This window comes from Populus trichocarpa, chromosome 7, assembly GCF_000002775.5.
Source record: "Populus trichocarpa isolate Nisqually-1 chromosome 7, P.trichocarpa_v4.1, whole genome shotgun sequence".
Taxonomy (NCBI): Eukaryota; Viridiplantae; Streptophyta; class Magnoliopsida; order Malpighiales; family Salicaceae; genus Populus; species Populus trichocarpa.
Window position 1 is genome coordinate 15,215,891 of NC_037291.2, and position 51,331 is coordinate 15,267,221.

At 35.2% G+C, this 51,331-nt stretch overlaps 1 protein-coding gene and 1 pseudogene across 1 annotated transcript; both read left to right on the top strand.

Annotated features, from left to right (window-relative positions):
* The first annotated feature begins 1,280 nt into the window (after positions 1–1,280).
* On the top strand, positions 1,281–50,671 carry LOC7469539 (disease resistance protein Roq1). The gene is made up of 14 exons (XM_002310353.4): positions 1,281–1,440; positions 40,622–40,722; positions 40,980–41,472; positions 41,618–42,713; positions 42,820–43,095; positions 43,205–44,032; positions 44,147–44,749; positions 44,875–45,479; positions 46,065–46,176; positions 47,485–47,556; positions 47,757–47,858; positions 48,174–48,284; positions 49,996–50,278; positions 50,520–50,671. The coding sequence occupies exons 2-14, from the start codon at positions 40,644–40,646 to the stop codon at positions 50,669–50,671; spliced, it is 4,812 nt and encodes a 1,603-aa protein (XP_002310389.4). The 5' UTR covers positions 1,281–1,440; positions 40,622–40,643.
* Positions 3,483–5,940, top strand: LOC18100825 (disease resistance protein RPV1-like; annotated as a pseudogene).
* Positions 50,672–51,331: the final 660 nt, after the last annotated feature.

Sequence of the window (51,331 nt, forward strand, 5' to 3'; positions counted from 1 at the left end):
ATACTGAACTAAACTGGGCTAAAGTGATTGTGCCATCTCTTTTAGTTATTTCCATAATCTTTGGTATAGACCTGGGAAAAAGGAGGTTCATGATTAGTAGATATGAGAAGCAAAGTGGTTGAGCTTCTTGAGCGAAGGTTCAATGATAAATATAGCCATCATCTCGAAGTCTTTAGCCCTTCGTCTGTTCCCATGTAAACTGCCCATCATGACTAGCGGTGGCGTTTAATATTAGCGGTTATTATATAAAATATTGTAAGATAATCATTATATTTCAATATATGATCAAGGAAGATATATATATATATATATATATATATATATATATATATATATATGCAAGTTGTGACTAGTTTGGACTTTGACTGTGGATTTTTTAGAATTTTTAAAAAAATTACTTAAAGATTAGATTTTTTTAAAGATTTGATAAATTTTTCAAAGTTATATTATTATAAATCATAAATTACTTAATTATTCGGTTTTTGTTTGGACTTTGACTGTGATTTTGCCAAAACACTTGCATGCTAGTCTTTGTATGTACCATCATCATCCACCGAAGTCTAAGTCTTCAATAACTCACCAAAGCATTTGCATTCTTTCTCCCAAACAATATTGATTTTCTTATTCTTTTTTCCAAGCATTTTAAGTATATATTATACGGTGTTAATTTATGTTAATTTAATTATTTTATAATTTTATAAAATGAATTTTTTTAAATGTTTTTAAATAATTACTGACGGAATTAACGACGGAAATTCCATCGGTAAATCTGTTGGTAATAAAAAAATATTATTACCGAGGAATATACCGACGAAATAAATATTTTTTTATTACCAACAGATTTACCGACGGAAAAAAAATTACCGACGAAAGATTCACCGACGGAGCATTTCCGTCGGTAAATTAATTACCGACAAAATATGTGTTTTACGCCGACGGAAAAATTCCGTCGGTAAAACTGTTAAATCTTGTAATGAAAATTAGATTTTTTTAAAGATTTGATAAATTTTTCAAAGTTATATTATTATAAATCACAAATTACTCGATTATTCGGTTTTTGTTTGGACTTTGACTGTGATGTTGATAAAACACTTGCATGCTAGTCTTTGTATGTACCATCATCATCCACCAAGTCTAAATCACAAAATTATTGCAACAACTATAATCAATCAGCAACAACCAGGAAATTACCTTTGATCACACGCTGCTAAAGAAATTTCCTATATATGTTACGCTTCATCTTTGATAATTATTGCATATATTGCTCTAATAATTTGCAAGAAAGCATTTGCATTCTTTCTCCGAAACATTAATATTGCCTCTACTATCCTTCAGTCCTGATCATTACTTTACTCTTCAGCTAATGTTTCTGAGCGCTGCAATTTGATCTTTAAAGTCGCCAGGATGGTGGAATCCGATCAACTCAAACACCATATTGAGGTAACCAGCTTTGCGAAGGTTGCTACTGATTGCATGCATGCATGTTATATAGAGGTACTGTGAACCCCAAATTTTTAGCTAAAATCTAAGTTGAAGTTAGTTCAAATTAATCTAACATAAGTTAATCTAGATATATATAAAAAAAAGTTGTAAGAGAATTGTTTCTCTCTTTTAATTTTTATGGCTGCTGTGACCCCCATCAAATTAAAAAATTTAGTTTTTAATCTTCAGTTTTTGAGTTCAAAAAAGGTGGAAGTAACAAGTAAATGATTATCTTTCATGTTACTTTCAATTATGGTTTGTTTATGGAAGGATTAAAAAAGAGATTAGGGTTTATAAGGATTTGAAATTTATATTGTTAAGATTGATTTATAATTATTAAGGGTTTAATATTAAGTGATTGATTTTGAGTATGTTGTTAGAAATAAAGATTTGTGAATTGATTTGTTTAAATGGATTTTTATTGGTTAAGAAGTTCATTTCAACCTTGCTGGAAAATCTGGACAGACTGGTCTTGAGGTTGAAGATGATAAAATTTTATTTTGATCTTTGATTTATAAAAATTATAGTTTAGTCCTTGAACTTTGGAAAATTATAATTTAACCCCTGATATGTCTTTTGGAATTCTGGGCAGTATTATTATGAGGTCAAGGATGATGAATCTCAGTTCGATAATTGATTTGAAATATTTTCAGTTTGGTCCCTCAATTTTGGGAATTTACATTTTAGTCCTTGAACTTTAAAAGAATTCCAATTTGGTCACTGGTTCGTTCTAGGCAGAATTGAGGGTTTATGGATGGAATTTCAGTATGGTTATGTATTTACAGTTTGGTCCTCCAATTTTGGTAAAATCACATTTTGGTCCCTATTTTGGAAAATTGTCGTTTTAGTCCCTAAAGTTAGGAGACTAAATCTGGTTTTATTTTATGCATTGGGATCTTTTATTTGTGTTGTTTTTTTAGTATATTTTAAATATTTGTTGTAGGTTCTGCTAACTATCCTTAATAAGATTTTTGGGTCTTTCATATGATTTTCCTTTTAATCTATATTTTTCCGAGTGAGTATGATAATCTTTAATATGCATATAATATAAATAAATATATATGTTGATTATATGATGAATACGACTAGTTAATTTTTTGAATATTTATATATGTTGCTTTATGTTCTGAGTATTCATTTATTCTTGAATTTGCATTCGTATTCCATCGAACTAAATTCTATTCGATATGATATATATTTATTTGATGATTCTGTGAATATCTATTATGCCTTGATATAGGACTTGCCAGTTACTACATGCTAACGAAGAGTAGTTAGCATGTGTGCATATAATATTATGTATACCTAGGTTGTGAGATAGGCATCAACATGTGGCGATTGATCCTCCCAAAGTGGTTATCTTTGGGTGTCATCTAATCTCTGGCATGTATTCCATCACTTTATGATAACATGCTTAGTATGTATATGTATATCAAGATAAATCAACTTGCAAATTATTAATATCTAAAATATATATTAAGTGTTATTCCTTCACTGAGTTAGTTGAACTCACCCCTCATTCATTATTTTAGATTCTTAATTTCTGTTAGCAGGTGGTCTTTGTTGAGTATTCCTACTTCTTCAGTTTTGGTCGGTATGACTTGCTTGTTTTACGAGACTTTCCTTTAGTTTTGATTCGATGTTTTAGACGCTTCACTATTATCCTATTTTAATTAAGTTTGGATTTGAACAATGTAGTAAGTATTATGAATTATTATTTTTGTTTTAATTACCGATAATAAGTTTTGAACTATTATTTGGTTTTATTAGTTTTGAATAATATAATATTTCTGAAGATTATAAAATACTTCATATTTTTAAATAATTTGTTCTTTTGATATATCCACATAGGCAGTGAGTCTTTTTAACACCACTCTTGCGTTACTAATTATGTACCCGAGATTCAGGCAATGACAAATATAGCTACCTCTTCTTTGCTTCTTTCTTGTTTTAAATTGATGTCTTTACTCGAAAGCTTTATATATATGTTCACATAGACATCATTGATGAGTTTATTGAGTTAATTCCTTGCATGTCTTCTAAAACAAGATCATTCTATTTTAGAATGCAGAAAGAAAAACGCAAACAATCCAAAGATGAAGAAAATGATTCATCCTCGCGAAAGAGAAGAAAAGCTGACCTCAGTAAGCTTTTTAAATGCTATTAATGTTTTACGCTCTCTGGTTGTTAAACTTAAACAATTAGGTGAAACTCAATGAATGAATGATTCATTAATTAAAGTTAAACAATTAGGTTAAACTTAAACTACAATGCTAATTAATTAATTAATCAATTAATTGTGCCTTAATTTCTACAGCTGCCATGATAGAGCCAGATTCTTCTCGATCTAGACCACAAGTGGCCTATGATGTCTTTTTGAGTTTCAGAGGAGAAGATACTCGCAAGACATTTACTGATCATCTACATACTGCCTTAGTCCAAGCAGGAATCCACACTTTTCAAGATGACGATGAACTTCCTAGAGGAGAAGAAATCTCCGATCATCTCCTCAAGGCAATTCGAGAATCAAAGATATCTACAGTGGTCTTCTCAAAAGGATATGCTTCTTCTAGATGGTGTCTCAATGAACTTGTGGAGATTCTCAAGTGCAGAAAGAGAAAAACTGGTCAGATTGCTCTTCCTATATTCTATGACATTGATCCTTCAGATGTGAGAAAACAGACTGGCAGTTTTGCTGAAGCATTTGTTAAACATGAAGAACGTTCTAAAGAGAAGGTGAAGGAGTGGAGAGAAACTCTTGAGGAGGCAGGAAATCTATCTGGATGGAATCTCAAAGATATGGCAAATGGGTATGCCTTTTCTCTATAAGATTCACTTCCACACATTTATATATGGAGTCATTATACACTACATATTTTACAATGTGAAACAATAAAATACTTTATGAACATACTTAATTGTCTCGCTATTAATGACTTGCTTTTGTCTATGAACAGGCATGAAGCAAAATTTATCCAAGAGATTATCAAGGATGTGTTGACTAAATTGGACCCCAAGTACTTACATGTTCCTAAGCACCTAGTAGGTATTGATCCGCTTGCTCACAATATTTTTCACTTCCTAAGTACTGCAACAGATGATGTACGCATTGTGGGCATACATGGGATGCCAGGAATAGGAAAGACGACTATAGCAAAAGTTGTATTTAATCAACTCTGCTATGACTGTGGATATGGATTCGAGGGAAGCTCATTTCTTTTGAATGTCAAAGAATCAGAATCTAAGGATATGGTTCTTCTACAGTAACAACTTCTTCATGATATTTTAAGACAAAATACTGAGAAGATCAATAATGTTGATAGAGGAAAGGTTCTGATTAAAGAACGACTCTGGCGCAAAAGAGTTCTTGTCGTTGTTGATGACGTGGATCATCTGGACCAATTAAATGCTTTGATTGGAGAGCGAAGCTGGTTTGGTCGCGGAAGCAGGGTAATAATTACAACTAGAGATGAACGCTTACTTCTTGAAGTTGATCAAAGATACCAGGTTCAAGAACTGAACCCAGATGAGTCCCTTCAGCTTTTCAGTCAGCATGCTTTTAGGGATACCAAGCCAGCAATAGATTATGTTAAGCTTTCGAATGATGTAGTTGAATACTGTGGAGGGCTTCCTTTAGCTCTTGAGGTTTTAGGTTCTTCTTTGTTTGGGAAAAACCAAGCTAGATGGGAATCTGTAATTGACAGATTGAGAAAATTTCCGAACTGTGAAATTCAGAAAAAACTTAGAATAAGTTTAGACACACTGGATGAACCTACACTAAAGAATACATTTCTTGACATTGCATGCTTCTTGATTGGTACGTAGAAAGAAAGAATACGTAGCAAAAGTGCTAGAAGGACGTTATGGTTACAATCCAGAAGATGATTTGGGAACTCTCATTGAAAGGTCTCTGATTAAAGTTAATCATTCTGGAATTCTCATTGAAAGGTCTCTGATTAAAGTTGATGATTCTGGAACGATAAGCATGCATGATCTATTACGAGAGATGGGAAGGGAGATCGTTAAGGAAGAGTCACCTGAAAATCCTGCACAAAGGAGCAGAATTTGGAGTCAAGAGGATGCGTGGAAAGTACTCAAGATGCAGATGGTAAGAACTCAACGCATACAGAAAAGCACATTCATGTGTATCTTTATTGTCAAACTTATTACAAACAATCATATGAAAGTTCGATTGGTTTTTATTTTATTTTTTGCTTTTTTAGGGAACAGAAGTTGTAAATGGCCTTACACTGGATGTGAGAAGATCAGAAGACAAATCACTAAGCACAGGATCATTTACAAAAATGAAAAACTTAAAATTACTGCAAATCAATGGAGCATACCTCACCGGATCTTTCGAATAGCTTTCTAAAGTGTTGACGTGGATTTGTTGGCTTGAACGTCCTTTGGGATTTTTGCCATCTGATTTTACACTGGACTACGTAGTTTTTATTGATATGAAGTACAGTAACAATATTAGAGAACTATGGAAGGAAAAAAAGGTGCGAAACACACCAAAATGCCCAAAAACTTGTCTAATATGTAATTTATCTTTACAAGTTACAACTTTTGATGATTACTTAATGATTTTCCTCACTGCTCTGACAGATTCTCAACAATCTAAAGATCATTGATCTCAGTTATTCAAAGAACCTTGTTAAAACACCAAACTTGCACAGTTCAAGTCTAGAGAAACTACTGCTTGAAGGTTGCTCAAGTTTAGTTGAGTTATATCAATCTATTGGACATTCAAAGTCTCTTGTATGTTTGAATATTTCGGGGTGTTCACAACTTACAGAGTTGCCGGAGTGCATGCGTGATATTGAGTCCTTCACTGAGCTTCTAGCAGATGGAATTAACAACGAGCAATTTCTCTCTTCAGTTGGACATTTAAAGTGTGTGAGGAAGTTGTCATTGCGCGGACACTGGAAGGGGGACAGGAAGTTACCATATCGGCCTTCACCAAATTCTTCTTGGATTTCAGCTTTTCTGCTAACTCCAACTTCCACTATTTGGAGAGTATTGGGAAAGCTAAAACTTCTTAATTGTGGTTTCTCTGAACATGCAACTAATTCTGTTGATTTTGGAGGTTTTTCCTCTCTTGAAGAGTTGGATCTATCAAGAAACGAGTTCTTCAGTCTGCCTTCTGGCATCGGCATCCTTTCTCAGCTGCGGCTTTTGACCGTTCAGGAATGCGGAAATCTTGTATCAATCCCAGAGCTTCCCTCAAATTTAGAACGTTTGGATGCATTTGGTTGCAAATCAATGCAATGGGTAAGACTACCAATCCAAGCAAAAAAATATCTACGTCTGTCTCTGTTTGGTTGTGCGGATTTAATAGAGATTCAAGGCATGGAAGGTCTGAGTAATCATGGCTGGATTATTACCTATGTTACCAAGAGCAAGTTATCAAATAATTATAAGAAAAGTCTTGTTGAGGTACTATTTCTGTCTCTCTTGCACACAAATAAGCACACAAATTGGCACATACTATATATACATTAATTAATGTCTAATATATACAGGCACTGTGCTACGGTGGTTACGGGTATCAAATTCTCTTCAATCGTTGTCATACGTTCAGCCACAGAGATAAGTTCACTATGATTCCAAATTGGTTCAGCTACCGTGGAAAAGGAACTTCATTATCATTTCATGTACCTCCAGTTTTCCAAGGCTTGGTCGTTGGGGTTGCCTGTCAATGCTTGATGGGTATTTTGGGTGCCGCCAAATTGTGTATACAAAATAAAAGCAACGGTATTCAATTGTTTGAAGCATACGTGTGCGATTCGGCCGCTAGCAATTTGATGACATACATAAGTACAAGGGAGATGGCAATGGAAGAATACTGTGAAGATGAGGAATTGGAACTGTGCGTGGAACTTTATATGGGAGAAGACGCTGAAGTGTTTGAATTTGGGATCCATGTGATAGTTGAAAAGACAGATTCATTTGAAGGGTCAGAGTGGGATCATGAGTCTGAAGTTGGAAGAGATGGAGGAATACCTGCACCACCACATCTGTCTCAATATCCGCTGTACAATTTCTTTGAGATTGACGGCAAGCAAGGGCTGAGTAATTTATCAAAAAATACCAAGGATTGGCTTCTTCAGGTACTGTTTCTGTCCCTCTCGCACACAAATAAACACACAATTGGCGCGCACACACATATATAGCATGTGTATATATACATATATTAATCAGTGTCTAAAATCTCAGCATTCCTTGAATTCACTATTTATGCAGAGAATCTTCAATTATCATTTTCGCGAGTATTTTATTCTATCATTCCAAAATGGTTCCGCTACGATTGGAGAAGGATGTTCATTATCATTTGTGTTGACAGTTGCCTCACAGCTACAAGACCTGATATCATGCATGCTGTAAGCTTGTTATCAAGGTTTATGCATTGTGCAAGTGAAGTTCACTTCAAGGCTGCGAAAAGAGTTGTTAGATATATCAAAAGTACACTAAGCTATGGCATTTAGTTTAGTTGTATTGAAAATTTTGATCTCTAAGGATATGCAGACAGTGATTGGGCTGGCAGTTGTGATGACATGAAGAGCACCTCTGGATATTGTTTCAGTTTTGGATCAGGAATTTTCTCCTGGTGTTCAAAAAAACAAGAGATAATTGCTCAATCAACAGCAGAGGCAGAGTATGTTGCAGCTACAGCAGCTGCAAATCAAGTTTTATGGCTGAGAAAAATCTTAGCAGACTTGGACATGGAGCAGAAGAAAGCTACTAGGGTCAATGTTGATAATCAGGCGGCAATTGCAATATCCAACAATCCAATCTTTCATGGCAAAACAAAGCATTTCAAGCTCAAGTATTATTTTCTGAGAGAGGTTCAGAAAAATGAAGAGATACAACTTATTTATTGCAGGACAGAAGACCAGCTTGCTGACATTTTAACCAAGCCATTGTCAAAAACAAGGTTTGAAATATTAAGAAACAAGATAGGTGTCTGCAGCAAAAGATGCAAGGAGGAGTGTTGACAGTTGCCTCATTTGCTGCTGAAGAAGAGGTCTTCGATGCTGAGAAGACTGAGAAGTTTTAGTCAAGATTAGCTTTCCATTATGTTAGCATGTTTGTTATAAATAAAGCTGTTATAGAACAGCTCTTTGTTTGTTAAGATTTCGTCATTATTTTTCTGTAGTTTGTTATCAAAACTCTTCTATAAAAGAGTGATTTCATTAATAAAATATGATGCTTGCAGTCACAATAACAACAATTATTATAGCTGTCCTGTTTTCTTTGTCTGTATACAATCTCACAACTTCAATTTGATTTACCTCCAGATTTCGAAGGCTTGGTCATTTGGGCTGTCTGTTCAGGTTGTGGTGGGTATCAAGAATTCATGGCTATTATAAAAAATAAAAGCAACGGTATTCAGTTGTTCGAAGCTACACATGCAAGACCCTATTTCCGTAGTAGGTGGCTAAGAGTCATAAGCAAACCTGAGATGGCAATGGAAAAACGCTGTGGGGATGCTGGTTTGGAACTACATGTGATATTGAGGTCCGAAAACAGCGAAGTGGTACGATGTGGGATCCATGTGATAGATCCATTTGGACGGAGCATATACGCTCAATCTCCAGCGTTGGATCATGACCTTTACAACTACGAGACTTCATTTGAAGGTTCAGAGGGGGATCATGACATTGACTACTACGAGACTTCATTTGAAGGGTCAGGATCGTCGGATCATGAGAATGACAACCAACAGTCCGAAGTTGAAAGCGATAGAACGATACCTTCGCCACCATATCATCTGCTTCATCATCCCCGTCATGGTTCAATGAGGTTTTCTACAAGGCAGCAGTGGATAGCTTTTTTGATTCGGGCGTTCACCCTATGGAATATCAGAGCCACGCAAAAATTCTCACCTCATGATCTCAATTAGTCGAAGGATTGGTTTAAGAAAACTCCCCACTTTATGCGCACTTAGGTAGCAAAATTATTGGACTAATGGGCTGTGGTTGTTTAAAAAAACTTATCCAACAAAATCTTCATGGGTGTTAAATGCCAATTGTCTCTAATATTTGTTTTCTTGACTATTTTAAGCAATCGAGTAATTATCTATATTTTAAGAGACTACAGGAAAAGATCGAGCTGCGAAAAAATGAAAATTTTTATCAGCTTGGTTTCCTCATAAAAGACCATATATGGAAGCAATAGCTAAAAGGCATGGATCTTTTTATAAATGTTATGTATAAAACATTAAAGTCTTATAATTAAGATTATACTGCAAAAGCACAAATGACGAAATTGAAATCAAATATAAATGCAGCACAGTAAAACACTAATCTCGGATCAAAAGGGTCCCCAGCCTCCTTCCTCACTGAATCAATAAATAGTTGTAAACTTCAGAGTATTATTTGTTACTCTTGTCCATAACAATATTTTTATGGAATAAATTTTTTTAAAATTTTGTCTCATAATAGATAATTTTTTATTTACTAAGAAGGATTTAAACAAGATTATGTTTTCTTCATCACTGCACAATTGATTAAAGAAAAACTTCATGAATACAAACACTTGTGAGCTCATGTATTAATGAGTGCACACAAGGGTATACATCGAGAAAGATGAGAATTGAAAATTTGAAATTATTGTAAAATTGATAGAAAAATAATGATTTTACCTAATTTTAATCTAGTTTTATCATTTTTTTAAAATTTAACTTAATTTTAGATGATAAATATATATTTATTTATAAAATCATATAATTTAAGACTCTTGATTTTTCCTGCACTTTCCAGAGCCCTTGCATTGCCTTGTCAAAATTCAAAAGGGTCAAAAATAATTTTTTAACAAAAAAAATATGAAAAAAAAGAAAGTCTCTTGATCACATATTTACCAAATAGAATGTACTAGATGCTATGCCCGCGTGATGCCGCGGGCTTGTAGCATGTTTGTGCGTTGTTGTAGATTTGTGGAAAAAATAAAAAAAAAATATGGAGAAAAACTGTTGCAATCCACAATGTTTTCAAGGAAAAACTATAAAGCAAAATTCTTAAATAGATTAATATTTTAAAAATAAACTGAACAAAGAAAATTTTGGAAAAAATCATAACAAAAAAAGTGAAAGGAAAAAAAACCATGCAGAGAAACACTATAGCAATCTATAGTGTTTCATGAGGAAATCTATAGTTTTAATTCTCAACTAACTCAATATTAAAAATAAAAGAATCGATAAAGATAATTTAAAAAGAATCATAAAAAAAAATCATGTGGGGGAACACTATAGCAATCCACAGTGTTTTAAAGAAAAAAACTACGAAGCTAAATTCTCAACCAGCTCAATATGAAACAATAAAATCGACAAAGACAATTCTGGAAAAAAAAATCATAAAAAAATAATTAAAAAAAATCATGTGGGGAAACACTTTAGTAATCCATAGTATTTTAAAGAAAAAAAACTATAAAGCTAAATTTTCAACAGCTCCATATTAAAAAAATAAAATCAACAAAAACAATTCTGAAAAAAAAACACAAAAAATTGAAAAAAAAAGAAGAAGAAGACAATTTTGGAAAAAAAATAAAAAAAAAGGAAAAAAAACATGTAGGAGAAAGTTAAAGTTGAACTCTCAACTAGCTCAATATTAAAAAAAAAATTGACAAAGATAATTTTGAAAAAAAACATGTGGAGAAATACCGTAGCAAAACAAAAACCTTTTGAGAAAACATTGTAGCAATTCACAGTGTTTAAAGAAAAAAACTACGAAGCAAAATCGACAAAGACCATTTTGCAAAAAAAGAAGAAAAAAATTCACAAATTTTAAAGAAAAAAACTATAGAATTAAATTTTTAAACAGTTTAATATTAAAAAAAATCGACAAAGATAATTTTAAAAAAAAATACAAAAACAAAAAAGAATAATAAAAAAAAGAAGACAATCTTGGGAAAAAAAATGTAACGCCCAAAAAAAGAAAAAAAACAAAAAAAATATGGGGAAAAAAGAAAAAAAAGAAATACAAAACAAAACAAAAATAAAACAGATAAAAATAAAACAAAAAATAAAACATGTAGAAAGCTACAAAAAAGCACGGGAAATAATGAAAATAGAAGGCATGAAGAAAGCTACCCTACACATTTTAGAGTATTGTTAACTAGTCACCAGCCAAAAATCCCTTAAAACCTATGAATGAATCAACATAAATATGAACACAAACAAAAAGAAAAAATAGTTTTTATTATGCTGAAACTAATTTTTTTTTTATTTTAAAAAAGTTGAATTGAAAGGTGGATTAGATGCAGTCCCTTTCCCTTTAACACAAATTAGCAAATCATCAAACAAGAACAAAAAATTAAAAAAAAAAAAAGTGAACTTTGTGGACCAATTAACATGTTCTTTTAAATACTAAAAACTACACCAAAAAGAGAAATCACTTTCATGTTGTAAAAGAGAAAGTATCAAACTATTGGCTCTTTCAAAGGATCTCAAGGCTGAGCTTGCTCTCCTTCGCGTTGCGAAGGGCGGTGCTCCTAACAAGCTCTCTAAGATGTAAACACTCACAGTCCCCGTCCCCGTCCTCATCCTTTTCTGCCTTTCTGTTTTCTTTTTTTCACTTAAATGGATTAATTGACGATCTAGTTCTGTGTTAAGTTTAATGTGTTCTTTTTTAGGTCTTGACTTGTGGATTGAGGCAATGTTTGATTTGTTTTATTTTTTGGATTTTATCAAGCTGGATTTGTTCTTAGTTGTTCGTTTAATATCCGATTTAAGCTACATCAACTTGCTTTATTGATTTAGGTAGATTATGGTGTCATTTTAGGCCATTTGAGCTGCTTTCTATAAAGAAAATTAAAATAAAAATCATTTGTTCTTAAAAAAAGTTGAATTGATTTCAAGAATCTAGCTTGCAATTTTTTTGGGGGTGATGGATTTGCTTTTGAAATGCGATTTTGTGGGCTTGATGTAGGTAAAATCCAGATTAAAGATGAAGCAGCTGCTGTTTATTGGAGTTTGGTGTCCAACAATGTTGTTCATTGTGTATAGAACCACAATATATTAACACACTGAGGTATGGTTTGGAATTTCGATAACTTCTTGTGTCATTTGTTGCTCCATCTACAGCGTTTCTGTTATTGAATTTACCCCTAGATACAAATTAAGCTGCTTTTTTTTTGTTTTTTACATTGAAAATAGGTTCAGCTCTAGCTTTCTGTGTTTTAATGGTGCTACTAATTCTGTTTCAAAAACTTGCTGCCTAGTTTTCCTCCACCACTGTCAGATGGAAGAAGAATTGTACCCCGTTGACATAAAGGTAATTTCAGAACTATCAATTAAAATCCCAAAGTACTGTTATTGTTCAATGTGTTCATCGTTATCTGAAGATGATTCCGAAGAACACTAACTGCAGGTAGCAAAAGAATACCCAAGGGAAGTTACTCAACAACTTTGAAACATATTGTACTGGTGATTGTTTGCCTTGATTCTTCCTCTGAAATATTGACTCTTCCGTGAAACACGCAGGCTTCAAAAGGCTGTAGTTGAGTTCTTCTATATAGGTGGATAACAGAAGGATATATTGTCCAGTTCTTCCTCTGATTTTGCTAGAAAGGCCTTTCTTGATTTTTTCTGCAAATTAATTGAATTATTGGCAGCTTGATATCCTATGGTATTTAACTAAATATGAAAATCTGGAGAACCCTACGGTTGATTGGGATGTAGTAGGCAACATTGTTGGCTTTCAAGTATTCTACACAAAGGTACATGGACCATATACTGGTTAAGAGGCATTCTATGTCATCTTGGATCATACACAAGCCTTTCCATTTGTGAGGTTCTAATCTGGTTAACATCACATCTCGGTAATTATTTATGGGCTTGAAAAACTTTTGTTAAAAAACAACTCCAAAAATCAAAAGATACCTTGAAAAGCCTACTAAAAATGATAAAAAAATAACTCACGTTTATTATAATAAAAGCCCAAAGGAAACCTTGAAAAGGTCGACCCAATAAAAAAACCCAGATAAAAGCTCAACTAAGTAATAACAGTTTGAACCGGTTTGAGACCATAAAAAACTGAGCTGAGCAGATTTGAAATTGGTTGGTTTGAACTGGTTTTTGGTTTGATTTGATTCAAAACCTTTACAGTTTACACAGTCCATCATCCTTATCCTGATAGCATGAAACATCTCTAATTTTATCAAAGAAAGTATCTCTAATTCAAGGATTTATGTTTGAGTTTGGTATATTTATATATGCTCGGGCTCAGAGCCAAAAGATGTTAACATTTCATTGTAGTGAATGTGTCGATATGACATGGACAAGTAGCATATAATTAACCTCATGTTGAGCAGCACAGCATCCAACGTCTTTCCTCCAACAAGTTCAGTTCACACTTTCCGTCCATGGATTTCAGTAGCACTACAGCAACCTAATCTTGATAAAAATAAAAATCAAATACAAAAGAAAAAGAAAACTAACCAAGAATTATAGTAGGAAAGAGGCACACCTGTGTGTTGAATTTTGAACAGCCCCTTTGTTTCTGTAATGAGACTGTGCTCTTCCCAAATCAGGTCACCTTTCCTGTAGTCTGGATGACCTGAATCCAGAGCTCCAGCCACCCCATTTCCATTTAAAGGCTGCATAGTTTTGAATAGCCACATATCAGTTTGAGCTAAAGTCCTTGGGAAAATTATATATATATCAACGAACAGCAAGATAAAGAGAATGAGGAGGTATGAGTGACTTACCAAACCGGGCATGTAGGAATCGATATAAGACAAATACAGATTCTTGACTAGAATTCCAGGAGTTTCTTCTGGTACCTTAAGTTTGATGGTACTAGCGATCACCTCCACGTCTGATTTCTTAGGCAGACACGAGATGACATAGTTCTTCAATATCACCTGCTTGTTAGCTACTTCTTCATCCCACTCATTGCCATTATGTGCCAGAAATTCCAAAACGATAAACACAGAGAGAGAAGTTTGCAATCTCTATATATAGATAAGATATACAACTGTTTCTGCTAGCTTTTTATCCATGTTGTTTTTCTCTTTTGCATTGCTAGAAAAATAGGGTGCAAAATGGCTATGAAAATCATGTTTTTAGCAAAAAAAAATTGCCAAAACAATCATGTCAGGTTATTGATTAAAAAAAATCCAAGAGAATAGTTGAAGAAAAGCACCAATTTCAAAAACTCATGCTTGTTTGGAAATCACTAAATTAAATTGAATTAGAAATTTTTAATAATTTCTCATATTTAAAATATTTTTAGTGTTAAGAATTAAATTTTGAATAGGATTCAATCCCTAAAAATTATACCAAATTAAAGTAAATTAGATATTAACCCCTCTGATTTACAAATTCCAAATAGAAAAAATTTAATGTTAAAACTATTTTTTTTAAAATACTTATCTATTTTTTACAGAACTTTGAAGAAATGAGAAGAAGATGATGAGGGTAATATAAAATATAAAATGAATTGAATTCTATTTATTTTAAATGTATAAATTTACAGAACTTTAATGTTAGTTCTATTTATAAATTGAATTCAAATTAAATAATATAATTAAATTTAATTATGGTGGAAAATTGATTCCACAGAAGCGCTTGTTAAGAAATCATCTTAAAAAAACCATTATTATAGGTCAAACTTAAAATTAAGTTATATAACTAACACATATTATATGAGATGGTAGCAAATAATCCAAATTTGCTAGACTCATGTATTAGTAAGTAAACATAACTGTATGCATGGTGGTTGAAGATAAGAATTGAAAATTGAAAATTATTGTAAAATCAATTGATTTTATATGATTTTAGTTTAGTTTTATTATTTTTTATTTTAACTCAATTTTAAACAATAAATATATATTTACTTGTAAAATTATATAATTTTACAAGTTAACTCATTATTTTAATACCTTTTATTTTTCCTACACTTTTGGGAGCCCTTGCACTGCCTTGTTAAAATTCAAAAGGGTCAAGATGTTTTTAACAAAAAGGAAAAAAAAAAAAAAAAACCACCGGATCACATTACCAAATAGAATGTACTAGACTAGTCACCAGCCGAAAATCCCTTAAAACGCTATGAATGAATCAACATAAATATGAACACAAAGAATTGAAAGGCGGATTAGATCCAGTCCCTTTCCCTCCCTTTAACACAAATTAGCAAATCAACAAACAAGAACAAAAAAATTGTTAGAGCTGTCCAATGTATATGCAAGTTGTCCGTGGAAATTTATACTTTTTGATTATGATGTTATTGTCGCATAGAAATAATAATTTTATTTTTTAAAAAATAATAAATATATTTTATATGAATAAAATTAATAACAAGTTTTAAATAATGTTAAAGATAAAAAAATGTTTTTTTAAATAATAAATATATTTTATATAAATAAAATTAATAACAAGTATCAGACTAGACCCACAAACCAAAAAGCAGGGCTGAGAGATGGAATTCAGCAGCCAAATAAATGGAGATGGAGAGTGAGGGCCAGGGTCTTCGGCTCTTCTGAGTTTCCCGTGTGGAAAATTATGCCATTTGATTGTGATGCTGCCATACCCGCAAACCAAAAAGCTGAAAGTATATTAAAATAATTAAAAAAAATTAAAAATATATTAATTTAAAATTAATAAAAATACAAAAAAAAATTAAATTTTTTAAATAATATTTTTAAAATACAAAAACAATTTACTAAAAAATAAAGAAGGTTCATGGTTAGTAGATATGGGAAGCAAAGTGGTTGAGCTTCTTGAGCGAAGGTTCAAGATTTCACAGTTTTACCGACGGACCAATTCCGTCAGTGTGTGATTAGAAGTTCGTCGGTGATTTTTTTAACGACGTCATCACCGACGGATTACGTCCGTCGGCTTTCTCTTTGTTGGTGATTCCCCCTTCCGTTGCTATATCGGTCGGAAAAACAAAAAAACCATTTGCCAATGGTTTTACAGACGGAATTTGCGCGCCAAAAAAAAAAGATTCCCTCTTGAAATATACCGATGGATTTTTATTCCTTCGGTGATATTGTGATTGACCGACGGAAACTATCCGTCGGTAAATACATCGGTGAGTGTATGAAATACCGATCGAATATGTTCGTCTATAAATTCGTCGGTACTGGTGGAAGCTACTGTTAAATGCCGACGGATTAATTCCGTCGGTAAGTCTGTCAGTGAGTGTTTAAAATACCGACCGAATTCATCCGTCGGTAAAATCCTTGGTAATAGTTTTTTTCTTAATTTGTTTTTAAAAAATTATTTAGGATATATAATATAAAACTATATAAATTAATTGTAATACAAACCAATTATGCAAATAAAATTTATATTAAACATAAAAAAAAAAAAAACAAAGTTAAATAATATTTATTACAAACTGAATATGTTTCAAGAAAAATATTAAATGAAGTTTTAAAGGTAAATAATGTTGATTACAAATTAATATAAAGGTGGAGCTGGAGGAGGAGGAGGAGATCCTGGAGGAGGCTGGTGGTTAAACGGCCAAAAAAGATTAGGCGCACATGTTCCACTATTTGCCATGTTCATAATCATTTCGCGAAGCTGTTCATAAGCCCTTTTTTGTTGTTCATGAGCCGCTTCATACTCCGCTTTTTGTTGTGCTTGAGACGCTTTGAGTTGCTCAGACTTCTCTCTTTGTTCCGCTCTTTGTTGTGCATGAGACGCTTTGAGTTATGCGTACTCCGCTTTTAGGTTATCGTATTTCTCGGTGAGCTGAGTCGTGTGTTGCTGCAAGGCCACGAACTCCTTAGATTGGGAGCTCGATATTGATTGGGAGCTCCCAACGGTTGAAACACTACGGGTCGACCGCAAGTTGTCGGCCGTAGTGTTGGAGAGCCCGTAAACCCGATTTTTATCGGGTCCACCCGACGAGCCAACCTCCATCCACAAATCCGGATCGAATTCTGGATGGGTCAAAATATCATCCCCGTATCTCTCCCTCAACCGATTATTATAGGTCTCCTGAAAATAAAAATAAAAAATAATCATTATATTCAATATAATAAACATAATAACTTATAAAATTAAATGGTTGAACAAAGATACCATGAAATGCTGAGCATGGTTATCAACGAACTGTTGCGCCCCCTTCTAGCGGTCTTGACTCCGCACGTGCGTCTCCACAAACAGCTCCATCGGGCTCGGCTCACGTCCAAGAGACGCAGCCTATAATGAAAAAAGATATATTAACAACAACTGAATTTAACGATATATTTCATTTAAATTAATCTTACCATCTGTTTCGCATGTGCAGCAAATGGAACGGAGCCGCCAGTGTGCGTTGTCACCCTGCCATGAATTGGTCGATTCCGGTTGCTAGCACCAGACTGTGAGCGTTGTGTGAACCGCTCAGACGTCACGTGCTCAAGATAGTGCGGCCATATATCTTCCGGGATGTATATCGGTTTGAAATCCCTCCAAACTGCAACATCGTTCCAGCCTTGGAAACCCCTATCCCTCGCGGTTGTTTTTGCCTTTTTTGTGCTTCATACCAAAAATCACGCAACCAAAAATTACATTTTGAAACATAAATTCTTGTCTAAAAAAAATCCTGTATTGTTTTCGATCTTACCTAGTTGCCGCGTGATTTTCCCACACCCTCCTCACAACAGTGTTATGTTCACTGTCCCAGCAGAATTTTTGTTGTGTATAAATAAACAAGTTTAAATAAAAATAATAATTTATTTACAATTATATTAATAAGCTGAAAATTATAAATTAATACCAACCTCAAACCTGTTAAACCATGCATTGATTTGAGGCATCCATTCAGGATGCTTGGATATCTGACTCCATTGAAACAATGGAATCTCCATCGACGATTTAAACACCGATGATATTACTCAGGTGGCTTCAATGTTTGTGAACCTGAAAATAAATGAAATAAATTCAATAGTGATTACTTCATAAATTATGTTGTAATTTAAAAAAAAAACTAAAACCTTAACAAACTTACATTGAAAGGTCGTCCTTCCACTGTGCCTCGTACTTGCGGGTAAATTGATTCCGCTGCGAAGGCACGCCGCCTCTGCACTGTGAAGTACCGCTGGAAGAGGCAGCATCGGTTGACGGCGTAGGTGGTGTAGGTGCCTCTTCTTGAGAGGCACCTAAGGAAATATCGTCCTCGCTGTTAGACGAACTAGCTGCGACCGTACTTGATCGACTAGCTCTGGTTTTCATTCTACGCATCTACATAATTTGATACAAATAATTATATAATTAAATTCAAATGTAAAAAAAAAAATTCGACAGCACCTCCCCTATACCGGATACTACCCAAATCCACAAACCTGCACATATTAACAATAGCCACAACCAATTTACCCAATCTATACTAATTATTCCAACATATTCAATTACTAATCCTAAGGTAAATTCAACATTAAGAATTACAATTCAAGTAATTATTCAATAATTATGCCAATACAACAAAACAATAAATTAAAAAAAAACTCTAGAATAACAATCAAAATAAATGGAAAAAATTAAACACAAAGCATGCAATAATAGAGTAAAACTAATAATTATTCCAACATATTCAATTACTAATTCTAAGGTAAATTCAACATTAAGAATTACAATTCAACAAATTATTCAATAATTATGTCAATACAACAAAACAATAAATTAAAAAAAAAAACTCTAGAATAACAATCAAAATAAATGAAAAAAATTAAACACAAATCATGCAATAATAAAGTAAAATTAATAATTATTCCAACATATTCAATTACTAATTCTATGGTAAATTCAACATTAACAATAAATATTCAACAAATTAACTAATAATAATTATGCCAATACAACAATAAAAAATATTCAATAAATTCAAAAAAAAAACTATAGACTTTGGCAATGAATTATGCAAAAAAAAAAACTATAGACTTTATCTACATTACAAAAAATACACCAAAACAAAAAAAATAACCAAACAAATAGCAAAAAAAAACCATTAAAGTAAAATGAAATAGAGGAAACACTAACCTTTTAAACTGATGGAGATTCACGATAAAAAAAAGCTTGAGATCGCCTGAAGAACGGAGAGGAAAAGAATGGTGAAAAACTGAGGAGAAGAGAAAATGAACTGAAGAGGCGGTCGAGGGAGGTTAAATGCCAATTTTACCGACGGATTCACCAACGTCTATAAAATTAATTATTATTTTAATTTATTCCGTCGGTGATGTGTTAAAAATCCGTCGGTAAATTTTGAATTTCGCACCAAATTTTTTAATGGCCCTCCATATTTTTCGCAGTCCGTCGGTAATCTAACGCGGTCAGAGATGCATTTAATGCACAACCCTTTGATATTCGCGCAGTCCGTCGGGAATTGTGTCGGTAAAATTGACAACGTACCGACGACTATATATTCGTCGGTGTGGCCGTCAGTGATGTGGTGGCATTACCAGTAATTATTTTCGAACTCTCTGTGAAATGCCGATGGAATTAAGTTTGTCGGTGATGTGGTGGGCATTTCAAGTAATTATTTTCGAACTCTCTGTGACATGCCGACGAAATTAAGTCTGTCGGTGTGGCCGTCGGTGATGTGGTGGCATTTCAAGTAATTATTTTCGAACTCTCTATGAAATGCCAACGGAATTAGGTCCGTCGGTGTGGCCGTCGGTGATGTGGTGGCATTTCTAGTAATTATTTTCGAACTCTCTGTGAAAGGCCGACGGAATTAAGTCTGTCGGTGTGGCCGTCGGTGATGTGGTGGCATTTCAAGTAATTATTTTCGAACTCTCTGTGAAATGCCGACGGAATTAAGTCCGTCGGTGATGTTGTGGCATTTCAAGTAATTATTTCATGTCACAAAATATATCATCCATGATCAATAATTATTTCATAATTGTGGCATTTCAACTAATTATTTCAAGTAATAAATATTTTGTGTTTCAAAATATATCATCCATAATATAAATTACATGAAAAAAAGGGTTTTACATAGGGCTTCATTTTGGTAGTTAGTCAGAATTTTCTTCTTCTTCGTCATCAATTGAATTGTCATCACCTTCATCGCAATCTTCAATATGAATATCATCTTCTTCATCGACATTTGCTTGTCCGCTAGAGCTCAAAACAAAATTCAACACCTCTGCGTCAACATCAACAAGACTATCATCGAAAACACGAAAATTTGAATTTTCTTCCAATTCAATCGAAGGAGCAACTCGATATGGTTCAACCACCTCACTAACTTGAAAGACTTCATCTCGCACACTTGTGTCTTCGTTCTCATCCTGAACAACCTCGACACGACCCCGGGGTTTCGTTTTTAAAACGGACAACCAATCCACTCTTGATCGATCCTTTCTAAATGAAGAGGTGTATGTGTAATAAATTTGTTGACATTGCTTTGCGAAAACAAAGACATCGTTTATGTTACGGAGTCTAGCTTTTGAGTTGATTTCGACCAGACTATAGTGCAGATCAACTCTGATTCCTTTGTCAGTCGTGTCATACCAATAACATTTGAATAAAAACACTATATTCTGCTCGTTATGATATTGCAGTTCGACGACCTCTTCTAATCTACCATAGTAGTCAACTTCTAACTCACTACTAGTGGATCCCTTAACACAAACACCATTGTTGTATGTCTTTCTTCCTTGCCCGTATTCTTCAGTATGGAAAACATATCCATTGACAAAATACCCGTTGTAGCACTTACATTTTCTTTCAGGCCCCAAGCTTAGTGAAGACAATGACTTAGGTGCACTCCTTCCCATTTGATAAACCTTGTATGTAATGTACATCAATAAACAGTAAATGAACGAGAATCTCGTAATGACATGCATATGTACAGTAATTTTGCAAGTTAGAATGAGTTTGTGATAGTGCTTACATGTGTTCTGAACCACGTGACAAACTGCTCATCTTGTAATTGAAAGATCTAGGATTCGGTCAGCTGTGAGTTATTGGAGAGCAAATATTGACGATGTTGCCTGCAAGTGATAATGAGTGTATGATATTACAATATATAATTAACACTATATTACTAACAAAGTTTAATTAGTATAAACTTACTAACAAAGTGATAATGGAGATGTTATTTTTTTTATTTTTTTGTTGAAAATTAGCTCACTATCATGATAAGTTCTGGTATAAAAAACTAGGCTTCTAATAAAAAAATACATTTTCATAAAAATAAAAATAAATAAATGAATAACAAAAAAGAAATATTGGCTAAAGAAATATTTTTTTCCTTTAAATTTAAATTATTTGAGTTATTATGAATTTGTATTTTATTTTTTAATTTTTATTAAAAAACCGGTGGAGTTTGTCGTAATCCATTTTTGGGTCCCTGCATAGAAAAGGAGAAAATACAAAAAAAAACAAATAAATATGTTATCAAAAAAATATAACAGTGCAAAGAGGATGCCAGAATGCTCATAAAATGATCAAAAATTGGTTGAGGAGGTTTAAAAATACAAAGATTGAAATTTGACAGTATTTTGTTGACTGATGATAGCTCTGTTGACAAAGAAAATTCAATTTGAGGAAGAAAAGTCCAAAATTAGATTTTTATGGACTCAATTAAATTTTATTGAAGGTTTAATTGAATTTATGGAGGTTTTGATTGCAAGAAAATTAATTTTGGAGTTAATTTGAGCTTTAATTGGAAGAAATTAAAGTTATGGGGTCAAATTATAATGTTTGGAAGTTAATTTGGTTAAATCAGAGGCTTAATTGCATAAATATTGAAGTTTGATGGCCAATTAGAGGCTTAATTGATGAAATCAGAAACCAAGGACCAAAAAACACATAAATAGAGGGGTTGTAATTAAAACCGGATCAGGGGCCCAATTGAAAAAATTAGAAGTTTATTGCTCAATTGAGGGTCAAATTGCACTAATTAGAGACCAAGGATCAATTTGGAAAAGGCAGCCAACTTCAGGGCTGCTGTTGGATTTTTGGCAGGGGTGCAATTGCATTGATTTTTAAATCAAAATTTGCAATTTAGGACTCGATTGAACAAATCACAAATTGAGGACTGCTTTGTATTTTGACATCAGTTGGCACCGTTTTCATTTAAATGAAACGGCGCGTTTTGTCCAAAACCGCCGTTTCATACACTGTTAAAAAAAAAAGCCCGAAAAGGTGCCGTTTTGAACGGCACAGTAGCCTTTCTTCTTCCCTTGGACGCGCGAAGCAGGGGAAAAAGAAGATTTTTCTTCCTTCCTCTGTCACCGCCATCAACCTCTATTTCTCACCAACTTCCCTCTCAAAAAGACGCTGACTTGCCAACCCACTTTCCACATGTTGGAGGGGCAGTTATGGGGCGGCAGCACAGTGGCCGCCCCAACCACATCCTCCCCTGTTTTTGCCTATAAAAAGAGGGGAGGAGAAGAAAAAAAAGCACAAGAGAGCATAGAGGCGAGATGACCGAAAAGAACAAAAAAAAAAGAAGGAAGAAGAGATAAAGAGAAGAAGAAAAACTGACCCGAAAAAAGAACAAAAACAAAGGGGAGGGAAGAAAAAAAGAAAACAGAGGAAGAGAAGGGAGGAAGACGCGAGAACAGAAGAGAGAGGGTAGAGAAAAGAAGAGAAAGAAGAGAAAAGAGAGGGGGAAGGCCGAAAGAAAAAAAAAAGAAGCAGAAAAAAGAACGAAAAAACAGAGACGAAGGAAGAAGAAAAAAAAAGGGGAGGAGCTGCCACCACACCGCCGGCCACTGCGAATCCCCGTAGCCACCACCAGCGACACTGCCTGTCGCCTCCAGCAACTTCACCAACGACAGCAACACCGTAGGTCAACCCTTCTCCCCTTCTGTTTTTCTCCTGCGTCGTCCCTACCACTGTTCACACGGGCTGGGCTGAGCCTAGCCCATGCAGTTGGGCCAGGTTCGGCCTAGCCTATGTATTTGGGCCTGGTCCTGCCCATTTCAAAAAAAAAATTATTTTCAAAATTGTGTTGTTTTTTTTTTCATCTTTTGCTATACGCCTTTTTGTTTAGTATTGGAATATATTTTTATGTCGTTAAATTCGGTATTAAAATACCCGATTTTGATCAAAAACTTCCAAAAATACAAAAAAAATTGAAAAAAGAGAATTTTTTTTTTGCATACGGCCAAGTGTCTCAAAGCTAAAAAATCATATTGTGTTTTTCATACACCAAAAAAAAAATAATGTTTTAGCATGCATTTTGGCTTTGATAACCAGTTTATTAAAGTCAAGAGAACATTGACCAAAATTTCAAAAACAACAAAAATTTTATTTTTTTTTGTTTTAGTATCAGAGATTATGAATTTATACGTAAAACATATTCCTGATATTAAAAAGGTATTTTTGTTGACGATATAGAACATTTAGGTTTTACCCCATTAAGATAAGAACCTCCTTATAGAGAAGGGCTTTTCTTGAATCTTAAATAGACGGACCAACAATGAGACACCACAACCAAACCTTAGAATTGATCAGACAAAATAATGTAGTCTACCTCAGGTAGGGCGTAGTTGGGGTGCTAATACCTTCCCTTTACGCAACTAGTCTCCGTACCCCATCTCTAAGACCAGTTAGGGTTCCTAGTAACCAGAATACTAGGTGGCGACTCCCATTCTAATTTTCTACTAATAAAAGACAAGAATTCCTTGTCTCTCCATATTTGCCAGAGATAGACCACATTTACAATTTTTTTCCTTGAGTGGTGGACGATCGTCGCGACGCCGCACATGTGCAATAGAGTTTATTAGAAAACAAAAATTTCATGGCTTTGTCAAATAAGAAAATAAATGCATAAACAAGAAGAGAGATTTTTGACTGAATAAATATATTTTTTACATTAAAATTTAAATCATTGAAACTCTTTGAGACATTTTTTAATCTCTGTAAAATTAAATAAAAAATAATTTTAAGAATAGCCCTGTAACATCAAATATGAAACTTTTCAAACAATCACGACAAGATTTCATAGTTTAACGATGGAAATATTCCATCGGTGTGTGATTCAGAGTTCGTCGGTAATTTGTCAATGGTTTTATAGACGGAAATTGCGCGCCAAAAAAAAATTTCCCGCTTGAAATATACCGACGGATTTATTCCGTCAGTGATTGTGTGAAATACCGATGGAATACGCCGTCAGTAACGTTGTTGGTGAGTGTGTGAAATACCGATATAATATATCTGTCTGTATATTCATCGGTGATTGTCGCAGCTACTGTGAAATGCCGACAGATGGATGTCGTCTGTAAATGCGTCGGTATTATTGACAAATGCCGACGGATACATTCCGTCGGTAAAACCCTCTGTGATTATTTTTCAATATGTTTTTAAAAAATTATTTAGAATACATAATATTATATAAATTAATAGTAAAAAACCAATTATGCAAATAAAACATCAAAAACAAAAAAAAATAAAGTTAAATAATATTCATTACAAACTGAATGTGTTTAAAAAAAAATTAAATTAACTATTAAAATTAAATAATATTCATTACAAATTAACATAATGGTGGAGCTGGAGGAGGAGGAGGAGGCTGGTTGTTATACGGCAAAAAAGGAGGAGGCGCACATGGATCTCCACTCTGTGATGCCATGTTCATGACTATTTGGCGAAGCTCTTCATGATTCGCTTTGAGTTCTGTATACTCTGTCGATAGGTGGTTGTATTTTTCGGTGAGTTGAGCCATGTGTTGCTTCAAGGCCACGAACTCCTTAGATTGGGTGCTCGATATTAATTAGGAGCTCCCAACGGTTGAGACACTACGGGCTGCCCGCAAGTTCTCGGTCATAGTGTTGGAGAGCCCGTACACCCGATTTTTATCGGGTCCATCGGATTATCCAACCTCCATCCACAAATCCAGATCGAATTCCGGATGGGTCAAAGGATCGTCCCCATATCTCTTCCTCAATCGGCTATTATAGGTCTCCTGAAAATGAAAAAAGTAATCATCATATTCAATTCAATAAAAATAATAACTTATGAAATAAAATGGTTGAACAAACATATCACAAAGTGTTGAGCACGGTTGTCAACGAACTGTTGTACCCCCTTTTGGCGGTCTTGACTCCGCACGTGCGTCTCAACAAACAGCTCCATCGGGCTCAGCTCATGTCCAAGAAACGTAGCCTATAATGAAAAAAAATAATTAACAACAAATTAATTTAATGATATATTTCATTTAAATTAATCTTACCATCCGTTTTGCATGTGCAGCAAACAGAACGGAGTTGCCGGTGTGCGTTGTCACCGAGCCATGAATTGGCCGATTCTGGTTGCCAGCACCGGACTGTGAGCGTCGTGTGAACTGCTCAGACATCACATGCTCAAGATAGTGCCGCCATATATCTTTCAGGATGTATATCGGTTTGAAATCCCTCCAAACCGTCATGTCGTTCCAGCCTTATAGACCTCTATCTCTCACGGTTTTTTTTTGCCTTTTTTTGTGCTTCATACCAAAAATGACGCAACCTACTTCCATAGCAAGAAATTAGATTTTGAAACATAAATTTTTTTCTAAAAAAAATCTTGTATTGTTTTCGATGTTACCTAGTTGTCGCGGGAAAAACATCCTCCTCACAACAGTGTTATGCGCACTGTCCCAGTCGAATTTGTCCTGTATATAAATAATTAATTTTAAATAAAAATAATAATTTATTTACAATTATATTAATAATTTATTAGAAATAAGCTGGAAATTAGAAATTAGCACCAACCTCAAATCTGTCAAACCATGCATTGATTTGAGGTATCCATTCAGGATGTTTGGATACCTGACTCCATTGAAATAATGGAATCTCCATCGATGATTTAAACGCCGATGATATTACTCAGGCGGCCTCAATGTTTGTGAACCTGAATATAAATTAAATTAATGAAATATTGATTAGTTGTTCATAAATTATGTTATAATTTTTTTTAAAAAAAACTAAAACCTTAACAAACTTACATTGAAAGGTCGTCCTTCCAATGTGCCTCGTACTTGCGGGTGAATTGATTCAGCTGTGAAGGTACGCCGCTTCTGCGCTGTGAAACCGCGCTGGAAGAGGCACCATCGGTTAACGGAACAGGTGCCTCTTCTTGAGAGGCACCTAAAGATATGTCATCCTTGCTGGTAGAAGAACTAGTTGTGACCATACGTGAGCGACGAGCTGTGGATTTTGTTCTACACATCTACACAATTTTATACGAACAATTATATAATTAAATTCAAATGTTAAAAAAAAAAAATCGTTAGCACCTCCCCTATACTGGAGACTACCCAAATCCACGAACCTGCAAATATTGACAATAGTCACAACCAATTGACCCTATCTATACTAATATTGTATATAACATAACATCTATACAAATAACATCCACACTAATTACAAGGTAAATTCAACATTAACAATTACAATTCAACAAATTATTCAATTATTATGGCAACACAACAATAAAATATATTCAAAAAATTCAAAAAAAATATTTAGACTAACAATTAAAATGAATGGAAATAATTAAACACAAATCATGCAATAATAGAGTAAAATTACTAATTATTCCAACATATTTAATTACTAATTCTAAGGTAAATTCAACATTAACAATTACAATTCAACAAATTATTCAATTATTATGGAAATACAACAATAAAATATATTCAAAAAATTCAAAAAAAAATTTAGACTAACAATTAAAATTAATGGAAATAATTAAACACAAATCATGCAATAATAGAATAAAATTACTAATTATTCCAACATATTCAATTACTAATTCTAAGGTAAATTCAACATTAACAATTACAATTCAACAAATTATTCAATTATTATGGCAATATAACAATAAAATATATTCAATAAATTAAAAAAAATATAGAATTTAGGAATGAAGTATGCTTACCTTAATAATGTGTTTATTTCGAGAATTTATCTACATTATAAAAATATACCAAAACAAAAAACATACCAAAAATAACAATAGCTAAAACAAAAAACAAATAAAAATTTAAAATATTAAAGAAATGAAGAAGAGGAAGTACATACCTTTTAATTTGCTGAAGATTGAACTAAAAATTAGAAGCCAAAAACACAAAAATCTTGAAGGAAATAAAAGGAAAAAACAAAACTGTGAAATGAAGGAGAAGAAAAAATGAACTGAAAGGGCGGTCTCTGGGATTTATAGCGCAGTTTTCCCGATGGCTTCATCGACGAAAATAAAAATTAATATTATTTTAAATTATTCCGTCGGTAAATTTTGAATTTCGCACCATCATTTTTAATTACCCTCCATATTTTTCGTGGTCCGTCGGAAATTCTGTCGGCAAAATGACGCGGTCAGAGATGCATTTAATGCATCGCCCTTTGGAATTCGCACATTCCGTCAGTGATTTTGTCGGTAATATTGACCCGCTGACAACATACCGACAGAGTTAAATCCATCTGACAATGCGTCGGTGATTGTGGTATTTGCAGTAATTATTTTTCAACTCTCTGTGAAATGCCGACGGATTGTGGGACGTCGGAAGGTCGTCGGTGAATGTGGCATTTGCAGTAATTATTTTTCAACTCTCTGTTAAATGCCGACGGATTGTGGACGTTAGAAAGGTCATTGGTGATTGTGGCATTTCCAGTAATTATTTTTCAATTCTCTGTGAAATACTGACGGATCTTAGTCCATCGGTATGGACGTCGGTGATAGTGCAGTGTACAAGTAAGATTATATTTGTATTGTCTATTTACCTTCCTACAAACACTTAAATGATAAACTGTCCATCGCACAAAATAATAACAACAGTGTTTAAACAATACATAAACTTTGTTGTAACTCATTTTTGGGTCCCCACACAAAAAAAATATAAAAAAATAAAAAAAATAAAAAAATATTAGCAAAAAAATATAACATTTAAAAAAGGATGCTAGAATGCTCAGAAAATGGTCAAAAATTGGTTGAGGAGGTTTAAAAATACAAAAATTAAAATTTGATAGCATTTTGTTGACTGATGAGAGCCCTATTGACAAAGAAAATTCAATTTGAGGAAGAAAAGTCCAAAATCATATGTTTATGGACTCAATTAAATTTTATTAAAGGTTTAATTGAATTTATGGAGGTTTTTATTGCAAGAAAAATTGATTTTGGAGTTAATTTGGGCTTTAATTGGAAGAAATTCAAGTTCTGGGGTCAAAATATAATTTTTGAGAGTTAATTTGGTCAAATCAGAGGCTTAATTGCATAAATATTGAAGTTTGATGGCCAATTAGGGACTTAATTGAAGAAATCCAAAACCAAGGACCAAAATGAAAAAGGCGCGTAAATGTAGGGGCTATAATTAAAACGGATCAGGGGCCTAATTGAAGAAATTAGAAGTTTATTGCTCAATTGAGGCTTAAATTGCACTAATTCGAGACTAAGGACCAAAGTGAAAAAGGCAGCCAACTTCAGGGCCGACTATTGAATTTGGCAGGGATGCAATTGAATTGATTTTTAAAATCAAAATTGCAATTGAGGACTTTATTGAACAAATCACAAATTGAAGACTGATTTGGACTTTGACACGTTTGGCGTCGTTTTCATTTTAAATGAAACGGCGCGTTTTGCCCAAAACGGCGCCATTTCATGCACTGTTTACAAAAAAAAAAAGACCAAAACAGTGCCATTTTGAACGGCACTGTAACCTTTCTTCTTCCCCTGGACGCGCGAAACAGGGGAAGAAGAAGATTTTTCTTCCCCCTGTTTTCACCACCTTCCCTTCCCCCGATGACCCAAAAAGACGCCGACTAGGGACCCTCCACCTGCACAGCTTTCCACGTGTTAGAGTTTGGGGAGGAGAGGTGTCCCTAGGGTGGTAGAGGGGCGGCTGAACAGTGGCTGCCCCGTCCACCCTACACCCCTGCGCCATTGACTGGGCAGGGGTGGAGGTCTCCCTTCTCCCCTCTAAATACAGGGGAGAAAGGAGACACATAAGAGAGGACAAAAAAAGAAGAAGAATAGAAGATAAGAGAAGAAGCGAGAACAGAAGAGAGAAAAAAGAGGAGACCGAGAACAAAAGAAAAAAAAGAGAGGGACGAGAGAGAGACATAACAGAAGAGAGAATAGAATAGAGAATAGGGAAAAGAACAGAAGAAAAGAAAACGAAAAAAAAAACAGAGGCTCTTGCCTTTATACAGTAAGGAAGAAGAAGTAGGAGCATCACCGACCACCGTCTCCACCGCCGTGAGCCGCCGCTGACGACAACAGCCACACCTCCTCTCGCCGGGTACGTCTCTTTCCTTCTCTGCTCCATACATAATTTTTCTTCCATTGGCATGCAGAACATAATTCACGTTCTGCAGCCAATGATAATATAATGGGCTAGCCTTGGCCCATTTTGCATTTTGGGCTGGTGCCGTTCCATTTTGTTTTAGGCCGGTGTTGGCCCGTTCCATTTTTTGTCGAGCCGTTGGCGGCCCATATTGTTGTATGTTGGGCCGTGCTGGCCCATTCCAAATAAATACACCATAAAAGTACTTCTCCGATATTAAAATACTAGTTCTCGTCAAGACTTCCAAAAATACAAAAAAAATTGAAAAAAAGAAAAAAAATGTTTTTGTGCATACGACCAAGTGTCTCAAAGCTAAAAAATTATATTGTATTTTTCATACACTAAAAAACAATGTTTTAGCATGCATTTTGGCTTTAATAACCAGTTTATTAAAGTCAAAAGAACATTGACCAAAATTTCAAAAACAACAAAAATTTTGTTTTGTTTGTCTCTTAGTATCCGGGGCATGACATTACACGTGATGCGTATTCTGGATATTTAATTCTTTTTAGACAATAGAACGGTTAGGTTCTACCGCATGAAGATAAGAACCTCCTTATTGAGGAGGGCTTGTTTTGAACCTTAGACAGACCAATGATTAGACACCATAACCAAACTTTAAAATTTTATCAGACAAAACAATGCAGCCCACCTTAGGTAGGGCGTATTTGGGGTGCTAATACCTTCCCTTTACGCAACCAGTCTTTGTACCCGATCTCTAAGACTAGTTAGGATTCCTAGTAATCAAAATACTAGGTGGCGACTCTTATTCAAATTTTCCACTAATAAGAGACACAAGAATTTCTTGTCTCTTCATATTTTGTCGGAAATACACATTTTCATTTTCCCTGGAAGGTGGACGATCGCTGTTGCTACCCAATTTTTGACCCATGTTTTTGATAAATTTTCAGAAAAAATAAAAAAAAGGCAAAAAACAATGAAAACCCTAAAATTTGCATTTTTGGTATATTTGCATCATTTTTAGCATTTTCAACGACATCTCAGAAGAATTTAAATTTTAAAAGGTATTTGGAACGCGTTCAACTTTTAACGCGTTAATTTTACAATCACTGATTTTTCTTATTGAGTCGACGTTGATATTGATCGTTTTAAAAAAATACAAAAAAATATCAAAATTGAAATTTACAAAAAAAAAAAGAAAAGAAAAGAAAAAGAAAAGTTGAGGGACTAGTTTGAAAATATGGCAACATTTTGCCAATAAATACTAGTCTACAGTAAAAAAACGGGGAGAGAAAAATTTACACGCATGGAGGCGGAGGAAATTTTGTGAGAAAAAAAAGAAAAACCCTACAGCAAAAAAAAAACCTAGAAAGCTAAACCCTTTCTCCTCCTGCAAGCCGCCGGCCCCTCCCTTTGAGACCAAAGAACCCCTGACTTTTCTCTTCTTGAGGCCGCCCCTCCCATCTCCGGGGGGGGGGGGGGGGGGGGGGGGGGGGGCTCTCCATCTTCCCGGAAAAAGGGGAGAACCCCACACAAATACACAGCTGCTGGCCGCCCTTCCTCTCTCTTGGGACCAAAACCAGAGAAACCCCTGGCTGAAGGGGGCTTTTGAACAGCAGCCGCGCACTCTCCAGCCTTCTCCCCTCAGCCACGGTCTCCCTCTTCTGGCCAACCACAACCATTTCCCTCTCCATCACCAGCAGGCCTCTGCTTGCCTCACCGCCGGTCAAAGAAGAAAGAGGGGCTCACTCTCTCATCTCCATCGCCAGGTCTCCTCCATTCGCCCCCCCAGCGGCGGTCAAGACAGCAGCCACCGCCCTCCTCTTCCTCTGCTTTTCTTCCCCAAAACCGTTCCCCTGCTTTGTGATTTTCGCCCCCAAAGCCAGCCGGCCGCGCCCCTCCTCTGGCCGTCGCTCTCCCTCGCGGCCAAGAAAATCGCAAGAGCCCCCACGGACGACAGCAGCAAGGCCAACCACCGCTGCCACCAACAGAAGCGAAGACCATCAACGCAGCGACCACCGCCTACAGCCCACTCCACAACCACCAGATCTGCCGTTTAAAGCAGGAAAGAACAGCCAAACCAGAATAGAAAAACAGATCTGTAAGGGGGGAGAAGCAGGTCCAAAAAAGAAAAAAACAGAGCCGTAAAGAAGAAAGAAAATGAAAATCAAATACCTTGTTGCCTTTTGAGTATTTTTGCAGGTCACAACCGGCGGAGAACGGCAGAAGGGAGGAGGTTGTTCCGGATCCCCTGGTCTTCTCGGATGTACTTGTGGCGGCGCGAGAACCCACTCGCCGCCACTGTTCCGGCGGATCCCAGAAGACGTTCCCAGCAATTCCTGGGGTTTATTTTGTAATTTTTGAATTGTATTTGATTTACATTGAATTTTGTTATTGTAGAACATGTAAAATGATGTATGAGATGATCATAGTAAAAAATGTGGTGTGTGTGGGTGTTTGTATTTTTAATTATGTTATTGAATTATATAAATAAAAAAGATAAAAAGAATTAAGTGTTTAATTTAAATATGATTAAATTCCTGAAGGACAAATAAAATCATGTTGTATTTTTTATGAAAATATAAGAATATGTTTCTATATATATTCTGGGATTTAATAACTAATTTATTAAAGCTTTAGAATTTGATTAATATAATTTTTTTAAATCACATTAAATCGCAAAGCAGCTTACCTCAGGTAGGGTGCGTTAGTGGTGTTAATACCTTCTCTTGCCACAACCAGTCCTTTATTCTTGAATTTTTGACAACGACCAGTATATTTAGGTTTCATAGTAGCCTTCAATCAAATACTAGGTGGCGACTCTCAAAGAACCAATCAAGCAAATGAACGAAAATCGCCAAACAGATGTTGCGCGGGTGACGTGCGACAATCGCCGCGACACTGCACACGTGTGACAAACTTATAAAATAATGTATATTACATGAAAAAAATGTTTTACACAAGGTTTCATTCTGATAGTTAGTCAGAATTTTCTTCTTCATCGTCAATTGAATAATCATCACCTTTATCGCAATCTTCAATATGGATATCATCATCTTCATCGACACTTGTTTGTCCGCTAGAGCTCAAAACAACATTCAACTCCTCTGCGTCAACATCAACAAGACTATTATCGAAAATATGAAAATTTGAATTTTCTTCCAGATGTATCGAAGGAGCAACTCGATATGGTTTAACCAACTCACTAACTTGAAATACTTTATTTTGTACATTTGTGTTTTCGTTCTCATCCTGAACAAGCTCGACACAACCCATGAGTTTCGTTTTTAAAACAGACAACCAATCCACTCTTGATCGATCCTTTTTAAAAGAAAAGGTGTATGTGTAATAAACTTGTTAACATTGCTTTACGAAAACAAAGTCATCGTTTATGTTGTGGAGTCTAGCTTTTGAGTTGATTTCGACCAGACCATAGTGCAGATTAACTCTAATTCCTCTGTCAGTCGTGTCATACCAATAGCATTTGAATAAAAACACTCTATTCTGCTCGATTTGATATTGCAGTTCGACGACCTCTTCTAATCTACCATAGTAGTCAACTTCTAACTTACTACTAGTTGATCCCTTAACACAAACACTGTTGTTGTATATCTTTTTTTCATGCTCGTATTCTTCAGTATGGAACACATGTCCATTGATAAAATACCCGTTGTAGCACTTAACTTTTCTTTCAGGGCCTAGGCTTAGTGAAGACAATGACTTAGCAGCACTACTTCCCATTTGATAAACCTTGTATGTAATGTATATCAATGAACAGTAAACGAGAATCTCATAATAGCATGCATACAATTATTTTACAAGTGAGAATGAGTGCGTGATAGTACTTACATGTGTTCTGAACCACATGGTAAATTGTTCATCTCGTAATTGAAAGATCTAGGATTCGGTCAGCTGTGAGTTATTGGACAACAATATTGTCGATGTTGCCTGAAAGTGATAATGAGTGTATGATATTACAATATATAATTATTAACAGTATATTATTGACAAAGTTTAATTAGTATTACACATATATATATATACTTACTGAATAAAAGGTCTCAGCTCATCACAGTTAAATAGAACATAATTGTGTGCTTGTTTGAACTCTATTTTCGACAAATATCTTCCTCTTATGACATTTTTAGGTATGGGTCGTCCAAGATTGGAGAATATTGACAAGTTCTCACTAGAAGGCACTTCACCGCCATCATCATGCCATGGAACGCAATTGATTCTCGTTTTCAGATGAGGTTCGAAATAGTACGAGATAACTATTAAGATCTCCTCAACAATATAGGCCTCACATATCGAAGCCTCAACATGTGCCTTGTTCTTAACCTTTTCTTGAGATTGAACAAGTAACTGCATATATTAAATTAATCAAATATTTTCAATTAAGAAAAACAAAGAAAATACTTTTATATATGAATTACATTGCAACTGTAATATCTAACCATTCGAATGGGTACATCCATCTATACTGGACCGGTCCTCCAAGTTTTGCCTCGAACGGTAGATGTATGAGGAGATGCTCCATTGAGTCAAAAAATGATGGAGGGAATATCATCTCAAGTTTGCATAGTGTTTCGACGATATTCATTTCAAGCCTCTCAATATGATCAACATTCAACTTGCTGGAACATATATCTCTAAAGAAATAACTAAGCTTCGTGAGTACATCCCATATCCCCTTTGACAACCAATCATGAAAAACTAATGGGATGAGTGTTTGCATAAACATGTGGCAGTCATGACTCTTCTTTCCATACAATCTGCATTCCTCCATATTAACTAGCCTTGATATGTTCGAGGCATGTCCATCCGAAAAATGCAGACTCTTAAGCCATTTGTAGACTAGTAGTTGTGTGTTTTTCTCTAACACGAAGCTTGCTCTTGGTTTTGCGACCCGTGACTCATCACAAACCAACTCCATATTTTTACGGTTACAGAACAAAGCTACATCCAATCTAGCCTTAATGTTGTCCTTTGTCTTCTCCTTCACATCCATGACGGTGTTGAAAATGTTCTCAAATATGTTCTTTTCAATGTGCATGACGTCAAGGTTATGGCGGAGAAAATTGGTCTTCCAATAAAGAAGCTCTCAAAAGATACTTCGCTTTACCCAATTATGGGTCAAACTAAAACTAGGAAACTTCTGCTTACCTGATTGGAGACCAAATATAATGTCACCGTACTCTGATACAACATCATGCAATTCTTCACCAGCAAGACGTAGGGGTGCAACATCCTTTTCAACTCTGCCAACAAAGAAATCTTTTCTGTTATTTCTGTACCTGTGATTATGTGGCAAGAAACGACGGTGACAGTAAAGAAAAGAAGCTTCACCTCCGTTTGTTAGCATGAATGCCTTGTTGTTTTCCATGCAGTATGGACATGCTAGTTTCCCATGCGTGCTCCAACCAGAAAGCATTCCATAAGCTGGAAAATCATTGATAATCCATATCAAAGCCGCCCTCATAAGGAAATTTTGTTTCCTCGATATATCATAAGTCAAAGCTCTGGAAGACCACAACTGCGCCCACTCATCAATCAACGGTCGAAGACAAACATCTATATTCCGGCCCAGGCTGCTCGGACCTGGTATGACCATAGATAAAAACATGAACTCTGGCCTCATACACATCCCCGGTGGCAAGTTATAAACCGTCAGTATAACCGGCCAACAAGAATAAGGAGCAGCAAATGACCCGATGGGTTGAATCCGTCTGTACACAACCCAAGATGCACGTTCCTTGATTCAGCTGAAAAGTGAGGATGCACACTATTAAAGTGTTTCCATGCTTCCCGTCAGAAGGATGCACCATCACTCCATGAACCGCATGATGTGATTGGTGCCATGTCATGTGTTTAGCAGTCCTTGGTAACATGAATAACCTTTGCAGTCTAAGTGTGATCGGGAAGTATCTAAGTTTTTTATATGCCACGAGAGTCTTTCCTCTACCAGTTTTGGGTTTGTAACGGGAATGCCCACATGTCATGCATTCGGTCAGTTCAACATTTTCAAGGTAGTATAACATGCAGAAGTTAGGGCATATGTCAATTTTCTGGTATCCTAAACCGATGGGTTTCATCATGGATCTGGCAGCATAGAAGTTCTCTTTCAGCCTGTTCCCTTCAGGTAAAATGCTTCTCGCTCATTCAATAATCTTATCATAACCGGCCTCACTCAACCCGTGATCTGACTTGATGGTGAACACCTGTGCTACGGCTGATAATTTACTGTGGTTCGTGCAGCCATCCATAATGGTTCGTCAGAATCTTTCAACAAATTAAAAAACCTAGCTGCATCTGCATTAGGTTTTTCTTCTACAATTGGACATTGACTGACATTACCTTGATTCATTCTCATTGCTTCCATAACCATATTCTTGTAAGGATTAGTGTTGTCATTTGCCGCTTCATGCACGTTGCTAGCACTAAAAGTTGACCCAACCACCCTTTCTCCCATTCTCCTCTTACTAACAAATACTTCTCCGTGTGCATACCAACACTAGTAATTCTCCATAAACCCTTTGTGTAGAAGATGCATCATTACAACATCTGGATGCAGATACTTTTTATTTTGACACTTCCTGCATGGACACCTAATACCGCCTCCAGTAAAATTTCTGGGAATAGATATTGTGAAATTAATAAAACTCTGAATCCCGTTATAATAATCCATCATCCGCAATCCTTGAGGTGAATCTTGATACATCCATGAACGATCATCCATGACTTGTATCGAACCTCTATAAAATTATGATGACAACATGTATTAATTAACTATGTTAGGTAAATAAATTTGCAAAAATATTGGTTTACCTCGAGATTATCCAACAAACCAATTACAACTTCTCATAAATATGAAATATTCATTATCAATTATCAACGTCCATACAAATTAATACATATAAATTTATGAAAATTACAACTCCGCAATACCATTGATAAAAATTAAAACGGACCCGTTAAACAAGCTATTAAGTATTTCAAAACAACACATGCAATTCGGTAATTCAATAAAGTTTTAACAATTTACAAATAAATACAATTTTACAAAATCTAAAAGAAACCATAACAAGTAAAAAATTATACATTCATATACTACAAGTTTGTTTGAGAAATAACATTAAACATGTACATATACTAACAAAATACATATACTAAAAATACAATAAAATTGACATTTAAATGTTAAAATTTAAAAAGATAGAATTACTTACAAAAACTGATAAAATCCGTTGGTAAATCAGAACACGGATGTTGTGACCACAGAACTTCAAGAAATATGACTTGTTATGCTGAGAAGAGGGAGATTTTTGTTGGGGGGGGGTGGTTGTTTGTAGTAAGGGAGAGTTGGAATGGGGAAGAAAAAGGAGAAATAGGGGAGGAGAGGGTTGACAGAGTGGGTATATATTAACTTTTGCCGACAGATTCACCAACAGAATTATTCCGTCTGTGATTCTGTCGGCTATTCCGATGGTAAACAGGGCATGTCACTGTACGGAGATTTCAGATTGAATCCCTCGGTGATTCCATCGGCATTTCAAATGGTGAATCAGTCACGTCAACGTACGGAGCTGCCGTTTTGAATCCCTTGGTGATTCCGTTGGTAAAATCACCCGCAAAAACCTCCACGTCAGCGAACCGCTTTTTTTTTTTAATTCTGAATATTTCATCCGTAATTCCGTCGGCAAATACCGACCGAATGTGTCCATCGGTATATACCAGCGGAATTACGGACGGAAAAAATTCCGTCGGTAATGGTGACCTCAAATTACCGATAGAAGTATTCCGTCGGTAATGCCGTTGGTATTAAGCGAATTTCTGGTTGTGAATACTCGCTTAAATATCCATCGGGTATTGTATTTGCTCATGCTTTTGTTGAAATATCTTTATTTCTGATAGGAACTAAAAATTAAGTTATCCATCATAGGAAAACAAAGGTATTAAATGATAGTAAAACTAGAATTGCAGGGATCAAATTAAAGTTTTTCATGCCAAAATCTAAACCGTGTTTATTTTGTTTTTCTTTGTTAAAGTTAGCACCCCTTATTTTAATTTCTATTTGCACCCCTTATTTTAATTCATGCTCAAATACTCATAATGCATATTGAAAGGATTGAAAGCAAAAAAACCATGTTAATATAACTAAAAAGGATGAAATTATAAAGAATAAATGTTATCGTCCTATCTCTTTTAGTTATTTCTATATTTTTTAAAAAAGAACAAAAGAAAACAAAAACATTCTTTAAGCGAAGATTCAATTGACTAACGCTTAGTCAAAGTCTTCTTTGTAAAAAAAGAACCCAGGCTTTAATATCAATAAATGAAGGTCACACCAATAATTAATGGTCAAGGAAGATATATGCAAGATAATCTAGGATTTTGATTTTGATTTTGACATTATTGTTGGTTTTCACAAAAACACAAAATTTTTAAGCATACCAATGATGTTGTAAGATAATCTAGGATTTTTTAGAATTAAAAAAAAATTACTTAAAAATTAGATTTTTTTTTAAGATTTGATAAATTTTTCAAAGCTATATTATTATAAATCACAAATTACTTAATTATTCGGTTTTTGTTTGGACTTTACTGTGATGTTGCCAAAACACTTGCATGCTAGTCTTTGTATGTATCATCATCATCCACCGAAGTCCAAGTCTTTAATAACTCACAAAATAGGCTTCTACCACTCATTATTCGTCCTGAGGGGATGCACAGTACGTCTCTGGCTCAAACTTGAAAAGGGTTAAAATATATCCAAGTTTTTTAAATAATTTTTATTAAAAAATATATCAAAATAATATATTTTTTTTATTTTAAAAAAATTATTGCAACAACTATAATCAATCAGCAACAACCAGGAAATTACCTTGATCACACGCTGCTAAAGAAATTTCCTATATATGTTACGCTTCATCTTTCATAGTTATTGCATATATTGCTCTAATAATTTGCAAGAAAGCATTTACATTCTTTCTCCGAAACAATATTGCCTCTACTATCCTTCAGTCCTGATCATTACTTTACTCTTCAGCTAACCCTTCTGATTGCTGCAATTTGATCTTTAAAGTCGCCAGGTTGGTGGAATCCGATCAACTCAAACACCATATTGAGGTAACCTTTGCGATGGTTGCTACTGTTTGCATGCATGCATCTTATATAGAGTTATTGTGAGCCCCGGATTTTTAGCTAAAATCTAAGTCCAAGTTAGTCTAAATCTAACATAAGTTAATCTAGATATATATAAAAAAATTGTAAGAGAATTGTTTCTCTCATTTAATTCTTGTGGCTGTTTTAACCCCCATCAAACTAAGAATTTTAATTTTTGATCTTAAGTTTTTGAATTCAAAAAAGATAAAAATAACAAGTAAATAGTTCTTTCTCATGTTATTTTCAATTATAGTTTGTTTATGGAAGGATTAAAAAAGAGATTAGAGTTTATAAGGATTTGAAATTTATATTGTTAAGATTGATTTATAATTATTAGGGGTTTAATAATAAGTCATTGATTTTGAGTATGTTGTTAGAAATAAGAATTTATGAATTAATTTGTTTAAATGGATTTTTATGGGTTAAGAATCTCATTTCAACCTTGCTGGAAAATCTGGACAAAATGGTCTTGAGGTTGAAGATGATAAAATTTTATTTTGGTCTTTGATTTATAAAAATTATAGTTTAGTCCTTGAACTTTGGAAAATTATAATTTAACCCCTGATATTTCTTTTGGAATTCTGGGCAGTATTAGTATGAGGTCAAGGATGATGAATCTCAGTTTGATAATTGATTTGGAATATTTTCAGTTTGGTCCCTCAATTTTGAGAATTTATATTTTAGTCCCTGAACTTTAAAAGAATTACAATTTGGTCCCTGTTTTGTTCTGGGTAGAATTGAGGGTTTATGGATGGAATTTCAGTATGGTTATGTATTTACAGTTTGGTCCTCTAATTTTGGTAAAATCACATTTTGGTCCCTATTTTGGAAAATTGTCGTTTTAGTCCCTAAACTTAGGAGACTAAATCAGCAACAACCGGGAAATTACCTTGATCACACGCTGCTAAAGAAATTTCCAAGCTCCTTTTCCTATATACGATACCCTTCATCTTTGAGAATTATTGCTAATAATTTGCAAGATGCATTTATATTCTTTCTCCGGAACAATAATATGGCCTTCAGTCCTCGTTTCTTTACTCTTCAGCTAACCTTTCTGATTGCTGCAATTTGATCTTTGAAGTCACCAGGTTCGTGGAATCCGAACAACTCAAACACCATAGAATTGAGGTAACCTTTGCGATTGTTGCTGCTCATTGCATGCATGCATGTAGTTTTACATGGGATTTTATGCTGCCATGTTTTTTGCTTGTAACTCTTCTCTGCTTCTTTGAAACTACAAGTAAATTCATGGACTGACTTGGAAATTAATAACCGTTTTTGTTCAATTCACTATTTAACGTTCAATTCCTTGTCATTTACAAAGGAATTTCCCTTGTTTTAGTCTTTACAGTAATATTAATTGTTGCATGACAGAAACATTAACACTAAGAAGATTGCCAGAGAAAATAATTGTTGCATTGGATCTTATGTCCTCATGTTTTTGCTGGTAACTATATGTAAATTCAGAGACTGACTTGGGAGTTAATAACAAAAATTAATAACCGTGTTTGGGTAGTTGAAATAAAGTATCGTCCCAGGAATAGCCTTTCAGTTCTGAGACGTCAAACAAAGGCAGCTAGCTGGAAGCAGTATTAATTAATCAGCTAACCTCTCTCCCAGATTGCTGCAATTTCATAGCTTGTGTGGAATCCAACAAACCCTTTGTTAAATAGAGGTATAGCTACCTCTTCTTTGCTTCTTTCTTGTTTTAATTTCATGTCTTTACTCATAACAATAATTTGAAAGCTTTATGTTCAGATAAACATCATTGATGAGTTTATTGAGTTAATTCCTTGCATGTCTTCTAGAACAAGATCATTCTATTTTAGAATGCGGAAAGAAAAACGCAAACAATCCAAAGATGAAGAAAATGATTCATCCTCGCGAAAGAGAAGAAAAGCTGACCTCAGTAAGCTTTTTAAATGCTATTGTTTTATGCTCTCTGGTTGTTAAACTTGAAGTATTAGGTGAAACTCAATGAATGGATGATTTTCTTACCTTACTCTCTAATAGTACTTGCGTTGAAATTCCTACTCAGCACATTCAAATGTATTGTCTTTGATGATCACTTCACATGTATCCCTTACTAGTTATAATTGCAAGATAGCAGATACCTCCTGCAATCGCTGCATTGCTAATTAATTAATCGTGCCTTAATTTCTGCAGCTGCCATGACAGAGCCAGATTCTTCTCGATCTAGACCACAATGGGCCTATGATGTCTTTTTGAGTTTTAGAGGAAAAGATACTCGCAAGACATTTACAGATCATCTATATACTGCCTTGGTTCAAGCAGGAATCCACACTTTTCGAGATGATGATGAACTTCCTAGAGGAGAAGAAATCTCCCAACATCTCCTCGAGGCAATTCAAGAATCAAAGATATGTATAGTGGTCTTCTCAAAAGGATATGCTTCTTCTAGATGGTGTCTTGATGAACTTGTGGAGATTCTGAAGTGCAAATATAGGAAAACTGGTCAGATTGCTCTTCCTATATTCTATGACATTGATCCTTCAGATGTGAGAAAACAGACTGGCAGTTTTGCAGAAGCATTTGTTAAACATGAAGAACGTTCTGAAGAGAAGGTGAAGGAGTGGAGAGAAGCTCTTGAAGAGGCAGGAAATCTATCTGGATGGAATCTCAAAGATATGACAAATGGGTATGCCTTTTCTCTATATGGAGTCATTATATTATATATTTATATATGGAGTCATTATATTATATATTTTACAATGTGAAACAATAAAATACTTTTTGAACATACTTAATTCTCTCGCTATTAACTTGCTTTTGTCTATGAACAGGCATGAAGCAAAATTTATCCAACATATTATCAAGGAAGTGTGGAATAAATTGTCTCCCAAGGACATGAATGTTGGTACTCACCCAGTAGGTATTGATCCCCTTGTCAACGAAATCAGAGACTTCGTAAGTAATGGAACAGAGAAGGTTTGCATTGTGGGCATACATGGGATGCCCGGAATAGGAAAGACGACTATAGCAAAAGAAGTATTTGATAAACTCTGCGATGAATTCGAGGGAAGCTCTTTTCTTTTGAATGTCAAAGAAAAATCAGAATCTAAGGATATGGTTCTTTTACAGAAACAACTTCTTCATGATATTTTAAGACAAAATACTGAGAAGATCAATAATGTTGATAGAGGAAAGGTTCTGATTAAAGAACGACTTCCGCACAAAAGAGTTCTTGTTGTTGTTGACGATGTGGCTCGTCCAGACCAACTACTTGATTTGATGGGAGAGCCAAGTTGGTTAGGCCCTGGAAGTAGGGTAATAATTACAACTAGAGATGAAAGCTTACTTCTTGAAGCTGATCAAAGATACCAGGTTCAAGAGTTGAACCGGGATAACTCCCTTCAGCTTTTCTGTAGGCATGCGTTTAGGGACACCAAGCCAGCAAAAGATTATGTTGAGCTTTCGAATGATGTAGTTGAATACTGTGGAGGACTTCCTTTAGCTCTTAAGGTTTTAGGTTCTTGTTTGTATGGGAAAAACCAAGCTAGATGGGAATCTGTAATTGACAGATTGAGAAAATTTCCAAACAGTGAAATTCAGAAAAAACTTAGAATAAGTTTTGACACACTGGATGAATCTACACTAAAGAATACATTTCTTGATATTGCATGCTTCTTTATTGGTAGAAAGAAAGAATACGTAGCAAAAGTGCTAGAAGGACGTTATGGTTACAATCCAGAAGATGATTTCGGAACTCTCATTGAACGGTCTCTGATTAAAGTTGATGATTCTGGAACGATAGGCATGCATGATCTATTACGAGGGATGGGAAGGGAGATCGTTAAGGAAGAGTCACCTGAAAATCCTGCGCAAAGGAGCAGAATTTGGAGTCAAGAGGATGCGTGGATAGTACTCAAGATGCAGATGGTAAGCACTCAATGCATACAGAAAAGCACATTCATTTGTATCTTTATTGTCAAACTTATTACAAACAATCATATGAAAGTTCTATTGATTTTGTTTTCTTTTTTAGGGAACAGAAGTTGTAAAGGGCCTTACACTGGATGTGAGAAGATCAGAAGACAAATCACTAAGCACTGGATCATTTACAAAAATGAAATTGTTAAAATTACTCCAAATCAATGGCGTAGAACTCACCGGGTCTTTCGAACGGCTTTCTAAAGTGTTGACGTGGATTTGTTGGCTTGAATGTCCTTTGGAATTTTTGCCATCCGATTTTACACTAGACTACCTAGTTGTTATTGATATGCGGTACAGTAACATCAGAGAACTATGGAAGGAAAAAAAGGTACAGAAGATATCAAAATGTCCAAAAATTTATCTGTTATGTAATTTATATTTACAAGTTACAACTTTTGATGATTACTTCTTTATTATTTTCCTCATTGTCCTGACAGATTCTCAACAAACTAAAGATTCTTGATCTCAGTTATTCAAAAAACCTTGTTAAAACACCAAACATGCACAGTTTAAATTTAGAGAAACTACTGCTTGAAGGTTGCTCAAGTTTAGTTGAGATACATCAATGTATTGGACATTCAAAGTCTCTTGTAAGTTTGAATATTTCGGGATGTTCACAACTTCAGAAGCTGCCAGAGTGCATGGGTGATATTGAGTGCTTCACTGAGCTTCTAGCAGATGGAATTAACAACGAGCAATTTCTCTCTTCAGTTGAACATTTGAGGTGCGTGAGGAAGTTGTCATTGCGCGGACACTGGGACTGGAACTGGAACTTACCATATTGGCCTTCACCAAATTCTTCTTGGATTCCAGCTTTTCTGCTAACTCCAACTTCCACTATTTGGAGATTATTGGGAAAGCTAAAACTTGGTTATGGTTTGTCTGAACGGGCAACTAATTCTGTTGATTTTGGAGGTTTATCCTCTCTCGAAGAATTGGATTTATCAGGAAACAATTTCTTCAGCCTGCCTTCTGGCATTGGCATCCTTTCTAAGCTGCGGCTTTTGACCGTTCAGGAATGCCGAAATCTTGTATCAATCCCAGAGCTCCCCTCAAATTTAGAACATTTGGATGCATTTGGTTGCCAATCAATGCAATGGGTAAGACTAACAATCCAAGCAAAAAAAAATCTAAATCTGGATCTGTTTTGTTGTCCGGATTTAATAGAGATTCAAGGCATGGAAGGTCTAAGTAATCATGGCTGGATTATTTCCCAAGTTACCAAGAGCAAGTTATCAAATAATTATAAGAAAAGTCTTGTTGAGGTACTACTTCTGTCTCTCTTGCACACAAATAAGCACACAATGGGCACATACTAAATATTCATGAATTAATTGATGTCAAATATTCAGCATTCCTTGAAATCAATATATATACAGGCATTGTGCTATGGTGGTTACGGGTATCATATTCTCTTCAATCATTGTTATACGTTCAGCCACAGAGATAAGTTCACTATGATTCCAAATTGGTTCAGCTACAGTGGAAAAGGAACTTCATTATCATTTCATATACCTCCAGTTTTCCAAGGCTTGGTCGTTGGGGTTGCCTGTCAATGCTTGTTAGGTCATTTTGAAACTGCCAAATTGGGTATAAAAAATAAAAGCAACGGTATTCAATTGTTTGAAGCAAAGGTATGCGATTTTGCCAGTAGAAATTGGGTGAGATACATAAGTATAAGTGAGATGGCAATGAAAGAATATTCTGGAGATGAGGGATTGGAACTGTTCGTGGAAGTTCGGGACAAATTCCTGGAGATGATAGAATACGCTGAAGTGTTTGAATGTGGGATACATGTGATAGTTGAAAAGACAGATTCATTTGAAGGGTCAGAGTGGGATCATGAGTCTGAAGTTGGAAGAGATAGAGTAATACCTGCACCGCCATATCTGTCTCAAAATGCGCTGTACAATTCCATTGAGATTGACGGCAAGCAAGGTCAGAGTAATTTATCAAAATATGCAGAGGATCGGCTTCTTGAGGTACTATTTCTGTCTCTCTTGCACGGAATTGGCGCGCACACATATATATAGCATGCATATATGTGTATATATATATTAATCAGAGTCTAAAATCTCAGCATTCCTTGAATTCAATATTTATGCAGAGAATCTTCGATTATCATTATCTTAGACCCTTCGATTATTCGATGATTCCAAAATGTTTCCGCTACCGTGGAGAAGGATGTTCATTATCATTTCGTATACCTCTAGTTTTCGAAGGCTTGGTCATTTGGGCTGTCTGTTCAGGTGGTGGGCGTCAAGAATTCAAGGCTATTATAAAAAATAAAAGCAACGGTATTCAATTGTTCGAAGCTACTCATGCAAGACCCTATTTCCGTAGTAGGTGGGTAAGATTCATAAGTAAACGTGAGATGGCAATGGAAAAATATTGTGGAGATGATGAATTGGAACTACATGTGATATTGAGGTCCAAAAAGAGTATAGTGGTACGATGTGGGATCCATGTGATAGAGGCATATCCATATGAACGGAGCATCTACGATCAAACTCCAGCGTTGGATCATGACATTGACTACTACGAGACTTCATTTGAAGGGTCAGGGTTGGATCATGAGATTGACAACCAAGAGTCCGGAGTTGAAAGCGATAGAACGATACCTTCACCACCATATCATCTGCTTCATCATCCCCGTCATGGTTCAATGAGATTTTCTACAAGGCAGCAGTGGAAAGCTTTTTTGATTCGGGCGTTCAGCCTATGGAAAATCAGAATCATTCAAAAATTGTCACCTAATGATCTCAATTAGTCGAAGGATTGGTTTATGAAAAACTCCCCACTTGCCCACTTAGCTATGATATTATCATCTTCTTGTTGTATAAAATCACTAAATAAATAAACCTTTTTTTTATCTAGCAAAATTATTGGACTAATTGGTTGTGGTTGTTTAAAAAATTTTATCCAACATAATCTTCATGGGTGTTAAATGCTAATTGTTTCTAATGTCATAACCCATTTTTGGGTTTTTCCCCAAAGTCACTTCTTCTTTTTCAAAAAAAAAAAAGATCTCAAAAATATATTCGGAAGCTTCTCAATTAAGTCCTGTTGCACCCTAATTAATAGTACCTCTTCTGCTAATGATAGTCTTTGAAGCCAACGTATGGATTAAAAGGGCCCCTTCGAAAGTTCAGGTGTTTCTTTGGTTGGCAATTCAGGACAAAGTTAGTACAAGAGCTTTTCTCCATCCCCGGAATGTTTTGTTCTCCACTCAAGCTTCGTGTGTCTTTTGCAACTCAAAACTTTAGAGCACCTTTTTATACATTGTAACTTTTCTAGAAGTGTTTGGATGAACGTTTTGGATTGGTGGGGGTATCCAATGTTGTTTACCGAGCACATTAGACTCGCTGCTTTTGCAGTGGCCTGGAATGGTGCAAGGCAAATTCGAAAGGTTAGCTTGGAAACTAATCTCCAGTAGTACTACTTGGGGTATTTAGGAACAAATTTTTTTTTAAGGAGGGAGCCATAAGCTTGTTTGATTGTTTCTCCACCATCCTTCATCGAGTTGCTTTTTGTTGCATACTCTGGATTCAAACTTCAGTTATACAGGAAATGACCTTTAAAGATCTTCTGATGACATCAAATCGTGGTGTAATAAGAAATCTTAGGTAGTCTCTTTGTTTTTGTTGTAGTAGATTTTTTTTTTGTTCCCTAAGTCTGTTCCATTTTTCTTCTCTCTTTTTTGTCTTGTCCCTATATTTTGCTTTGGCTATTGGCTTTATGGCCTTTTCAATATACTCTTGATGATTATGCAAAAAAAAATTCGGAGGAAAACAAAAAAAAATAGTAGTGAGAAGAGGATACCACAGCACCCAGAAAATGGCAAAAAAAATATTTGAGGAGGTTCAAAAATACAAAGATTAAAATTCAACTTGATTAAATTCAATTTGAGGAAGAAAAACCCAAAATTAGATGTTTATGGACTCGATTAAATTTTATTGAAGGTTTAATTGAATTTATGGAGGGTTTGATTACAATAAAAATTGATTTTTAAGTCAAATTGGGCTTTAATTAGAAGAAATTAAAGTTCAGGGGTCAAATTATAATTTTTAAGAGTTGATTTGGTCAAATCAAGGGCTTAATTGCATAACTATTGAAATTTTTTGGCCAATTAGGGACTTGATAAGAAATCCAAAACGAAGGACCAAACTAGAAAAAATGCATAAATAGAGGGACTAGAATTGACCGAATCAGGGGCTAAATTGAAGAAATTGAAAGTTTGTTGATCAATTGAGCGTTAAAATGCTTAAATTCAAGACCAAAGACTAAAATGAAAAACGCGACCAACATCAGGGTCGACATATGTAAAAGGTATGCCCGGGTAGGTGTGTTATTTTCATGAAACAACAATGAAAATGAAGGCATATCATGGAAATAAGAGAACACATGATCTTATTAAACAAGAAAGGCTCATTTGACAGAGAAAATCTTGTGGCATTATAAGTCAAATTACCAACAAGACTAAAATAGGTTGAAACAAACATGATCAAACAAAAAGTGATAATAAAGCAAACTCCATCCACCCATTTTAGTACATTTCCCTTCCGTGATGGAACTTTGTCCTCCATGAATACCCCTTTAAATTCGAGTCCCTCAAGAATTCATGTCGCCTTCTTCGCATCCTTCTCTTACCATTGGTGCTTTTCCGGGCATTCTGCTTCTAGTGCATTTATTGATCTACTATCTGAAGCATGATTAGGTAGGAGTGTCTTTAGATGTTATCCACTCTGCCTTGGTTAATTGCAAAAGATTTCTTTTGAAGGCATTGCAAGTATGGATGTTATGCCTAGCAACACCAATGTGGTATTCATAGGTGAGCTCTGGTTTATACTAGCTAGTGTAAGGTGGCAGTAGAGGTGCTAAAGGTTTGGGAGCTACATGTCCGATGCTTAATAGCTACTGGTACATCTCATTTAGAGGTAGCGATAATAGAGGTAGTTGTTCTTGGATCCTTTGGTAATTCTTTTTTAGGAAATTTCCAATTTGGCTTGTGGCTTCAAAGTTTTGGGGCTCAAGTTTTATGGTGGGAGATGGAGAGTTGAGATTGATATTGGCAATCTGGGATGGAGTGCGGTAGTTTTGGAATGGATTTTTCCTACCCCTATAGCCATCTCCAACTTGATCGACCTCTTTCCCTCCAAAGCCTCTTTTAGTGGGTGCATAAATTTTACCACTTTTAACCCCTTGCTCTATGTGTTCACACACTACCACAACATTAATGAATTGCTTGGCCGAACTACCCATCACATGTTTGTAGTATGGCACCTTGAGCATGTCGATAAATAAAGTGGCCATCTCTTTGTCCAGAAGTGGGGGGTGCACCTGAGCAGCTGATTCCCGCCATCTTTAAGCATATTCCTTTATGCTTTCTTTATCCCTTTTCTCTAGATTGGACAAGTTAATTATATTGGGAGCAATGTCCATGTTGTAGTTGTATTGCTTGACAAAAGCCTTTACCAGATCTTTCCATTTCCGGATCTTTGTGTTGTTCAATCTCATGTACCAGTTCAATATTGCCCCACTTAAGCTATCCTATAAAAAGTGCATCAGTAGTTTTTCATCATGTACTAATTCTGTCATTTTATTGCAGTAGGACTTGAGGTGAGTCGTAAGGCATAGTGTTTCACTATATTTGATGAACTTAGGAACATGAAACTTTTTCGGGACAACCACATTTGAGAACAAACACCCTTTCAATGATTTTGATTCTGGCTTCCAGTGCTACCATCTTTTCTTGATCAATGCTATCAGATGACCTGGCTTTACGGGACTTGTTGACAAATATGTCCATGACTGTTTAGGCCAGTATAGGTATCGCTGACTACACAAATGTTGGATTGAGTTGAGGCTTTTGACCATGTTTGCACATTCTTTCTTCGGGCTGAGACGTTGTCGAAGTCTGATTAAAGGTGACAGGTTGGTTAGAAGAACCTTCACAATAAGCATTTTCAAGTGTTTGCTCGAGTAAGCTAGTGAGGCGAGCCACGTTTGTCTTTAGAGACTCCAACTTTTCTTGAAAATGGGTGTTATGATGAGCATGCTCTTCATCTTTCATGTTTCTTGCTCGAAGTTGGGTGTTGTAAATGAATTGATGTATGTGTATGGATGCAAATGTATGTACATGCACATTAGGCATGGATGTTAAGAATCCATGCGAGATGACTATCGCAGGGTGCGCGAGCGCTGGCGCGACGTCGTCTGGCGACGGCGGAGGCTTTTGTCGTGCCTCCTGTGTGAGGTGTTGTGTGTTGGGAAGGTTTTTTGGATAAAATTATGATTAATATTTAGGAGTCACCACCTAGTATTATGGTTACTAGGAACCTATAGTCTGCGAGAGTCTGAGTAAGGGACTGGTTGTGCAAGGGGAAGACGCATCACCCCCAGTGCACCCTACCTAATGTAAGCTGCATTGTTGTTTGATTGTTTTTTTCTAAGTCAGGTTTCTATTCGTTGGTCTTTTCTAAGATTCAAGGCAGATCTCTCTTCATGAGAGAGTCTCTACCTTATCGGGTTAAATCTTAACCATTCTAAAGTCTGAATTTTAGCATCGCATTTATTTACACCTTGTATCTTTAACACCTGAGGATGTACTTTATCGTGTAATTTTACACCTCACAGATATTAAAGTCTACATCTGAAATCTAAAAAAATTGAAAATTTTTTTTTGATATTTTGGCCAAACTCTAATGGATGATCATAAACTGGTTATGATATCCATTTTTTTAGATTTTCAAAACATGAGAAAGATGCAATCTTTTAATGAAAATATGCTCAGATAATTTTTAGGATTTGGTCATATGCATGAAAACAAAATATTTTTTTTTTGTTTTTTTGAGAAGAGAAATTGATTTAAAATTTTTTGAGATTTTTTTTTTGAAAATGTTTTGAATTTCTTTTTGAAATATTTTGGAGAAAACCGGGTATTTTAATACTAGATTTATATTTTACAGTGTAAATATACAATCCGATATTATACAAAATTAGTAGAAACATATTTGAGAAAATCACAATTTTTTTCAAAGGATTTTTGAATTTTTTGTTTTGAAATTTTTTGTTTTTGTTTTTTTTTTAAATAGGGGCCGCGCCAGACCCAGCCACTTGGGTTGGGCCATAACTGGCCCGACCTAACACAGGGGGTGAATTATTTTGCACCCCGCATGCAGAACGAGAATTCGTTCTGCATTCTCGTTCTGCATGCAGGGTGATGTAGATGGGGGGAATGCGGAGGAAGAGAAGGAGAGAAAAAAAAAGGGGAGGCCACCTAGGCTTGGAAGGAGCAGCTGGTCTGGGCAGTCGCCCTAAGCTGGTGGCGGCGTCTGTGGAGGAGTCGGTGTTGCTGCTGCCGATATTGGAGAAGGAAGAAAACGAAAATGGCGGTGCTGGTGGGCTGCTCCCGCTGTGGAGGAAAAAGGAGAAGCAGTCAGTGGAGAGGGATAAGTGTGGTGGAGAGGGTGGCGGTCAAGCCGGCGGTGATAGTGGTGGGGTCGCTGAGAGCACGGTGGAGAGAGAGAGAGAGAGAGAGACTTGTTGCAGAAAAAACTAGGGAGGAGGCTGGTTTTTTCCAAAGTTTGGACTCGATTTTCTTCTTCCTCCGAACATGAAATCTGCTCCTATTTATAGGAGGTGGAAGAAGGACATTTTTCTTTAATGATGTCAAATCGTGGCCTTTGGTTTGGTTGGTAAGCATCCCAACCGTTGGTTCAAAGTGTGCATCGTTATTTGTCAATTCTGCAGGAAAAAGGCTGCCTGAGTTGGCCACTTTAGGCCGGCGCCAGGGCCGGTGTCATATTAATAGGCCTGAACGGACCATACTCGGGGATAGAGGGGTTTCAGGTGACCATTTTGGTGCATGTGTTGTCAATTTTGATGGACATATAAGGCATTAAATGCACCTTAAAAGTATCTCCCTGAGCTGTCATTTTCGAGCAAAAATCGGGGAAGACAATGAACAGGGACCAGACGACGCGTCGTCTGGTCCTCTATTTTTTTAAAAGTAGAAACGACGCTGTTTTCGGTTAAAATTAGGGAAATTTGCCGATCTTCAATTTAGTCCTCCATCTTTCAATTGATTTCAATTGAACTCCTAATTGACCCTAAACTTTTGATTTAATGCAATTAGGCCCCTGCGGAACTTCAACTTCAACCCCGTATTTACGCGTCTTTTGCAATATGGTCCTTGGTCTCAGATTTATGCAATTTAACCCTTAATTGACCATTAAACTTTCAATTTCTTCAATTTCACCCCCGATTTTTGTCAATTAAGCCCCTATAGTTTGGTGCATTTTGCAGATTGGTCGTTGGCTACTAATTTTGTCAATTTAACCCCTAATTGACCCCAAAACTTCAATTTTCTTGCAATTTTGCCCATGATTTCAACCAATTAACTTGAAAAAAAATTAAATTTGGTCCTATAAAATTCCAATCTTTTCAATTAAGCCCAAATTAGGCTCCCAAACTTAATTTTTCACCAATTAAGCCCCAAATAAAATTAATTTGACCCATTTAAAGGATAATTAAGTCCTTGCACTTAATTTAATCCTTTAATT

What these genes read in the sequence shown, in the direction of transcription:
- LOC7469539 (XM_002310353.4), top strand. Translation starts at nt 40,644, where the DNA reads ATGCGGAAAGAAAAACGCAAACAATCCAAAGATGAAGAAAATGATTCA. An exon ending in GAGAAGAAAAGCTGACCTCA is followed by an intron (nt 40,723 to 40,979) that starts GTAAGCTTTTTA and finishes TAATTTCTGCAG; the next exon opens with CTGCCATGACAGAGCCAGAT. An exon ending in GTGCAAGGCAAATTCGAAAG is followed by an intron (nt 46,177 to 47,484) that starts GTTAGCTTGGAA and finishes AAGCATGATTAG; the next exon opens with GTAGGAGTGTCTTTAGATGT.